Source organism: Epinephelus moara, chromosome 2, assembly GCF_006386435.1.
Source record: "Epinephelus moara isolate mb chromosome 2, YSFRI_EMoa_1.0, whole genome shotgun sequence".
Lineage (NCBI taxonomy): Eukaryota > Metazoa > Chordata > Actinopteri > Perciformes > Serranidae > Epinephelus > Epinephelus moara.
This window is the reverse complement of record NC_065507.1, coordinates 32,716,363-32,788,451: the sequence shown is the minus strand read 5'-3', so window position 1 is coordinate 32,788,451 and position 72,089 is coordinate 32,716,363. Positions and strand designations below refer to the sequence as shown.

Sequence of the window (72,089 nt, the reverse complement as noted above, 5' to 3'; positions counted from 1 at the left end):
TGTCTGTTTTTGTTTTCCCTGTCCTTCCCCCTTATACTCATTTCCTGTTTTGAGCTGCACCAGGCTTTTAGCTCCCTCCCTACTGCCCCCTTCCCATAAGTATGAGAGCATATCTGTTATTTACAGCCCCCGGGGGCTACCTGTCATTCTCACCGCTCCATTGTGATTGCCATGGTGACACCCAAATTCCACGGCGTGCAGGTCCTGACCCCCACCTTCACCTACCATAAAGCTCTGACCCATCACCTCCACACCTGGGGATGCAGGTCACAAAACCTATTGCTGTTGATTAGAGAATGAAGGAGGAGATAGATAGATTAACTTGTTCAGTGTTTTGTTTTCTGACTGATTGACTTTGTGTTCATCTGTACTGTAATGACAGATTCATTATGCATTATCTCATCATGCATAATGACAGATTCTGAGATAATTATAATTCACTATAAAATAATGGCCTTGGGAAATTCCAGAGTTTCTATTAATCATTCATTTCATTGCCAGATTTAGATTCCACAACTCTGAAAAGACAAACACACAAACAAAAATTAGGGGCTTAGCCACATTTACCATCTGTAGCCATACAACCTGCAACATTATGTGAAATAAAAGGAATAGTTCAACATTTTGGTAAGTATTTGCTTGCCTGCTGAGAGTAAAATGAGATTTCTCTCTCTCATGGCTAAGAAATCGTACACAACCCCCGTCAAACTGCATCTTGGGATTTTTTTTACTCTTTGGTATTTGTATGGATTTGACGGTCACAATATTAATTGATTAATATTTTAATTGGTGGGCTTTAGAGGAGCTGGAAGTCAGATTTTGTTACCTTTCGATAGAGCGAGGCTAACTGCTTTCCTGTTTCCGGTCTTTATGCTAAGCTAAGTTAACTGGCTGTTGGTTTTAGCTTTATATACATATGAGAGTGGTACTGATCTTCTCAGTGAACTCTCAGAAAGAAGATGGATGAGTGTATTTTACCAAATGTTGAACTAAAGGTATCAGTTTTGTCGATAACTTGTGTTGAATTATTTAGTTGATTATTAGTTTCAAAAAGTTGGATGCCTTCTTCAACATGATGCAGTACTCCAGTTAAATGCTTACAGTGCATTTCTTAATTATGAGTATCTGTTTGATCCATGTTTCTGTTTGTTTCTGTGGTCTTGACTTGATATCAGTGCACCAGGCTGAATGTGTTTGTACGTGTTCCTCTGAAGTGTAGAGCGAACACTTCTCAAGCCAGTTATATCCTTTTTTCTCAACCTGTGTGTGTGGGTGCGTGTGTGTGAATATGTGTGTGTCTCCATTTCACCATTGTATACCTGTTGCCATGGATACAGAGGCAGCTTAAAGAAGAAAAGACATCAGAAGGTGATAAGAGGCCGCTGTGAACTCGTGACCTCCTGTGGGAGGCGAAGTTACAGAGTTACAGACTGACGCTGAGTTTAATCAGCTAGCAAAATCACAAACTGTAAGGATATCATCTAATATCTTCCATTTAACACTGGAAAATCACACAGCGGGGGTTTCATTTTCTTCTGAAGGTCTGACTCATGCTGCTACTGTTACTAGAAACGATGATATGTCTGACTGTTAATGAAGAAAAAAAGCTATCCCATTCACAGGCGCCGTGGAAGTCTGTAGTGTGAATGGAGAAGAGATCTGCACTCGTGCGACTGTTAACACTTAAAGTTGGGTGAATTAACCCCCCAGCCCCTCAGGCTGTATTACTCCATAATTACATGGTTTCATGCTTTCCCTTACTCATATTTAGCCATGTAATGGTTTACTCCTGCAAATATTTTGGTCCAGCTGGCGCTGTAGTGAAACTGTATAAGGGGAGAGCCGTAGCGCAGGGGTGCTCTCTTGTCTACTCATGAATGGACTGTGTAACATTTGAGAGAAATCCAGGCAGACATAATAAAGTCATAGAGAGAAGATATGCGGGGACAGAGAGAAAAACATGTCACATTAGGAGGAGAAATGTTCAACTCATTTTTGGGTGTTGACTTTTAAAACAACCTTGCTATAAAATCCACCCTCTGATACTTTTTCTTTGATGTTCAGTACAATGAAAGTCCATGATCAAATCATGTATTTCCTGTTTTAGTTTATCCACTTTTTTGTTTTATTTTCCCAGTTTCCTATTTCTACACAATACCTTTTGATATCTTCCAGAGAATTAAGTCTAAAGTGCCCTTGTGGGTTTTATGCACGTGTGAGGAAATTGATAGCGATAGCATACCAAAAGCAAGATAGCAAGCTTTCCATGAACAGTCACACTCCTAAACGCTGCATATTTTCTGGCTGCATTGCATTCTGGTTTATTGTGGCTTCTGTCAGTGGAAATATGTCTACATTTGTCTCTTCTACGAGATATTCCTTGCTTTATGACTGTTGAACGTCTGTGCACAGTGGTTAGTCTTTGCTCATATAATATATAATCAATATATATATATTGATATAATCAATATACAATCAATTTGAATTTCAATATGTATGAAATGCAGCTTTTACACTTTTTTAATATCTTTCTCTTGATAAGAGAGACTCATTGCAATGCTCCATTAGAGTTCACATATTTAGGTTTCTTCTAAGTGTGAAATTAACAATTTAATGTATATAACAAAACAATAAGTAGTCATCAAATTACATCCGTCATAGTTACATTTGTTCATTTCACGCGCATCATATTGGCATTTAAAATGATGCACTATATGAGCTGACTTTGTAATCTGGAGCTGAATGAGATGGTGGATGGAGTGCCAGCTAGGTGAGACACCTACTAAGCTGCAAACCACTGTTCAAGACCAACAAATAACAAAACCAGATGGGATTTAGTCAGTCATTATTGTGTGTCCGGTGACTTTTTATCCACAAATTGTGGGTGTTTCTTAGCAAACTGTCAATGTTTTGTCCAGTGGCTTTTTAGGCACAAAAGAAATTGTTTTTTACTAAGACATTGCTGCTTTTCTTGATGGGACTTTTTCTTGAATGAGCCAAAGCATGATCTTTTCCTGACCATAACCAAGTGGTTTTTGTGCCTAAACCCTAACCAACCACAGTATTGTTGAAACTTGAGGTTTAAGCGTATTTGCTACATAATAACATGCAAATGCAATGTATCCCTGGTTTGCAGAAATGTACAATGCCAGCATTTATTCTTGTGATTGAGTTGTAAATTAGGAGGAGAGTAGTAACAACACTTACAGTGGTTTAATGAATACCGCACTAAGTTCCTCATTATCATAAAAAGTAACCAAACTCTCTCTCTTGTTATTTAACAGTGTGTTAACCCATCTGTTGCGTTTATAAACTTTACAGTGCTGACCAGGAGCGCTTCAAAAGCTCTTCCCCTCTGGAACAAGTGGTCAGTCTCGTGGTCTACATCTAATGAGGCAGAGATTATTGTTGGCTGGAAGACTCGTCCGTCGGTCTAACCCTTCGTGCCAAGATGCCAATCTGAATCCTCTGCTGCTGCTTTCCATCTGACTGCCATTCTGGCCGCTCCACACCCGTGTGACACCCACCTGTCCATCACTGTTTGTTTGCCTGTCTTGGGAGCTGTCCACTGTTGGGCCAAAGCACACAACCATCTGCCCTCTGCCTGGCTCCTGTCCTCTGAGACATGGATCATCAAAATGTTATTCCAGTGTAAACCTCAGCAGAACTACTGGAACCCTGGTGCTCTGGCACACTCCTGTATTGTGTCAGAGATGTGAGGAGGAAAAGTTTGAAGGAAACTCTACTGTAAGAGAATTTCCCACCCTGGGAGTCTTGAAGGCTTCAGAGAAAGCAAAACGTCAGGTCAGAGGGCTCGGATTCATCTGTTGTAGAAACACGGAGAACATGTGGTCAGACACCACAACCTCTTCTGTACCAGCTGGCTAACATTCATTACTGAACAACAGTTTAATATGTTTTATTTAATGGTACTGCTTTTATTTCTTGTGATTTTCCAATGGGGATGTATTTTGATTTTCCCAGTTTTGTTTGTCATTTGTTTTATGCTTGTTTTGTATTGGTCCTGTGTGGATTTGTAATTTTAACAATTTCTTTTAATGTCTTTTCAGTTATTAGAACAGCAGCTTTTAGATCAGACATTTCCCTACTTAACATTTATTGTTTTCATCTTGCATTTGGTCACCTTTATGGTCACCTTATTGAATATTTCCAATATTACATTATCGGTATTGCTGTTGTACAGTTATATTTAAGGATTCATGATAATATCAGCACGTCATCGGTATCAGCCAATATCGGCTTTAAAATGAACTATTAGAATTGGCTAAAATGCTTTTTTTTATTTTGAACAATAAATGAATATTGCATTCATTGAAAAGTATTGTATTTCATGTCTCCATCTGCTGGTGGACCATCACGATAAGAGTATGCATGCATAATGTGATGTTAATTCCACTACAGAAGAGACTTGATGATCACTAAAATTAAGGAAAAAAGTGGATATATCAATATTGGTATCGGTTATCAGCCAAATAACGTTTTATATCTATATCAGCATATCAGATATTGGCAAAAAAAATGTAATATTATGCATCCCTGTTTATATTATTTTTGTACTTTCCAAACTTAACTATGTATAGCCAAACTTGGTATATAGTATGTAAATACATATAAAACAGTATCTAGTATGGTATGCTTACGGTTTGTTTAAAGGGGCATGTGAAAGTGGGGGATAGGGATCCTCTGCAAGAAAATTTTGTGCATTAAACTGCTTTCTGGTAAATTTTCATGCACAAATCATGATGTCATTTTTTTATGGAGGGGGGGCATGTTCCCAATATTAAGGGGGGCATGTCCTCCCCCCCGTCCCAAATCTAAACTTATCTGTAGTTTGTCCATCTTTATGCTCTTCCTCACTGTCACATTAATGTATAGTTTGAAGAGTCTTCAATTTATCTGACACCTGACAGAAAATATGTATTATTTTGTACTGATTTACATAAAACAATCCTTAAAGTTTTTGGCTTCACCTGCTCGAAGTTACGGTTGACTTTGCTGACTTAAAATAAAGTAACAAAATCCAACAACTTTAAAGCAAAAATTGTTTCAGCAAATGTACATTGTGGACAGAGGGGACCATGCCATCACAGATGACGTTGTCTGGTCAGTATTGCTCTGATTACCAAAACAATTCATCAGTGTAACAACAGTGCAGACAGTAAAGATAGATTCACTTCACTAAAGAACATCTCTAACCCTTTTTAACCTAAAACCTCTCCATCACCCTCTTTTCACACATACTCCTTTTTAGCAGTGTCTGTGCTCTTCTCTTCTCTCCTCTCTTGTCTTTCTTTGAAAACAGCTTTCAATTTCCTGGGTAGCTGTCTTCAAAGGGAGCGGGCGGGGGGCGAGAGGCCGAGTAGGATGCCAGAGGCACAGTGACAGCTGGGAGGCAGGAGACTCCGAGACGAGATCAGAGGGTTTGAGTTTCTGCCCGCCACAGACACGCTGTCATTCTCTGAGCTCCTGCCCCTGCTGCTTTCACACACACACACACACACACACACACACACACACATACAGACGTGCAAGAAAAACACAACTATGTACATAAATATACAGTAATACACACACAAACCCGTGCTCTTATAAATGCATACACACAGAGCACAGACAAAAGCATAAACACACACTTACTGTACATACCTATACACACACTAACTGCTATACCGTACAACCAACAGGCAGACACACACACACACACATAAACACACACACACAGACAAAGTACTGAAAACCATACAGTGCATTGTTCACAAATTAAAAGCTGCCACAAAGCAAACTTCACCGTAAACTTTCCCAGGAGCACCTGCCCTGACTCTGCGCCCTTCTTCCCAGCAGCAGAGGTCTTCTGAGGCTGCTATGTGGGTTGCAACATCAAGCTTTTATTCCCAGGTGATGATGTAAGTGTTGAAGGAAGAGCGAAAATGATCTTATTCAATTTACATAATGTGTTGACTTTGGAACCGATACCATTCTGCTGGAAGGAACGCAGGACCTTTTCATTGGCAGCTCTCTCGCTCGACACATTTTAATGATTAATGCACAAACTGACTTGAAACATCTGTCCTACTTTCTCATCTAACTGTCTTTTGGCGCTGCAGTTGGTTTGCCCACTTGATATGGCTTTCGGCATGTCTGCTGTGCAGCGCCTTGGTTGGCCTTCAAAGCCAGGCCAGGTAATAACACTTTGGCTTTTGTGATGCTGCCACAACCTTACAAATGTGAAGAGCTTTTGAAGATTCTGGCACCACATTACAACAGTATCTCTCTACTGTTTAATCATACCTTTCTAGTGGCCTGGAGAGCTCAGTATAAAAGGAAACAAATTACATCCTGATAGCATTGGGTAAAGTGATGCCAGGCTGTTTTGTTGCTGCCTGACGTGTGGCCTGGCAACCCCTGGAGTGAAGTGACATCACTGACCACAAAGCTCCCGTTTGCACATGAGCAGGGGCAGGGATAAACAGAGGATCTGTTTGGAAAGGCTCAGTGACGCTTTCCTAAGTCTCACCTCAAAAACCAGAGTGTTGACTACTCTCGTATTCCCAGTGCATCTCGCACTCTCAAGGAAAAATATGCAGGAGTGGCGGAGGAAAGCCTGAGATTGAGTATGAAAGAGAGAGTGGAAGAAAATGAGACAGTGGGGACTCTAGTTAGAGGGGGGAGGGAGAAAAACGGGGAGGGTGGGAGAAGGAGAGAGTCAGAGTGAGGGAGAAAGAGAAGGGGGGAATGGTCTTTGTTAATCCCTCCACATCTGGCTTCTATTAGGATGTGGGGGCCGCTAAAATAATGTTTTTCACCCTACAAGCCTTTCTGTGCTATAAATTACCCACCAGCCACTGTGCCTTCCTGACTGAAACTCTTTCAGTGAGCCAGTTTTAGTTTCTCAGGCAGTTTACTCAACTCCTTCCCCCTCCTCCTGTCCTTTCTGCTTTCTCGATTTTGAAACTCCCTCTTAGCGCCAGCGCAGTAAAATCAGGCCTTTCTTCCTGTCAGCCTTCCACACTTCCTGTCTGTATGCTGGTCTGTACAGCTTTGTCGATCTCACTTACTTTTGGATTTGTCCTCGTGAGTCAGTGCATTGTGACTCATACATAAGCAAGATGTAGAGTACGGCTATTTTGAACTGATAATGATGCTTTCTCAAAAAATGGGTCAGGTACCCACCCCCTAGTACCTGGCAGGTGACCTGCAAAATAGGTGATTCGTGGGTGATATTTTGTTTTGGTTTGGTTCTGAGTGGGGAAAAAAGGTCATGCGGGTCAGATTGCGGGTGTTGGATGATAAATACATTAAAATATAATAATAATAGTTTAATTTTTTGCTTTGATGTTTGACCGACTGCTGACTTTGTGTGTTGGCTCTGTCTTTTGCGCCAGCTGGAATACTTGAGCTGCTTTAGTCGGGTGCGTTATTAAGGCACATTAACTGTGGAGATATGCTGCTCAATATTATGAGAATAAGGAAATATATAATATAAATATTCATTTAAATTGCATTTCCCAAATTGCCTTCATTTTGAAATATCTAATTTTGGTTTCACATGTATGAAATGGCCTTAAATGGTCACTTTAAAAGTACTGCCTAACAGAATTATTTGAGCAGCTCATTTTCATCACAGGATTTGTGGTTCCAGGTAGGTATAGGATCTTGTGTTGGCGGGTTGTGTCGGGTTGCGTAACTAATTGGTCTTATGTGTGGATGGTGGGGTGGTGCTGCATGTCCCGATTCAAGAGCGGGTTTTGAAAATTAGATCTGTGCAGGATTTTGGTTTGAGGTCACAGTGCAACATCTTGCTGCATAAGAGGTAAAAATGAATGTTTTCATTTAAGATGGTGTCAGGAACATAATGTAAGTAATTTATGGAGTTCACTGATGGGGCTAATCCTAGCTCAGCTTTTGAGCAATGGCCTGGCAAATCAAATCCACCAGGCAGAATACCTCATAGCTTTACTTTGTAGCGTTGTGTCAATGTTGCTGTTTTCTTTACATGCTGAGACACAGGAGCATGTTTTTCGCTGTCATGATGACTAGTCACAATTGTAATGCAGCAATGTCTTGGCATCTAATATGCCTTCAAACTGGACTTCCAGGTTTCTGTTGAATTATACTTTCGTAATGAACATGGCCTAAAGGCCAGATTTGTGGCCCCCTTCAGTCTCAGCAGTGAGATGGCCAGCCAGGTCTGATCTGTCAAAGGCTCATCACCACCAGGGGTTAAACAGAGTTCAATGTGCAGAGGTGCATAAAAGTAGTGGGCTTGCATGTATGGACCTGGAGACATGAGGTCTGATGGCCGGTGAGAGTGCCGGGGCAGGGCCTCGTGGAGTAGGAGGGAGGGAGGCTGGTGGAAAGGGTGAAAGGCAGCAGGTCAGTGCCTCTTCACCAGTAACACCAATTAGATAAATAAGAGCTGACAGCCTAGAGGATGAAAGGGAGAGGATTGACTAATGCGCGAATTCAAGTGGTAATGATGAACTGGCCGAACCTGATTTTATAGCCATTAAACACCTGTTTTAGGAGGGCAGCTGGTCCTGCCAGGAGGCCGAGGCATCCCCAGGTGAGCCACAATACATGGGCACATCTGCTCTGAAACCAGAGCCATGTATGTTCTGGTGCCCTTCTTGACAGTGTGATCACTGGAGAGATGCTTTTAGAAATCAAACCAAGTATGGTAATCCAGAAGTCCTGAACACTCTATTTACTTATGATGATTTGATCAGTAGACCTTCATCAAGCACGATTCAGGTTATCTTACCTGATGACTAGACGAAGTCTGGCTTCCTCTCAGTTTACAGACATCAAATAAGACCCGAAAAAGCTCTCACCCCTCCCCTCTGCTCCACAAGAGCAACAATCACCACCTCACCCTCTGAAACTGGCACTTCACAGGTACTCTGTGGGCATCACCAAGACAAAAACTTATTGTTATTCAGGAGGAGAGAAATGGAGGTATCATATGTCTATTCAGCATGATTTAAGTGCTATAATGTGGCAGCATTTGGCGGAGTCAACTCAACTTTTGATTGTTTGAAGTTGTCCTGAGAAACAATAGGATCATATGAGCCCGGAGAAGCGAATGCAAGGACATATTTCAGCACAGCGTAATCCTAGCTGGTCACGGCCTATCATCTGGATGGAGTGGATGTCATCCCTGTGCGGGTACCCATTGTGTCAACGGGCCCTTTGCCACATACCTCGATGTGCTCCCTGTGTCTTCTGTCTGTCCCTCCATTACTCCATCCCATAATTACCTTCTGCGCTTCACTCAGTGAACCCAATCCTTCCTTTGCCTGTCTGCCAATTCCTCAGATGTTCAGAGAGAGCCATGTCATTAGCCTGCTGAGATGGGCTGGCCAGAGGATTGACTGTCTGGATTGTTCTTCCCGAGCCGCCTGGTTTGGTCCGACAGCCTGAGTGTCTGTTTTCACAAATTAAATGTATCGCTGGCCTCCAAAACAACTCATTATCTTAAAGACTCTGATTTATTATGCATGAGTTACATTTCTGTGGTCTGATTATCTCATATTGGAAAACTGCTGTTGCTATGTCTATCTGTTTGCATGACGCCTGTGTATCCTCAGGCTGTCAGAGTTTATCTCAGCTTAGAGCGAGAATGTCTAGATAAGAGATGAGTAACGAGATAGACAGTTTGAGCGCTGAGGTTGCAGATGAGAGCTGTCTCACTGGGTGAGGCCCTCGTTTTCCAGCATGGGAATATCCCAATTTATCCTGTGAAAGGTAATGAAAGAAAGGACACAAACAAGATTTCAAAGGGCAATGTAGATGTATGTCAACCAAGCTCAATATACTAAAACCCACATCATTTTTCTGTCATGATCCATGGGATTATTTGTATGGAGGTGGGGTGTGAGTGGGGGTATGAACAGGGGAGGCTATTTCTCCATGCAGGGGTCTAAGATATCAAAGCCAGAAGGCTGTGGGGAGGATGGAGAGGGTGGATGCAGCGGGAGGGTTTTGGGGCAGTGGGGGTTGGCTTTTGTTCCAACCCCTCCACCAGGATCCCCTGAAAAGATCACCGCGCAGGCAGATTCGTTACGGCCCTGAGCTCTTCCCTCTGATTGGTTACGGCGGGCGAGCAGATGTTGGAGGTGCAGCAGGGGGTTCGGAAGATTCCAGCTCCTCGCTCTCACACCGCAGGATGGTCTCACAGCACCAGCAGCTCTCATACACAACCTGCTGAACCAGGGGCCCACAGGCTCCCACCACACACCACTCGCTCGGGTGACTCTCAAAGACAGACGCATACTTAGCACCGTTCACTTTGGCTTCCTTACATCAAAGATGAACATAAATGTTTCCCCCTATAAACTACATTTGACTCTAAAGTTTATTATCGGTACTCACTGACCGTGTATGAATCTACTTCAAGTTGCAATTGACAAACTAAACATTGTGTCATGGGGTCAAAGCTTTACTCCTCCCTGACAATAGACTACAAAACGCACATGGAGCTACTACTCTCGAAAGTGATCGGCATCCATAATATAAATAATAACTTTATATGGACCTTTTTATATGTATCCTTGTCATAGTATTGGCAGCTGGAAGAACACAGTTAGCCTTTACATTTTATAAGGCTTCTCTATGCTGCTACTCATTTTTTTTAATGAAAAGCTGAAGTTATTAAATTAGTGCTTGTTTTTAGTTTTGGTCTGCTCAAAAAAAGAGAAAAAAAAAGAAAAAGAGAAAAAAAAAGTCATTTGCTCTCACTAAAGTGAAGGGTTCTGTTTGTGTGCAGCATATGTCACTGTTGAAGAGGTCAAGTCTCAGTGTACATCTACATCATCCAAAGTAGGGGCAGGCAACCTGTGGCTCCAGTGCTGCATGTGGCTCTTTCGCCATCCTCCCGTAGCTTCCTGTGTAGGAGGGCAAAAAACTATACAGAAATTAATAACAGTTATTTAACACTTTAATATTTATTTATCTTTGCTCTAAACCTAAAGTGATTCTTACAATTATAAAAAAAAAAGTGTAGCCTGTATGCTGAATTAAAATGTATTTTTTAACATTTCAAATAAAATGTGCAACGACTCATATGTCTACGCCAGGTGCCTTTTTCTTTAAAAAAAGGAAAAGTATTGGAGGAAGATAGAGAATTTAATAGTAGGCTATACGCGCACTGATTCACTTGCTTTCTCCACTATCACTACAAAATGAAAGTACCAAATAATCATGAATAGTCCACCACTAAATAGCACTGGCTATGAATAGGCTTTGTTACCTTCATGACAACCCTCAAATATGTTTTGCGGCTCCACAGATTTTTTTTTGCTCTTTTGATAGCAAAATTTGTTTATTGCTCATATCCCAAAAAATTAAACTTGACTCGTGTAAATCAAATGTAAAATAAGGAATAATTTCTTCCCCAAGATTTTGTCCAGTACTTTCAAAGCCTTTTCATTCTTGCTCAGGTACTGCTTTTGTTCACTAACAGAGCTATCTGCGCAAGATAAAAGAAAAAAGATGCCTCAAGGCTAACATTTAGACCTAACCCCCCCCCCCCCCCCTTCCCACCACCACCACCTCTGAGTGAACTAATTAGTGTGATTACTGTAAGGATTACTTGTCTGCATGTCATTTGAGCATTCCTGTTTCCCGTCCTGGTAGCTCTTTAGCTCTTTATCCCTATCTTTCACTTCTACGCTAAAGCAGATAAGAGTACGGCTTGTACATATAGTCTTGTGATGCAGAGTCAAACCCACTGAAGCCTCAGCTTGGAGAGGCAATGAGTTCTGCAATTTGGGCCGGAACTGTAATTGCTCTGCTTTGCATCAACAGACTGATGCTTACTGAAGGGCCTGGGTCCCATACAAACTCTTTCTGGCAGAGTAATAGAAGCAGATATGCTATCTGCAAAAATCTGCAGGCTCTGGAGCTTAAAACAGTTCCCATACTGTCCCTCCTCTGCTTGGCTAAAGCTGCAGAGTAAATGGCCATTTGGACTGCCTCCTGGTTTTTTCCTCTCTCTTCCTGACATGTGTTTTTATCCACCGACAACAAACACAACTAGATCAAATAAAGAAAAACAAACACTAGCCAATAAGCAATGAAAAGGAGGACTAACAATTCATTTTGTGATATAGTAAACTGGAGCAAGTCTAGAAGGATTGGGCCACGTCTAATAAATCTCCACAAGAGGCTTTTCATTTCTAATTACTAATTTCTAATAAAATAATATACAGATTTAGTTTCTGGATTCATCTCGCTGGGATCTGCATTTACAGTTCTGGCTGGGGGTCATAAGTAAAAGTGTGCATGTGATTGTATGTGTAGTTCACACACTTCACAAATCACAACATTTGGAAAGCCAACAAGGACTGTTAAAATGAACATCTCAAGAGATTTATGGGTCAATTTACAGCGTTGCATTTTCTTATGCAGAAACAAAACAGATGTAAGGTTATCTTGACTGCAAAGGTTTTATTAACAACAAGGCCCTGCAAGCTGAAAACCTTTCAGCCTGAGCCTGGACAACTGCCACCAAAAATGAAGAGCAGCAGCACAGTTTGGCAGGATATTTCTCATGACTACAGTAGGTGGGTTCATCAGAACCATACAGCAACATCTCAGAGGCCCTTGGAGCTGTGTTAAACATTGATTTAAGATTATTCCATTTGTTTTGTTACTTCTCTGCATGGCATATTTGCTGCTCCGCTTACTTAGATCAAAATGTCTGTGTGCTTCTTCAACATTATGTTGCATGTTTTTGATTTTCCTGCAGTTCCGAACCATGCAGAGACAAGAAGCTATAATGCTGAGTGATTTAAGCAGGAGGCGCACACAGGAAGAAATTTCTGATTGATTGAAATAATGAACAGTTCAGTTTGTCAAAGTTAAAGCCAAAGGGTCAAAGGGCAATGCTTCTCAAAGAACAGACAGGAGTTGTCTTATCCGCTAAAAATCAGCCTGCTGTGGCTCTGTTGCGTGTGCGAGTTTGCTCTCTTTGAAGCTCGGCATTCCCGTAGGTATAGCATGGCGTGACTCGAGCCGAACAGGGTGAGCAGACCGATGAGGGGAGATGTTCTGGTTGTGGTTATCGGTGCGCTATGCTGGCATCCAGGCAGCACAGCATGTTGGAGAGATAACAGGCCTTTAGGAGGGAGAGCAGGGGGGAAAGAGAGAGTCAGTCCATCCACCTTTTAATACAATGTGACCAGGCCTCCACCCAAGTTGCGGACAATTGAAGTCTGAGCCAGTAATGCACATCTGTGCCTTATTTTATTGCTGTTCAATTTTGCCTTGGTATGCGCAGAGGGCAACAAACAAAGCACAGTTCCACCTTGTTCCCATATTCCCAACTGAAAACTCCCTGCCTCCCCCTCTGCCTTCCTCTCTCCCCCCACGTGGAGACCCATTTGGACACACATAGGCATGCATTACAGAGAATGCAAAGGTACAGATCTTATATTGAAGCAGCATTCCAGTGTAGCCCCCATGGGGTAGATGACAGGGTTTTACTTAAAAGAAAAAAGGCACGCAGGGGGAGACTTCAAGTCTGAAGAGGATATTAGAAAAATACATTGAAAAAAGTCGCCTCTGGCAATTTTTTTTTCACTTTCAGGAACAATTTTGTACCTTTCCTTCAGAGGGAAAAGTGTTCAGTTGAGAGGGGGCAGGAGGAAGGGAGGGATGCTGTTTTTCTGGGTAGGTCTGAAGTGCAAAGGATGTAATGAAAACCAACTGGCAGGCAGTCACTATCTATCTATCGTGGCGCAGGAGTGCATTGACATGGAGAGGAAAAACAGGCCCTCTTCTAATCCAGTCAGGCCTGCACTTCTCTTTTTGTTTCCGTCTTTCCTCCCCTCTCTCTCCTTGTGTTTCATTTTCAAGAAACTCAGTTGATGTTTTCACAAAACAAGAGAACAACTTACAAGCTGGATGATGATGTGAGCTGATGTATAGCTGAGCTAAGGTTATACATTTCTTTGTCAGAGACTAAACTCCACCTAAATGTCACTTGTTTTCCTCCAGACATCAAGAGCAAGCCGTTAACTTTAATATTATTTCTCCTTTTATCAATATGAACACAAATTTCCCATAAAGATGTGTTGAGTCTTTGTTCTGATCTTAAAATATGCTTTGCAATATTATATTTTGGTTATCTAAAAGAGATAAACACATCAGTTTTCAGAGGATAAAATGCAAATGAACCAGGTGGGATTTGTAGTCCTGAATATCTGTGTGTATGTGAATGTCAGGATTCAGGACTACACAGACTGGTTCCCCAGATATGTTGCGTCCCACCTGGCTTCCCGGTGAAAGCAGTCTTTGGGTCAACTCTGAAGGCCTGCAGCAGGGTTTCAGTCTGCAAGGCGATAAGACTCTAAAGAGAGCTCTTTCACACCCGTGCTGCTTCCTAATCCACACCGCGCCACCCAAACCACCAAGCCCAATATTAGCTTTCCTGCAGCTGGCCAGTCCAGGTAATGACTATGAGCATGTTTGTTTGATTGCGTGTGTAGTGTTCCTGAGCTCTGAGAGGCATGTGGTTCTGTCTATGGGCATTTTTACTCTGATGCAAATTTGATATTTGAAAAAGCCACCAGGAAAGTCTTCCATTGACAATAATCCTTTTTCATTGTTTTCCAAAGATTTACCATCTATTTTGGCTTAAGGCACCAATTAATGGTTATTTAAAGTATTTACTAATTATTTGTTTGATTAACTGATTAATTGTGTGATATCTAAATAACACGTCTAAAAGACAAATATGTTCAATTTACAAAGACGGACAAGCTTTAAACCTTTTGAGAAACTGGAGCAAGCAGATATTTGGCATTCTTGCTTTAAAGCAACACAATGGAGGATTGGGCTTTTTACCTCACGGGGTCCCCCTCTGGACGAAAAATGGCATTGTCTGTTACAACTGTCGCAAAAATCTCTCTGCACATGCATTTGTTGACAAGCCAACGATATCGGTGAACTTCCTGAAGCTGGCCGTGTAATGCGTGATCATCATGTCTTCAGAAGAGGTAAAGTAGCCTTATAGCATTTTGTACATACAAGATTAGGCCGATTGCTTTATTTATTTATTCATTTTCGAAACTCAGAAATTAGTTGCTCTGTGCATGTCAGGGCTGACCTCCCCCTCACACACACACACACACACACACACACACACGCACACACACACACACACACACACACACACAAACTCAACAGAGTGAAGTCAGACAACAGCAGAGAGGCTGCGGTGCAGATGAAGGGAATATAACTTTAAGATTACTCTAGTTAAATTGCGCTCGCGGTGCTAAGAGCAAGTTGTTAAAGACAAACTAAAATGAAAGCTGTCTGTATGTAGGCTAACACTTTATCTTAAAATGTACCTGAGGCAGCCGACCTGCAGACAGTGAGTCTCCTAAGTAGAGGGTAACAGCAGTAACAGCGCCAGGTCACCATTGGTCGGGCATCCCTGCTCCTCTTTCAGCTCTCGCCAGCGTGTGAAAGCTGGGCCAATATTAATCCTTGTTCGAGCTCTTGTTTTATTGCTCTCCCATTTTCTTTTCTTTGTCTCCTCAGACAACACCTTCACCTTCTTCCTTTTCTTTTTCGCCTCAGCCATGACAACCATGTCTAACTTCATTCACCTTGGTTCGGCTACACTACTCTGAACAGAGGAGGGGGATATGACGTATGCTGTAAAGCAGCCAAATTTTGTAGTCTTTTTTGTGTTCCGGTTCCTACCCGAACCCCGAAACTGCATAGGGCCAGTGCAAGTGAAACAGATGCTCTCAAGCAATGACGGAGGTATCATCCAACCTATTGTGAGTTGATGTACCATCACAAGGATCTTGGGTATATATTTTGAGGGCTCAAAAACTGTGCTGCTTTAAGGGACAGTTCATCCCAAAATCAAGAATACATACATTTCCTCCAAACTGTAGTGCTATTTATCAGTCTAGATTGTTTTAGTGTGAGTTGCCAAGTGTTGGGGAGCTGCAGAGATGTCTGCCTTCTCTCAAATGACCTAGATGGCACTCGGCTTGTGGTGCACAAAGTGAGAAAAAAAGGAAAAAAAACAAAAATAAAACAAAATTGAAAAACTCAACAGCAATGTCTTTTTCCATGATCCAGTTACACAAGATAATCCACAGACCTTGTTTTGAGCAGTTTCATGTGGGAAAGATTTTTTTCTTTCGATTGAACTACTGTATACCTGCCAACTGTATTACTGTGCAGAATGAAGCGTGCATCTACTGCAAGCTCACTTAGCACCGCTGAGCTAGCTAACGTCACAGCTCAGATTCGCCATTCATGTTTACATCACGAGCACAAGCCTCTCATCCATGAGTAGATGATGTTGATTGATCTGTTATAAAAAACTTTTTTTTTTTTTTTTTTTTTTAAATTTCTCTCAATCAGCTTGTCAATTAGTCAACTAAACATTTCACAACAACAGTCAAAAATACAAGCTTTGTGTGGATATCAGATCCCCCAAAAGAAAGACCAACAAGTAACTTGCATTTGTAGAGCTATGACTTCAGTTTTCACTGAGGCTGCATCAGAGCTTTTCACTGTATAACTCAGCCTACAAAGACATTTTACAGCGAACACCATCTTTGGTATGAATATGGACGTAAGAAGATTTATTTGTCAGGTTGATGAATACAGTGCACTGGCTTGTGCATTAAGGAATGTCTATCAGACTCCATTCAACAAAGCCAAAATCCTTCTAAAACTACTGAGCTGCTGTGGTTCACTGTGACATTTAAAAGCATAAAAACTGAACAAACTAATGAATCACACATAATGTTACAAGCTTGAGCTGAATTGAGATTATGAATACATCACATAAGGTATTTTTTCTGCAGTGAAGGGAAGCACAGTGGTGCCTATTGTCGCTGGGAAACATTTATGGCCACTGTTCTGCAGTTAAACGTTTGTTAACACTCCATCCACCCTTTTCCTAATCATCAGCCATTAGTAAAGTCCAACAGGCTCCTCTCATTAACCAGCCCAGGCTGACAGGTAGAGAGAGCCTTTCATTCTCTCCACATTTATTATTGCCTACTTTAATGAGCACTTAGGACCATCACCTTCACTCTGTGATTTATAGCATTTTCAGCAGAGATCAGAGGCCCGGGTCCGCCTTGCACCTATGAAGCCGGCAGCCTTTCCTGACACCCCAGGCTGGCCTGGGCACTGGGGGGACACAGCTGGGCCCAACATGGCAAGAGGTGTGAAGTCCCTGGGCTTAATGAGCTGATGGAAGAGGTGGATTACAGACGGGGTCAGAGGTGATGGGACCGGGGCCACAAAGGCTGGTCTTAATATCCATGAGCCAGATTAAAACAGGAGAGATTAACACCATCAATGTGTAGTCCTGGAGAATTCCTCACAGTCAAAATGCACATTCTTGGATGAACTTACGGATCATCTGTGTGTGTGTCTGTGGGATTCATACGAAGACATACAGCAACATATTAACAATGATAATTACCCATGCAGAATATTGATGTATATCAGATGGGATTGTTGTTGCTGGGACCGCTAATAGATTAGCTTGAAATAAAATGAATGAAAACTCAATTGTTATCCTCTCACCTTCATGTCCAAAAAGCACCAACATTTTCCAAAAAGCAAAATCATTCCTCTAAACAAACATGCAGCATAATCAGTGTCTTCTGCAGCCAAATGATTGCACTGTGGATCCAAAAGACTGGTGTTTATATCATTATCTCTTAAATTTTCCTGACTTGACAGCTCTCTGCTTACAAACAGACCATACAGTAGCAAGCAAGTCTTTCATTAGCGTAAATATATCTGTGAACCACAGCATAATCAGTATGTAGAGTCAGTGCAGTTGTGTGGCTATTAAATATTTTCATTATGCAGTGCAAGTTGTTTGGAGAAATTAAATGCACAAGTTTTTATTTTTTAACCAGTTAAGATCTGATCAAGACTTTAAATCTCATTTACAAGTGACACCTGCCAAGATAGGAGCGTCAACATATAGATATATACAAGAAAGAAACCAACAATATTACACAAAAATGATGATGACAGAAAATTAAAAAAGGATGCATAAAAATGGTGCCATGTCAATTCTCTTATAAACCAACACATTCTCTCTCCCATCTTATCAAATACCGACACTGGGTCAATGGCCTGTCATGTCAAAATATGAAATGCAAGGTACCCCTCCTGGGTCAGTATTACTAGCGTAATATAACATAATACATCACTGGCAAAGTATGCTAAACATACTAGTACACCATGTCATTATTAAAACAACTCGGCTGACTTTTGGTTTCACACTGGACACAAACAGCAGGCTCCCAGGTAAAAGTCCACAATTTGTTTGACCCATCCACCTTGCTCTTATACTATGATAGTTGCTTGGGGCATCAACAACGCTGTTTCCTTGGTTGTCTCATACCACCGCCAAAGGGTGCCTAGTCACTCTGCAGTGACACTGACAGGCCATTGATCAAGCACTGGTATTTAACGAATAAGGAGTGAGACCAGGTTTTAAAAACAGTCCATTGTCTAGGAGCACACTGCTTAAAAGAAATGATATGTTTTGGTGTAGATCTAGTTTATTTATTCTTTGAAAATATATTTTTCTTTTGACCTTAGACTGTAGTGAGGTCCACAGATATAAAAATCGTTGTGATAAGTGAGTGGAGGCACATGAGGCAGGTGGTCAGACCTCTGAAGTCACATGTTTTGACAGCCCGATGGGGGAAGTTATTCTTTGAGAGGTCAGGGTCGGGTTAGCCATGCTCCTCAGCTGCCCTGACCCTGTGAGTAGATCTACCCATGAGCACCTGGGGGAGATCAGTCACTATCAAAGCAGCCAAGGCTGGTATGACACTGTACCTGCATCAGCCTCAGTTGGCCACTGTTTCCTTCTGCCCCTGACCCCAAACAGTCAAGTATCACACAGGTGAACATGAGCTGCCTCAGTGTTCCCTGTGGTGCTATCAATCCACCCTGAGAACCAGAGATTCCACCCACCCTGTCCCTTTTCAACCAATTTGCCCCGGCTGCTCAGTTCTCCTTCACAGCTAACACTCAACACAAAACAAAATATATCACCTTGTCTTCAATCTCATGGTCTCTGATTCCGTGACCTGTGAGCCTGCACCCCCCCTTACTTGATTATGTTATTGTTTCTTGTTTGCTGTGCACAAGTTTACAGCCTGCTGAGTTTAAGTGTGTGATGCTTGAAGGCCCAATCTGTATATATTTGACCATTTACATAAAGTATGTTAACACAAAATTTAAGAAAAAAAGCATGATCATGATACAATGTATGGGCCAGTTTCACAGGTGTATTGAGAAATATTAATGATGTCAACAAACCTAGAACATCCTTAGAAAAATTGGATAACTCAGTTTGAATTGTTGTCTACTGAATTTCAAAGACTTTGTTATTATTTGGATCACTGTTTGGGCTTTTAAGTGACATGACCCCTAAGCACCTTAGAACAAGAAATTAACCACAGACTTCCAAAGGACAATCACAATATATAACATTGTACTGCAGCAGCCCAGTCAACAGAAGAAAATATTGGCACTGTACCTTTCTGCAAAGCATGAATATGTGTTTTCAGTGGATTTTTAGCTACAAATGTGGGTGTTTTTTAGCAACCTGATGCTGTTTTACCACCAGGGATAGTGCAACAAAAAATGATTGTTTTCAACCAAGACATTGATAGCTTGTCCAACCAGTGATTGTGCTACCAAAACTGGGTTTTTCATGCTCAAACCTAAACCTCTGTGGTTAAACTTAACCACACATTAACTACAGCATTGTTGAAACATAAAGTTTCATCATAGCCCCTACATAATAATGTACAAACATAATCCGTGGTTTACAGAAATGTACCATGCAGAGAAAGAAAGAAAAAAATCAAAGCTGTTGACTTACTAGTCTGCACAGTCATTTAGGTTATAAACCTGCAATTTTTCATGTGCTGATGCACCATATTTAATTTTTCCATTTCACTGCACTCCATTTTATTTTAAGTGTACAACTCTGCATTGACCTCAGTCCATCAGGGCACAGAAGTACAACGAGGGAGGAAGTCCAGCGAACCCATGCTGTGCTGGGACATTAACTGTGGAGGCACACAGGCCATGAAATGTATGCCTCTTTAGAGAGAGCTTTTTATTCGCCTTTAAAAGGGCTGTAAACTACCTTTCAGAGCCCTGATCAGGAGACCACAGGCACAGTGACACCAGCTTCATCGGTGCTAAGGCACTGACTCTCACCGTCCAGTGTCCGTCAACACTGCTGGAGGAAATGGGATACAGGAAGTAGATATGAATTCAACTTTGGGGTCGAGGGGACTTTTGTCCAACAAGCCTAATTTGAAACAGGAGTCTTTTCAGACAGCTCTATCTGGCTCCCACTTGTACTGTCTGTCCAGCTGTCCCCAGAGAGCTGCGATTTATGGCGCAGAGAGGGGAGTGCAGCCTGCGGGATGGAGCAGATTGTTCACGGATCTAGCTTGTCTCTGGCATGAGGGGGAGAAAAAATAGGAGACGGGCAGAGCTGGGTGAGATAGCATGAGTTACAGGAGGACTAAAAAAAAAACCCGGAGATCATTATGAAGACATCAGTGTCTTCACTTCACATCTGCCCAAGATTTCCCCACAGCCCATCCTGTTCCGGGGGAAAGTCAGTCCTCTGGGGTTTGATTGAACCTGTCTTGTGTCTGATCAGATAGTGGTCATCATGGTGATGTGGTTGAAGAGACAAAACATGCATCCATATGGTTACATACAAAGACACACAGACATGTACAGTATATCAGCACACAGGCACACACAACATACACACACACTTTGTTTACTCTCGGTACATTTTCCTGCGGCTCCAAAGTGATTATCAGATGATATTCTGCAGCGATTGTGTGCCTGGGCCCTGCTGGGGGCTGGTGAGGCTCCACATCTGACAAAAGCGGAAGTAAGATAGATGGTATCATTTTGGATGGTGTGTTTGACCAGTGCAACGCACAAACAAAAGTGATACTTCTCCTGAGATGAGGACGCTGTCTGTGTTGGAAAAGACAGGATAAAAAGAAGAAAAGAAATGAGGGCAGTGGATGCTCTATCATGCTCTGACATCCTGTCTACGGCCTCAATTCTCCAATTTCTGCACCTTGACTCAAATCCCTGGTACAATATGCAAAGTCTACAATGGTAAAAATATGGGTCCCTCAAGAAAAAGGTTGGGAACCACTGCTCTACAGGATTGCACTGTACCACTTGAGGGCTTTACTGATACCAAAGTGCTCTGTTTGTAGATTATTTTAGTACCTTTGAGAATGCCAATAACTTCCAAAGGCCATGATAAGATAAGTTTAAACATGCAAACATTTTGAGCATGCGCTCTCCTCGAGGTTGACAAATGTCCTCTGCAAAAGCTGCATTCAGGAATGCATGCTGACAGCTTCATGGCCTTGTCTAAAACAGAGTCGGCATGATGGATGATGCCCTTCTTGACAATGCCAGCTGTTTGTGTATTTGCGTATTGACATCTACATGTATATGTCTGTGTGTGTAGATGAGGGACATTAGATTTGTTTTTTTTACCTCTCTGTATGCTTTTAACAACAAGTATGGTCATCCGAATATATGCTTTTGATAAAAGTACTTTTTCTCCAGTATTTCAATTCTCAAAAGTACCATGAAGGATAGGTTCACATTTTTTGTCTCTAAACGCAATATTCAAATGTCCATGTGTTCATTGAAAGGGTTATTGGTTGCTGTAATTGTTCCCCTATTCCATACAAAAACAAAAAACTAAACAAAACAAAAAAAAACCTCCATCCCTTAAGTAATTTTATTGAATATCTTATTGTACTTCAACAGGCAGTGTTTGCTTGCTCAGGGGAACAATAACACAAAGGTCACATTTTGCTTTACAAAGACTGCAACTTTTAAAGATACCCACTTGATTTGTCTAGCTCAGACTGCTTTTTCTTTGGTGAAGTTTGGAATTAATTCCTACACAGAATATGGACTGTGGGTTTAGTCACTTACATTGAAAGTTCTTTATCAGGAGGTCTTTTTGTGGCCTGTATGAACAGAAGAAACAATTGCAGGCAACAAAAACTCTTTTAGTGCCCATATTGGCAGGTAAGCATCATTGTAAGAGACTTCTTTTAATGTTCTGAGGATTTATTGCAAGTGACAGTGATTGGGCTCTGGCTTCTATTACTTTTAAATGGCTTCAAAGTGGAAGCAAATACCCTCTAATTAAAGCTGAAAGTCAAACATTTAACCTCATAGTAATTGTCTTATTTGTATCTAATGTGCTGGGGTACAAAACCCAAAAAACAAAATTGAAAAATCAATGTCCTAATAGCCTACTTAATTTCTTAGTCTCCATTTATATATTTCTCTAACTCTAACACTCTGAATTAAGTCCCGCTCAGATCATATAGTGCCCTGAATCATTGCACTTTAACAGCAAAAAGAGGAGCACCACATACACATCTCCCCAAAGCAAACACTGAAGAGAGCTCATTGAAAAGTCAGAAGAGAAGTTACTTGGCAGAGAAAAAAACATGCTGAATGTGGAATTCAGGCTCAGTTTGTGTGTGTGGAGGTTATATGACCAGACGGGGTGCGAGTGAAAGAGAGTGTGGTGACCTGTAACAGCTCCATGACTCCAGTCTGGGGCTTTAAAATCCACACGCCGGGGTCCTGGATTGAACCCGCAGCAGACCTCACTTCAGTATAGACAAGGCAGCCCCAATGGGAAACTGATTGTTTATTTAACTACTGTTTTATGGAATACCTAGTGACAGGAAGTCCTTAAAACAGCAGCAGTTACTATTTATATAGTCCTTTTTGGAGTAAACACCCTCCCTTGCCCCTCCTCCCTCCAGCAGACACCCTGCCGTTGAGGAATGCACCCATTCACAAGCTGGTGGCCATCTTGGAAGTTTGCCTCTCACTTCCTGTTTCCATGGCTACACTCCAGTGCTATGGGAGATGATAAGCACTAGCAGTCTCGAGTCCTAATCCTCTTCATCTAGTTCATTTTCTACATCACTTCATGCCATTCAGAATGAGAAGGAAAAGCCACTTAGCCGCAACAAGCGTCACATTTTTACGCACATAATCCCTGGATTCACAGCAAATTTACACAAAAGAAAAATAAAGGTGGATGCATTTGTTTTTTGTATTTTTTTAAAATCAGAAATCAGTCCAGAGTTGCATTGATCTGAATACAGACCAGTTATGCTTGCGTCTGGTATACACATGTTTGTGTGCGGCTATGGGGCAGCTGTATTCTGATCTGCTCCTCCAGCGCTGCACCATAAATCACAAGGTCACCATGAGCCTGTGGGACCAGAGAAAACATCAGTGTTAAACAGGAATGAAATTTCACTTCAGCCTCTTCCTGCTCCACTGCTCCCCTGATACCCACTACAACCAACTCTCGAATGCTTTATCATGACAGCTTCATGTCAGTGCCGATTCGGATGTTGGGGATGAGACCGGAACAACACGTCCGTACAATTTGGGAATCCTTTGTAAATCTGAGCTTTGTGGAAGTGATATAGTGCAGGGGAGCAGAACAGTTTTCATGGCTTCACATCATGACTACTTTTCAAAAATGGACTGGTAATAGATTTTGTTACATTACTCGAAAAATGTCTTTGGATACTTCTACTCTTTTGGAAATAATTTTTACAACATAAATGCCAGAGGGTGTTCTGCATCTTTTCACATTGTGACAGTTTTCATGCACAGGTAGCAGACACAGAAAGAAATTGTTTCAAAAGGTCTAATTTTCCAATGATCAGCCACAGATTACTAAACATCATACTTTTTATAGAAATGTAAAAGTATTGCCATTTACCTTTGTATAAAAAGTAACAGAGCACTTTTATTTTTACAAAATTAATGACATTAATGCCATTAATTGATGCAGAAAATATAGCCTACAAATGTGTGCATAAAAAATGACCAGAAAATTAATTGTTTGATGCTCAAAGCACTCAACCCCCCAAAAACCCAAGTGTCATATGTGTGTTCCTCCCAAGTTGTTAAATGAAACCTACGCCCTTGTGTGTGTGTGTGTGTGTGTGTGTGTGTGTGTGTGTGTGTGTGTGTGTGAAAATATAATTTTTTTACCTGCCAAATCCCTCTGTGGATCAAAACAGTGCAGCTTGTCTGTCTGAAAATCTTATGATCATCAGGTCAGAGCTAAATATTTCTTTTTAAAAATGTACTTTGTTGCCTTTAATCAATAAATATGACAGATGATCTTAAGGTGGAAAGAACATATGAGTTTGTGTTTTGTCACTTGTTAAAATTTGGTAAGATCAGTGCAAAAACTTCCTTTCTCCTTGGTTTGTATAGTTCTATCCCTTTAAGGAAAGCAGTGGCTGTGTTCATGTGACTGCATATTTTATAATGTTGAGTTGTGGACAACTCAGGCAAAACAGTGACAGTGTGAAAACTGGAGTTTAGACAATTTTATGCCCAGCAGAGTTCTCGCAGACACAATATTGGACAGGAGAAAGCTTTAAAGATGGTCAGAGGATGTACAGGGTCACTGTGGTGTCAGTTGGGATGCTCAGGATTGTTCTACAAGGTAAAGCCCGGGGAGACGTGTGAATAAGTGAGATGTTACAGACTGATGAAATTCCCAGAGAGCCTACGATGGATAATGTGAACCCACCACAGTGATGCAGAAACCAGATGGAGAGAGGTGCTTTCAAATTTCTCTGTCTTTTACACATCCATGAACACACACACACAACCGCAGGCGCATACCCGAACCTTCATACAGAAAGAAGCAACACACACACACACACACACACACACACACACACACACACACACACAGTCATTGCACACACCTGTCTAAGTCATAAGATATACAGCTCTCCAAGGGGAAATCCATTTAGTCTATGTTGTAAAATATTGTGATTTTCTCACCCTTGTATATATTTCTTTGCGCGCACAAAGTTATACTTGTCTTATAAAAACCTATAAAAAAGTAAATATTTCATATTTTTGCAATTGTCCTACTCCATGCATAAGCACTCCAGAAAGAAGGCAAACATGCTTATTTGTGGCATTTTACCCTCTAAATTGTACCCACAACATCTGCTTTCCAGTAATTACATAATGTTGGGCATCAGATCTGACAATTACAACAAACAACGATTAAGCTTTGGTATTTTCTCCTGCTGATGATTCCACAAACCCTGACTGGCTCAAACAGAGGGATGGTACTCCTGTTATCTGAAAGTGCCTTTTAATAGCACTGGGAGTCAGGCGTCCCTCAGGCCCCTGCTGACAGAGTCAACACAACCCAGGGCTGCTTTGCAGGTCATAAACACTCTGTTGACAGTGGTCAGAGGCTTATTATCCTCAGACCAAAGGACAACAAGCTGGAGGTACTAACTCCAAACAATCCCAGCCTGCAGATTTAGACAAAGCCCTTGTTAGCTGGTCTCCTGCCATTTCCCCTCCTCTAAGCTAAATCATGACATCACACAAGGAAAGTCAGTATTTTAATGTGTAAAGTGTAAACTGCTTTTGTTTTGCAGCCTCTGCATGATCATCAAGTAATCTTGTATTGGTTAAATATGTTGTAATCTATTGATATTTGAACAGGGCTAATATGACTGAGGAAACAACCTTCATATCAGTTCAATGTGGGCCAGAGGTCACTGTTGCTTTGTGTGTGCTTAGTGTTTCTGGTGCTTCTGCTCACGGTGAGCAGCTCGCTGAAGCTGCTGCGGCTCAACAGTGAGGAGCTGGCAGCTCCGCACAGATAAGTGGGCATGTACCCCAGGGGGCCAGAGACAGCCGAACCCTCAGTGGATGAGAAGTGTCTGTGCTGTCAGCTTTGGTCCCCAGCGTGGCCTCTCCTCCTTGGTCGCCCCTCCCGCCCCCAGCGAGCCCCTCCCTTACCCTTTGTGTGTGGACCCTGCTCCCTGTGGACTCGCCGCTCTCTGGCCTTTCACATGCGACTGTGTCCAATCACCCTGCTCACCCCCCTCTGAACCCAGAGCCTCCGTCTCCATCTCCAACCAGCTCCTGACGCTGAGAGAGAGAGACAGAGAGAAAGAGAGAAATGGCTTTCACAAGGTTGAAGAAAATGAATCGCTCGTATTAGAGATGATGATGAAAAAAGTGGACTGTACTGTCTAATGAGACATACTTGTACATCTAATGAGACTAAGTGATTATTGTTATCAATCTTACTAAGCCATATATTAACATTTAATAAATCAGTGATAAAACAATAAAGGCATGCTATGCAGGAATTGTCAGTTACTGTTTGTAAACAATGTCAGCAGTAAAAGGGAAAGTGAAACCAAACCCCACATTCACTCTTGTTTTGAAACCAGCTTTGTCCTCCTGGCGTTTCTCCTCACTATACTTGCAGTTTTTTTTGTAGCTTCCTCTTGGATGCGTGCTGTTTATGGTCTGGCACCTGTTCGCTACCTTTGTACGAGTCCCAGCCCCACCTGCTTACTGCGCCAATGAACATCCCAACCACAGCAAAGTTAGAAGAAATTAAGAAAATACAGGCAGAGTCTCTGCCAGGTTGTGAAAAATCCATTTGCCTGGTCAATATCCTCAGTCTACCTGCAGTTATACATGTTAATGAATCACCTTGGCCAAGGGCATGGGTTTTGTTTCAACACTGGGTGTGATGAAACGAGGGATTTGTGGCTCCACTACTGGGAAATATTGAGCATCATTCTGCATTACTGCATTCTGGTAAATTTTTATGCACCAATTTGTGCATTTTCTGCATCAATCTGCATCAATTTATGGTGCTAATGTCTTTATTATAGTCATAATATAAGTCCTCTGCTATTTTCACATTTTTATGGGGGAAGAAAAATGCACATTAAAAATAGTGAAGTGGACATGTCCCCCTGAGTTGTCAGGAAGTTGAAGGGCGGTGGATGGCGTGACACCCAGGTGAGACGGCTGCCAAGCTGTAGACACTGTTTGAGAGACCAACAAATAATGAAACCGGTTGTATTTTAGCTGTATTTCCAGGAGCTTTGCAGGCTCCAAACATGAGTGTTTTTAGCGACCCATCTATGCTTTTGTCACACAGAGACATTGCTGTTTTTCTGACCAGGATTGTGCCCCTAAAACCAGGTATTTTAAGCCAACATATAATCTTTTCCTGACCATAGCCCATTGTTTTTTTGCCTAAACCTATCCTTGGTTTGCAGAAACGTACAATGCCAACATTTTTTCTGGCGACTGGGTTGGTTTATTACATTTATAAAACCCCTGTTAAAACTCATAAAGCTTTTGTAATGTATGACATTAGAAAGTGGTGCTGATAAGTGACTTCACAGTATGTAGAGAAAAAATACACTCTTCGTAGTGACAGAAAATTGGCAAAAAGATAGTTCTGTCCAACTGTGAAAACAGAGTTGAGGCATCCGTCCTTCAACAGTCCCGTCTCCACCACCTCCTCCATCTTGTTTTCCCTCTCCTCCTGTGTCAGAGGTTTGCTGGTTTGTTGGCTTTGGCCCTGACCGCCTGAAGGCTCGCACTGGGTCGACCCAGCCTCAGGAGGATTGGATCACACCTTCCATAGGAGTCAGCTGTCAGATGGTGAGCTGCACCTGCTGTCTAAAGCAGGGTGGGCCCGCCGCCGCCACCACCCGGCCAATGCTGGAGCACATAATTACTGCCTCAAAGATGATTATGCTGTTTACTCATGCCCATACGCACAACAGATGACTGTTTCACACTCCCAGCTCCCTCTCCCCCGCCTCTCTATGAAGGCGTTTCACCTAGTGATGAGGAAATAGCTGCAGCCAACCAACATTCAGCCCATCCGAGCAACAGGTCTGATGCCAGAAATGACCCGTAGCTATTAGCTGTTCAAACATCCCCCTCCCACATAACTTTATTCAGTTCAATGGGACCAGTGAGAGCTGGTTAAATCTACAAGGCACAGTGTATGCCACTGAAAAATGAGAACTGCCTTTATGGCTTTGAGGCTGTAGATGGAACTGTCGGTCCTCAACAGAGATGTAGATTTACTGAGTTAATCAAGCTTTAGGTATAAACAATATACACTTGTGCAGACACCTGACTGTTTTTATTCTGGTCTTGTTAATAACAAAAAGTCTTCCAGTAATCAGAGTGTGCAGTAAGAGACAAAGAAAATTAACCTTGAAAGAAATTCTTGAAGTGAAACTTACATGCATGCATGTCAGGGATAGTCAGTTAAACTTAGTTTAAGTCAAATGTTCATCTTTGCTGTAAAGATTGTTCACCTTTGCAGTCTGACAGAAATGTCAGTGACATGAATCCTTTGTACTCATCTCAAGGTGATGCCAGTAATGAAGATTAAGGAAGTGTTTCTAGAAATATAATTAGTATTGTTTACATGTGTGGTAGGTTTTCTCATGATGATCACCTGCCTGCATGAGATAACAGTTTACTGGACATCACAGATAAAACCTTGTTATTTTATCCCATCCCTGCTTATTATAATTGCTAAAACAAACAACCTTAATATGTGTATGTAGCAATTGTTAGAAAGATGACATATTTCTTTATAGTGTTCAACTACTTCACAACTAATGAACTAATACATCTATTTATTATATCATGACATTTAATTTTGGATTAGTGTTCACTGGTGTAATTTGGGTTGTAAGATTTTTATTATGAAATTATATAGATGTGTCTGTCTTGGTCAAGAAATAAGTGTCCACTATGTAAGTCCATTGTTTCAGTACATCAATGAATAAGATCATTGATCCATCCCAATTAAGCCCGTATTGTGATGTGAATGAGCATCAAACAAAGGGAAGAATGATATCAGGTGGATTCACCTTTATATGTTAACAATGAGTCTAACAGGTAGGTGTGCACAGAGGAGGAAGGAGGAAGTTTTTTTTCTTTCTCGTTAGACTGTAAAACTTGTTAATGCACAATCTATATGGGTAACACCCCCTCCTCTCTCTCTCCCTCCCCTCTCCAGGAGCCGTATTGAGCTGTGGGGCTGGGACATTCCTGGTTTGAAGACCAGCTTCGCCGCTGCCATGATTTGCTGAGCAATTCGACACTGGCTTCAAAGATGCGTGTGTGGAAGAGGCAGCGGTAGAGAGAGACGGAGACCGAGAGCTGGCGGAGAAGTTACAATAACGGGTTAGACAGAGTGTATGTGCCCACCGAACCGGGACGTAACGCTTTTATCCAAACACGCGGACTCCAAACTTCCCAAGAGAAAACTCTCCACCACTTCAACTCAAGTTTAGAACAGGGGGAGTTGTCGCACCTTGGCCCCGAAGCCTTCGCTGCTCCGCGGGTCTGAAAACTCTCTTTCCCCCTGCACCTCCGGCTGTTTTCATGTTCCTCCCGTCGTCTTGCACTTTGAGCCCGTGTCTAATGGAGGGCCCCGTACGGATATGCCTCCAGAAGAATGCGTTTTGCTGCTAATTCACCCGACGGCTCGCAGCTTTTGCCCTCCTGCAAGAGAGGTAAGGACGGACTGAGGGGAGGCAGACAAGGGAGTCCCGGGCCGGCTGGCTGGGAGCGGGTTTGGGGAGGCTTCGGTGTGCGCACCAGGCCAGCTGGTCTTCTCTGGGAACAACAAAGAAAAAGTGACGCTCAAAGAAACAGAGAGCTCCGAAGTAGCAGTTTAATCTGTACCCTAAATATTACTATGTGTTTTTTAAACTTTGTATAGTAGTGAAAGTGGAGACCAGAAGCACGGAGAGGCAGAACATGCTCCGTCTGTGTGGCAGTCTGGTAAACGGGGGCGCCCGTGTACGAATATTAATATTATGTTCATGAATTAACTGTCCACATAGAGACAACATCTACATTTATTACATTTTGACTCTAGATAATTACTTTTATTGATTACATTTGCTCATTTAACCTCATTGCAATGATAACACTTTGATTATTGAAAATTAGATTTTTCTACATTAGTTTCCATGAAGTGTCAGAATAGAATTGTGCACTTAAGTTATGATTTTGTTTACTTCAGGCGACATCTTTGTTTGATTATAATCTACAGACAGAAAAAAAAGTTAATACAAGACTCAAAAACACTTAGTGAAAAACCATGCTTTGTGTTTTCACCCCAAAGCATTTAGATTAGCATTATTATTCAGCAGTTATCTGTTATCTATTCTGACACAGCTCAGTGCACTGTGTTGTCTCAGAGGTGAATGAAACACATAAATATTTGCTTGGTAAATAGCTATAGAAGGCAGAGGCACTGCACTTAACATCCCAGTTGAAAACAGATGGCCTGTGGCTGCGTTTCTGCTTTGAAAGATGAAAGAACATTTTTTGAAATGGCAAATATGTCCCTCCAGTGACACACTGGTGTCATAGTCATAAAAGGTGAAAATGGACTGGGGATAAGTAAAGCACTGCTTTGTTCTAAAGTTGTACTTATCTTATGGATCCGCTTTGGGAGCCAACTGTCTGCCACACTTACCACTGTGCAGAAACATAGTGGCTTAGACTAATATTTGAAGTTGTGTTTTTTTCCCCCCTCTCTCCAAAGACAGAGAGCCTTTATTGTTTTAGATAAATCCCCTGAGGGTGTCATAAATGTCGGTTTGGTAAATCAGTGTTGGTATTGCTGTAAAATTTGGCAAGTGCACAAATAGTTGTGCAAAGCACATAATAGCAACTACCTGCCTATGAAGGTGTCATTGTTTACTGATTAGGAACGGATTTTTGATTTGGGATTAGTTTAGATACATAAATGATAAAAAAACACTAGTGGTGAAGGGAAATCTTAAAAACATTGTAAAATACAGATGTGTAAGCAGGCTGATCAAGACCATCAAACTGCTTTTGCTTTGTTCCTGTTGGCTCTATTTCACATCTTCAAAGTCTCACCCTTTCCTTCATTGTGGGAAGTATTTCATAAACAAGAAATGTTTTTGATGTGTCAAAAAATGCCCTCACTAACAGCGTATGACTGAGTGTGCAAGTGTGTGCATGAGCTTTTTCTGCTCAGGTCTTGGTTTGTTGTGATCTGCACCGCTGCACTTCAGGAACTTTGAGGAAGACAACTTCAAACTTAATAGTTTTTGAGTCATAGGCAGACTTTTTAAACATTTAACATTAATCCACATTATTAAATTTGAAATACCTTTTTTTTCAATACCAAAGAAGTGAATGCAGTTTTGTTTTGCATTGCTAAAACATTTTTTTGTAAAGTACATCATATACTCATCATGCAGATATAAATGTAAGAGGCACCAAATATGTTGAGGATTGTAAATATACTATCAATAACAATCCAAGGTGAGACTTCTGCTATGCTCTTAAAGAGCACAAATAAAGAGGATGACAGAGTAAAAGTCATTGTAATGATGTGGCTGCACAGACAAGTTCCTCACTTCTATCCCTCAAGTAATTTCCTCTGTCTGCTGTTCGCCCCGATCATCAGAGCTTCACAGGGACTTTTGTTACATAGGGGTAACTCTCAGAAAACTGAACACTTAAAAGTTATCGAGAACAAAGTCTTGAATCCCTCTCGAATGCATGACATCCAGTCAGTGGGACACACATGGCTGCTCTCAGATAAAACACTTTCAAGTTCAAACAGTTGCTCTTGCATTGTTGCGTCGGTGGGGGACAAGAAGACACTTCCGATGCCTTTCAAATCCTTTTAGTGCTCCCCAATATTGGGTGAGCTTTTGACAGGGGCAGAGAGAGATTTGCTCTTTGTGTTAAGGGACGGATGCTGACGGCATTCATTTTAAAGGAGAAATCCTCCCTCAGGTTTTGATACTGAGTCTGTTCAAGGAGTTTTTTTAGTAAGGTGTTGTAATTTATTTTTCCTGCCTCCAAACTGCCTCGCTCTAACTCAATTCAGTCCACGATTTCCCACTTTTCCTTGAATATCTTTCTTCCTCACTCTAACTACTGCTGCATTGGCTGCATTGCATTCTGGTCAGTCTGTGGAGAAATTGGTTGTCCTTTGGCAACTTAAGCATCCTGTTGTTAGGCATTTTTTTCATAGAATATATAAAAATACTCTTTTGAACAACAAACTAGACCCATAAATCCATGCTTCAGTACCAAGAACTGGTGGATTTAAAGCTGAACATAAAGACTGCGGAGTATTTTTAGTATAACTGAACATGTTGGGATTGTGTGGGATTTTCCCCACAGCAACTACATATTGGTAATGTGATGGAAGTAGACAATGACTGAGCTTCAGAGCCATGTTTTTGTTTTCACAGCATTTTTTTTGTGACTCGTAGGGGAATTAATGAACCAATAGTGGCCCGGCTCTTATCAGACAGACCCGAACAAAGCACAACTATGCCATTAAGCGAGCTCGAATAATGTTTGAGCCATTAGGGTGCTCGCTAATGATAAACACATGTTGCTGTAGGAGAACTATGTTAAGTGGGCAATTTGAATGTAAGCATGTGTAATGATACCAGCCGCTGCTCTCATAATGGCTCTTTTGATTTTTCTGATGCAGTATTATAATCACACAACCACATGCACACCAACAATGACAAATAATTGTTGAATAGTAGCAGTAAACGTCTTGTGTTTCCATAGTAACAATCAGGTTTCATTGAAGGTAAAACCAGAAAGTGAGGTTAAAAAAAAAAAAATCTCGAGTTTTGGTTTTGAAATAAAACTTTTTGTTCGTAATGATGCAACTAGTTGATCAGTTAACTGACAGACAATCAATCGGCGACGTCTTTTGATAACTTCGGGGTATAGTTATCAAAAGTTTATAGAATGAACAAAACCCCCAAAAATAGTTGACAGTTGCACCCCTATTTTCAGCTTAAAAAATTTCAGTGATGGTTAAGTGGATGAATGTCTATCAGAGGTCAGTGTGGCGGGAGAGGGTGTGTCTGAATTCATGACTTAAGTGTATTTTGGGCACGTCCCACATTCTGCCGTTTTCCAGGCCATACAGATGTAAGGGCCAGGCAGCAAACCTCAGCCCTGGCCCTGAAGCAAATGGAAAAGAATTTAAAACCTAAATCATAATGTGGTTTGGTTGTTTATTTGGTTTTTATTTGGTTGTGATTGATTGCTCCAAAGGATCAACCTTTGGCTGAGAAAAATGTTCAGAGAGTCATAAAACAGGAGACAAACCTAATTTTTTAGCAGCCACCTTATTTTTCATTATCATCACAATATTGTGACAGCTGTAATTAGGTCTTAGTCGTTTTGTAAATCTCTGATGGCTAATCCATTTCAGCGTCTTAGTATAATAAAGTAGAATTTAGTGGACTGTTGTATAGTTGGTTTTTGACCCTCCAAGCAACTTAAAAACTAAAACCTGGCTTGTTTTGAACTCTTGACACATAGCCCTCCTTTTACTCTCATTGCTCAGGGATTGAGTCATACTGCAGCCTTTTTCCCATTTTCTAATGCTGGCCTTTACTCTGCGAGTTTCAGCTCCCATTCGTCAAGGACAGAGCCAGAGCTCAGGCCCCATTAGATGGACAGAGGGGAGTTTTGGGCAGCATGCCAAAGAGCCCCCATGTTCAAGGAGCCAGGGGGTGCTGATTGACAATACCCAGCAGCCATAAGCAGGGGGTCGATGGGAAAGATGGGCAGGTCGGAGAAAGAGTTTGAGTTCTCGTGACTGCTGGGTTGGTGAGTGCACCCTGCAGCTGCAGTGCTAACAAAAAAAGACTTCACTTTCCACCCGCCGTTTCCCTCCCTAAATTTATTCTAGGGACAAGCTGTGAGTGGAATTGGATAAATTGAAGCAGTGTTGAAGAAGCCGTGAAGGCAAATGCAGTAGCTGAAGGTGTCACTTGTGTTTATATGAAGCTGTCATTGGTAGCACTTCTTATCTGCTCTGAGCTCACACTGTCATTATTTTAACTACACAATGCATATGTCTCTCAGTGGGACCCCCTTCCCGTTTTCTTCCATGTCCCCCTACTCTGACAGATGATCCAAACAGCCCGGCACTGACTCGCTTTACTATGCAAGCATGTTACTCCAGCAGGTTACAGATAGGCTGCATGCTTCCTCCCGTACAACTCCTCTGAAATGTCAAAGGTGAGCCGACTGTAGTCCGATGTGTACACCAGCTTTCAACAGATGGTCGTATTGAGTTTCTAAAAATTCAGAACCTTGAAGGACCTGAAACTGGATAATGACTTTCGAGAGATTTGAGAAATGAAATGAGAAACATCAGGGCGTAATTGTTAAGACAAACAAACAGTTTTTGGAGCAGCAGAAACAGATGTTCCAGCCAGCCACCGAAATGCAGTGGGATGAAGCCGTACAGGCTGGAGATAGGCAGGCTGAGGAGGTCTGCTTCTTCTCTGAAGATGGCTTGTTTTCTGTTAATGTAATGGAAATACAGTCCTCGACTAAATATATATGTCTGTGTTCTTAATATGATAAGGGAATGTAAACTAATACCCCACACAGTGCTATTGAGGAAAAACACACTGTCCAGGCGGTTACAGATAATGAAAATACCTCAACAGCAGATGAACAAGAGCAGTTTGTGTGACTCAGAAGGACACAGTTTGATAAACACCGTAACTTTTACTGTAGGATGAAATATTATACATAGATGGAAAGACCAAAAGGTTACAACAGACTGTGAAATACTTTGTTCCGAGCCGTTTGAAGCACGCTGCGAGTCTTTTTTAGCCATACAGTCTGAAGTTTGTTACTTCTATATATGCCTTTTTATTATGTGCTTATAATCATTTGATGGTATGCTTTTAGGCTTATGCAGCTATATGTGCCTTCAACATGATGCAGAACACCACATGCATGAGAGAGAACAAAAAGTTCCCCGAGAGGGTTTGACGTGGCATTTTACACAACGCTCATCTCTCGCCAAAACCAACAATTTTTCTCATAATTGTCGTGCAAATATATGATGAGACCCATTGTTTTGTAGCCTTGTCTTGTGTAGTATTCTTAATGATTCCTCAGCCCTAGGGAAGATTTCAGGGAGTGAACTTCTGAACCGGACCCTCGCTGACAGCTCTCACAGCAAAGTATTTCAGAACATTGGAGGGGATTTTTTTTTTTTTTGCATCCTCAGCGTCTTCCTGTTTGCAAGATTCATTTCTTTTTCCCTTCCTGAAACTGACCCTACAAAATATGCCTGACTTAGTCCGTCACCTCAGTGTGGGCCCCCAAGAGTTAGAGTCTTTTCTTCCTGAAACTGTGAGCAACCACAGCTTTCTATTTCAAATGCTGAACCAATAAGTCACATCTGACATGGGTTTTCTGCGAACCAGAATGTGTGTGCTGTTGAAAAGCCAGCGCAAGGATCAGCAAGACTATATTAAGGCAAAACTAGTGGCTGGCACTCCCCTCTGGCTGACAAACAGGCTACTTGTTTGAAGGGCTGTTTTTCTCCCAGATCAGAGTGTGAGGCAGTGTGGGTACTGCTGCTGCCTGCCTCTGGGTCTGTGGTTATGGGTGCCATTTTGGGCCTTCCCTACTACAAGATGTAGCCCCTTAGGGAGCAATGGAACCCCTTATTTATGGAAGATATTCAAAGTGAGTGCAGGAATCTGAGCCAGAAGGATAAAACATGGTTGGTTCAGCCTTCTGCATTGTTCTGGGAAGATTGTAGCAGATACTCAGCATACTGTGGGATGTATTTCTGCCTTGTGATGACTGAAAACACATCTCTGGTTTGACTAACTCTCATCAAGTGAAATAAATCACTGTCATCTCTCTGTGGTGCTCTTACAGTAGCAAACACACACAAACCTATGCACTGAGTTACCATACGCCATGGTTTCTGTATTATTGCTATGTTTTGCTGTTGTCATGAGGTTGTGTTTCTCTTGGCGCCTTCAGGGCACTACGTCATCTGCCAAAAGCTCTTCTCACCTCCAATGCTGCAGCAAGGAGCAGCCCGGACCCTAAATATGTTGCAGAGTTTTTTTTTAAGATTTGACCAAGAGCCAGAAGCGGAAACTTAGATGGTGCGTGTGTTGACGTATCACCACCAAGTTTGTTTTGTGATCACTTGATTGCCGCATAACAAGCGTGGAGTGTTACAAGGCGAGATGGATAAACATTTAGACAAACTAAATAAAGCATTTACACACTCTGTTTGGGACTGCATATTTATTTTTGGGGTCTTCAAACTTGTACGTACAAGGGAGCTGGTTTGTTTGTTTGGGTTTTTGCAAGAGATTTGTGGAGTTGGTGAAGAAGACTAATTATATTTTAACCTTTTTTACACGTGTTTGTTTTTGTTCTGCCGGCTGGGTGTGGAGTTAAGCAACACTCTCTGTCCCCATATATTCTCCCTCTGTGAATATATGGCCATCACTCTAATATATTTGCAGATGAAATTTATCATTCTGAGAAATGAAAATACTGTGTGTACTTTTCTTTCTCACGCCTCTCAAGTGACAAACAAAGAAGAGGCGAACACCCTGAAAGCAGCCTAGTTTTATTTGTGGTTGGTTTTAAATAGTGACTTTGCAAAACTGAGTTTCTTGTTAGGATCTATTTGGACACCCTGTCATTTTGTTTTTGTTGCACATGTTTGAAATTACATTATTTAATATATGTTTTAGTTTGAAAGTACTTTTGGTCGACAGCCAGGGACCTATCAGGAGGAGACTGAACAGAAACTGTTGTCTGCGTCTTCGCCGCTTGTTGCCGTAGAGACACAGGCAGTGATGGAATCCAGGAGAGTTGGGGAGGGACGACAGAGTGAGGGGAGAAAGGGTGGGGGCAGCTGGATCAGATCACTGTATGCCCGTCGTGCACAGCCCACACAACAGCATTTAAAAACACAGATAGTGTCTTGACTCCCCCAGAGAAGGTGGACATTTTCAAGGCATTTGGCAAACTTGATAATTTTTCCCTCCCCTGCATCAACGTGTTTTCCCATCATCTCACTAATCAAGGCTGATATTGAGGAATGTGAATCTGTGGCCCTCCTCTGCTTCGGTGCCATGGCTGCACAATCCCAGCTCCTCTCTCGCTTGGCATGATGAATCAGACTCTTGGCACATGTTGGAGATCAGTGTTATAACACACCCTGCGGGCAAGACGGATTTCTTGTGCATTCCTCCTTTCCATCAGAATTACCTTTTCGTCCGAGCAGACGTTCCCCTGTGGGCTGAAAGGCCTGTGAAATCAGCCGGAAGGGCCCAGAGAGCTCTGACAATGGGGAAGGGTTGTTAGTTACATGCGCTTTGCAAAAGGTCTCGAGGTGGCCTTGTATGGTGGCGATACCCGGGGATCTGTTTCCAGTGTCCGAGGCTGCTATTGAGTTTCGGTCCTGTGGTTAATCCCGCTGTTCAGGACCTTGGGAAACAACCGTACCTCCCCACCCTCTTGTCCCTCCCCCTCACAGATTCCCAGGAAAAACAAGACATTGCAGAACAATCTCCAATTAAGATGGGTCTTACATACTGTACCATTCAGTCCCCACTCTCTCTCCCGTCTGTCTCAATCTTTCTACCTCCCCCCTTTCTCTCCCCTCCTCAGCTCTCTGTTTGTGTCCTCGGCCAACAAGCCTCGGGGTAGAATTAGCGCTGTCTCCCAGGTCCCGGCCCTGGCACTTCGGGAGGGTCGGGCTTTGGTGAACGGAGATGTTGGCGGGGGGAGGTGAAGGGAGGGGTCGGTGTGTGTCCTTGGTAAACAGGGCTTTGTGGGATGTGACTGTCTGATCCCCGGGGGCCTCTCCTTTCATTCCTCCTCTCTACTGATCCCACACCATGGCCGTGTTGTCAGGGCTGCGGCGTCTCTGAGTTCTGGGACCCGCTTGGCCCTGTCGTTACCCTGCGCCTCCCGGACTGTTTATGCTCTGTCCTCCTGCAGACACATGCACAGAGAGACAGCAGTGTCTGAAAAACAGACTGTCCTTGAAGATGTATCTCATTTGTTGTCTGCAGTCACAGTCACTTTAAATGATTTATTGAGGAGACTTGTATTAACTTTCTGCAGGATGTCAGGTTCAGGCGAGGGCAGTCATTTTGTATTATGGATCGACTTAACCCTTCGAATGTGATTTTCTCATTGTAAAACAAAGAGGACCCCTCTTCTCTCCTCTCCTAATTCCCTTATTTGATTCCAAATCATGTCTCTCTTTCTTTTTCTGTCTTTCTCTCCCCTTCTTCAGCTCACTCCCTTTCTCTAAGTCTGTCCCACTTTTAATAACGTCTCAGTCTTTAATCAGACAGAGTTAGGCCATACCAGAGGCCCAGTGTTTCCACTCATTAGTTTCCTCTGTGGCCCCGGGCTGCCTCAGTGGGCTCACCCAGACCAACAGAAGAAGCCCATAATGGTCCCCTAGAGTCTGTTCTCTCAGGAGGCTCTTCCCAAGTTTTTGGGCTGAGCTGAATGCAGTTAGGCTGAATCATCAGTCAGTTTTGGCAGACGTGGATGCGAGTTCAGCCATTATCTGTACGTCTATCTCTGAGCCAAATAAAGAGGGAGGAGAAATGAGTCGGGGCTTGGCAACTTTTCACCTCCCAGTGAATGTTTCACCTCTTTTTACCCTCATCTCCTTTTACTCCTCTCCCAGAGTTTTTCTTTCTATGTTCTCACATACGCTTCCCCCCATTGCCTCTCATCTTCTTGTTGTGAATTTATCTCCCATCTCTTGTGTGTGTGTCTTTCTCTGTCTCTTTCTGTGTGTCCGTGTCTCTCTCTCTCTTGCTCTCTCTCTCTCTGTCTGTGGAGCTGAGGAATGTGTGTGCTGCAGATCCTCTGTCCGTGAGATGTGGGGCGAGTGCAGACAGGTTTGGGGTATAGCATGTGAGTCAGCTTCAGCGCACAGGTCAGATTAGACCATCATACCAGAAAAGACTTGCTCATTCTCTTACACCCCATTGCTCCCTCACCCTGAACATCTTTAACTCTAACTCTGGGCTTTGTTCAATTCCACGCATTCTTTACAAGTTTCTCTTTTTTGAAGATGAACCTTTCTGATCTATTGGATTTATACCACTCTGGTATTGATTGGAGCTGCTTTATGATGTCTGCCATTTACTTTTATTCAGCTGTGCAGTCTTCTGAAGCAGAGAGGCCAGGCCCCTGCCTCAGTCAGCAGCACCAGTTGTGACCTGTTCCTCCTCTGCCCTCCAGGTCTTTGATGCTCCGCCGCGTTGCTTTGTCCCTGTTTACCCAATATGACAGCGATATGGGCCAGCCCCACATGCGGGCAGATGGGGCTTTAAGTAGTTCCTGCAGAGAGGAGACCAAAAAGAAGCGCAGGTGCTACCCCCCCCCCCCCCCCCCCCCCCAGAACTTGAACCCCTTTCCCTTCCCCGAGGGCAGCCTGTCAGTGTGTTTATTTTCTCTTGTATCATCACCAGGGATCCCTCTTGTCCTACCAGGGGATATATGGTGCTATTCCTGTGTCGAAGTTTTGTATAACTCCCGAGATGGATTAATAAAAGCGCTGCCTCTCAACAGTATATCTCTACTACAGATTCCTCTGGAAATAAGCATGACAGATAAACTACAAAAAATACAAAAAAAAAACTTCGCAAGATTGAGTGAGGGATACCAGCTGTCTAAGAAGACTGTTGTTATTTCTCGCTTTCACACACTTAAGCCAGGTGTCAGTCATATATTTCCCAAACATACATGGGTCAACCCCCACACCCCCGAAAAAATAGGAACTTTTCCACTTGAACTCACTGACACTAACCTCATTTATTTTCATAAACTGTCCCTGTGTCTGCATATCAGCTTTCAACGGTGCAGAGTCTGTTTTGTATGCTGGATGTCTCTTCAATTTATAGCTGGTCGATTCTGCCTTGAGAATGGCCATGCATCCATAACACAAGTGCAAAAACAGAGGGTAACACAAGATCAGATTTGGGATAGGAGGAGGAAATCTGGAACACAGGTTTTTTTTCCTTTAAGTAGTACAGTCTGGAGTTTTAGAAGGGGAGCAGGAGTGGAGTGAGGGAGTGGGCTGGCTGCAGATCAACATTGGACCAGAGGAGACGGCTCTCAGGCCGATCAGACTTCATTTGACAGGGACTTCCCCTTCGTCAAATGGCCACTCCAGCTTTTGTCTGGGCGTCTGCTCAGGAAGAAGCGGGACTTGCCTTTCCATGCAGCTGGTGCTGCCAGCATCAGGACGACTCTCTGTGATGAGGGATACAAGATATCCTCACAGTGTCTGTCTCCAGTGAGGCGGCTTCATGGTGGCGGATGTCAAGGGAAAGCCAAACAGATAAGAAGCAGGAATGATGCCCCTGTGTTTCCTTGTTGAGCCAGATTGATGGGCCAGATAGGTAGCTGTGTGTGTGTTTACACAAGGGCACCCAGTCAGAGCTGTAGTACCCAACTGCTACACCCATTGGGAGGAAGTAACTGGTTAAAATAAGAGAGAGAGAAAGGTGGATACAGAGAGCCCTCTCTCTAGTTACAGAATCAGCTCCGGTTTCACATCATACCATGTGCCAAGGTGCATTGCGCTTGGCTCTGCATTTTTATAGCGCTGTTGTTATTATTGTAATTATATATCATTATTCCGGCAGAGAGAGAAAGATAGTTTCCACTGATGATATGGGGGCAGTGTGCAGGGCCTGTTGCAACTCGTGGGATGGAGAAAAGCTAGCCTGCAAGATGTGGGTTTCATCTGCTTGAATGAGCATGCACATACTTAAACTGGGGCCTGAAATGCAGAGCATACAGCACATACATAACGTAGTATGTTCAATCCTGAAGTCAAAATTACAGATTGTTGCTCATTGTCGTCATTTTTGCAATTCAGTCAAAACAAGATGAACTTTGAACTGTGGAGGAATGAGAAAGATTTTTTTACCCTTTTAAGCACGTTTACACCTGTCTTGTAGGGAATGTTTGTTAATGTGTGTAAAAACAGTGAAAATGTGTGTGAGTGAAGCAGAGAGAGCTGGAGGTGACCTCTAGGGGCTGGTCCAGGGCCACCAGACACCCGCTGGTCCACCCTCTCTCTCTGCTCTTTCCTGACCTTTGAACTCAGGGTGAGAAGGGGGCGTGAGCCAGGAGCTGGGAGAGTTTATTATTTCCTGCCTCTTCTCTCCTCCTCCTCTTCCTCTCAGGATGAGAGGAGAGAGAGGGAGAGCAAGAAGAAGAGAGTGAGAATGAGTACATGGATTAAGCATCTGTATCTCATTGATGAGATCATAGAGGAACAAGCATCCCACTAGCATCTCTCACCTCTCAACTAGTGCTGACAGAATTAGTCTATCAGCAGAAAATGAATCAACAATAGTTCTGATAGCTGATTAATTGTCCAGGCATTGTATTGAGCAAAACATGGAGAACTTTTCCTTGTTCCACATTGTCAAATGTGAAGATTAGCTGCTTCTCTCCCTTTTTCATGATTGTAAATTGTATGTCTATGGGTTTTGAAGAAGTCATCTTGGAATCCAAGAAACTGGAAGGCAGTTTTCACGGCACATTTGTCGGCACATTTATCAATAATGAAATGAATTGTTTCTTGCAGCCCTACTGTAACCCATTGGGACCACGTTGTCAGGTGCTAAACAAATTGATCATCTTATGTGACAAACAAATGAAACAATGTTTTCGTAAAGAATGAGGGTTAGAAACCTGTTCAGCTTCAGCGAACCCACCTAGACATCATCCTTTTAATTTGACCCACCCTTCAGCCCAGGTCAGCCCTTCCGCTAATGTCTGCAAGCCACCGAAGCACCAGTGTGAATATCACAGCTGGACAGCCATTGTCCCTCCGGCCTCAGGCTCAAACCCTGGTAACCGACCAGGAACCTGGGATCAAAGCTTGCCCGGATTACTCTTAGAAAAAGGAGGAGGAGGTGCCGCAGTCAGAGGGGGTCGGGTTGAAAAGGATAGAGGAATGCTCCTAATTACGTGCCCTCCAGTGTGTCTGGGCCTGCACTTCAGGCTACAGTGAACCTATGAGGAAGCAACACAGTGTGACAAGAGAGTGATATTAAGAGTGAGGCGACAGTCTCTCCACGGCCACTCCATTAGCGGGAGATCTCTGCGGCCCAGTGGGAGAGAGAGGCAGGGGGGCAAAGAGGCTGGACATTCCAGCCTCCGTGGAGACACTGAAGTGGGTGAGAACAGGGGTCAGAGGAGAAGGTGGGAGGTGGAGATCAAGGAGTGTGTAAAGAGGATGTGTCGTGAAGATTAGAAGGATTGTCGTACAGGATTCATTTGGAACCTAATAGATTTTTTTTTCTCCGCACAGATCCACCTCTGAAATCCTCCTTTGGCTTGTTTTGTCATTTGTTTCTTTCTCATCCTCTTCATTTGCTTATGTGTATGCTGTCATGTTTCCACACAGAGCTCTGGTTTGACGTGTTTTTCCTCTCTGCTGTGTGTTGCAGGTTTGCTGAACAGACCAGGGCGTGTGCGCTGGGCAACACGGCTGCTGGCAGGGGTCAAAGTGCACCATGGACAGTGGCCTAAGGGTCCTCCTGTCCACTGTGCTGTGTCTCAGCCAGTCCCTGCTTATCAGCTGTTCATGTAAGTTGATGTCCTGCTCTCATCTTAACACGTGGAAGTGATGTGATCCCTTAATACTACTATTTGATTAAACCACAGACCATTATTAATATATTAACAATGGAGCAAATGATTATATCATATGAAAAGTGCCCTTCAAAGTAGCATGAAGCACGAAGATACTCACCAACTCTGCGGCTCAAAGCAGCTTTCGTGCATGCTTTCATCAGCAGCAGCATGGCAGCTGTGAAAGCAGAATAGCTCAGATAAACTCAATGTTCGCTACCTGCCTAACACCAAATGGAAGACAGATTAGCAGGTGAAGAAAGTGGTAATTATAGGAGCTAAAGAGCCAGATATTTTTCTCAAGAGTTGTTCGAGACCAAAGAGTAAAAAAGAGGGTAAAGCTTGGACTCACATTCATCCTGTGGCCATAAACATGACTCCAAATTAAGGCTAATGTTACTCTGTGTCTGCTGATTGTGTTAGGGTTGTGTTCTACAGCTGACTATGAAGTCCTCTGTTCCCAAGTGGCTAAAAAAGCAAATTATTGCAACTTTAAAGTAATTTTGATAGTATTTCTTTGGTTTGAAACATCTGGCACTAGGGTAGGTCTATCCTGTTGTACACAAAAATGCTAAAAAGCAGATAGGATGATAACCATCAGGTTAAACAAGGGCAAACAAGGGTGTCTCCTGAAAGTTAAACTTAAACTGGCAGTTCATCCCAAAATCAAAAATACAATGCTATTTATCAGTCTAGATTGTTTTGGTATGAGTTTCTGAGTGTTGGACATGTAATCCCTAGAGATGTCTGCCCTCTGTCCAATATAATGGAACTGGATGGCATTTGGCTTGTGGTGCTAAAAGTGTCAAAAAAGTATATTGAAAAACTCAACAGCAGTGTCTCTTTCCAGAAATCATGACTCGGTTACTCAAAATAATCCACAGACCTTGTTGTGAGCAGTTTCTTGTCCTTTCTACTGAACTAACCCCGCTAGTGCAGGAGGAAATGTGCACCTTTTACTAGCTCACCTAGCACTACTGAGCTAGCTAATATTACAGCTCAGCCAAAGAGGATGCCATTAATGTTCATATCTCACGCTGTCTCAAGCACAAGCCTCTCGTCCATAGGTAGATGCATGCTTCCTTCTGCGCAGTGATGCGGTTTGCCTCCAACACTCACAACAAAACAATCTAGCTTGTTAAATACACTACAGGTAAGAGGAAAAATATGTATTCTTGATTGTTGGGTGAAATGATCCTTTTAATCAGAAAAATGGATGAACGTGTCCACATTGTACTGATAATAGTCCAATTTCATTTGTATGGCTAAAACTAGTCTCGCCACCAGACAATCAGAGATCTCCGCCTTCTGATAGTCTGGGGACACTCCTTTCTAAAGTGTGTTAAGCACACTAAAGCAACGCCTCTTGCATTTTTGAAAAGGACACGCCCTCCCGGAAATGTGCGCTCCCCCTTTTCTCGTCTGCAAGGAAACAAACAAACAGAGAGCTTGAAAATGGATGCCGAGAGATTTAACTCCGTTTTATCAAACGTGTGCTCAGTCCACAAGATTGTGGAAATGAAGGACTTACAGCGACTTGAGCCATTTTGTACCGCTACTCGTGTTTCTAGTCGGACTATGTTTACAAGCACAAGAGCTCAGCGAGCCACCGAAGGGCCACCCTGCAGATTTACTATTGGTTCTGCAACGTAGGGAGTTTTTTTAAACTCTGAAATTGTATCCGCCCATCCAAACACAAAATCAGGGAGAAAGTCATCAGTCTTTAGTTAAGCAAAGCGTCTAAAGACTGACTTGTGAGTCTAGGCTAAAACAGCTCAGACAATACTCTTCCGAGCCTGAGACATTGCATAGTAAAAGGATCACTTCACCCAAAGTACCAAAAAACATTTTTGTATTAGATATCTGCAAAACTATCTCCATGACATTAGGGTATTTCCATTTTTTGAGCAGCTCTATTATATTGCTCCGGGCAGAGGCAAACCAATATCTGCATGAGAATGTGTTTTATAATTTCGCCTAACCAAGCATCTATAACAAAATGACTGATTCAACATTCTGAACCTATTTTTCTCTTCTGTGTCCTCACCAGCTCAATATCCCTCTTTCCGCTCTGAGCCTGCCTCCTTGGTTCAGAGTCAAGGCTCTGTTGCTCGTCTACTCTGCTTAGTAAGTCCTCCATCAGCAGTGGTTTTCTGGCGCTTCAGAGGCCGTCCCCTGGACCAGGGCACCCTGCCTGGTGTGGAGCTCAATGAGGGATCCCTAACCATCTCCTCCCTTAATCCCAGCCATGTTGGCATCTTTCAGTGTGTGGCACGCTTAGACAATGGGCCGGCCATCGTCAGCCGCTACGCGCGTGTGGCCATAGCAGGTACGGATACAGATAATTACCCTTCTGTGCATACTTCTACTCACTTCAAAGCAGAGGGGTAAAAAAAGAGAGGAAGTTGCCTTGAGAAAAGGAAGGCCATTTTGTGAGTGTTGAACACTTAGAAAGAATGCCTGTCCTCGGCTGCCTGCTGCTGAGTGGCGGAGGGGAAGGAAGCAGTAGGAGGTTTTACTCAGGCACCCTTCCAAATGCCTCTTGACCGGTATCCTTAATGAGCCTTGGGCTTTCCTGTGTAGTGTGTTATGTTCCTGCTGGGATGCTGCTTGCTGTTGGACACTACGCTAAGGGGTTGACCCTGATCTGGAACTGTATCAAGCATGAATAGAATCACTCCTTGCAACAATAAACAAACCCAGTGATCCAACACAAACAGCTCAACTCAAGTAGCGCTGTTCGCTGTCATTCCTGACTGCTGATGCTCAGCTCACATTAAATTTCCAATATTATGCACAGAAAGTGAGTTGAGCTAAAGGAGTCTTCTTTTTCTTTGTCACTGCAGAAATATCAGAATATGAAGATGGCCGACGGCGGTCATTATCAGTGCAGGAAGGGAGCACTGTTCTTCTAGAGTGTCCTCTACCGCACAGCATCCCTCCAGCTGTTCCTAGACTGAGAGTGCGAGGGGAGTGGATAGAAGCGTCAACAGGTTTGTTTGAGACCTAACTGTAAATAATGAGTACTTGTGCATAGATGTGATAAAGCTTCTTGACATATCAGTTTTTTCTTTGCCACAAAAATCAGCAAAAACAGACATTTTCATTTGGTTATTTTATATCACCATATAAAATCACATGTACCAAGAATTATCATCTTGTTTGTTGTTCACCTTCCCTGGTGTAATACACACTATCTTAATACTGGTGGAGGTTCTCTGTGCTATTACTGAAACTGCTGTTTCCCTCTTTTTTCAGATGACTATTTAGTTCTTCCATCTGGAAACCTCCAGATAATCTCTGTTTCAGACCAGCACCAGGGCATGTATAAATGTGGTGCATTCAACCCTGTTACTGGGGAAACTGTCATGCAGCCTCATGGTACTAAGCTGTCAGTGAAACGTAAGTCTGAAGACGTTAAATTTTAAGATTGAGAAGTTTTGATATCTCAGTTGCATGTTCTGTTATCATCTGCTGATGTCGTTCTTTTGTTTCTTTAGATTCAGACTCCTCCCACTCAGTGCGAATAGTTTACCCCATTACCCCAAGGACTGTGTTGGTGCAGCAGTCACAGCCGCTGACACTGGAGTGTATCGTGTCTGGTAGTCCTGCACCAGTGGCAAAATGGTTTAAGAATGGTAAGGAGGTCACACCAGGGCCTTCTCACCAACGACAGCACAACAACCTGGCCTTCAATGCGGTGACGAGGAGCGATGAAGGGAGTTACACCTGTGCTGCTGAGACCAAGCAAGGGACTCTGATCAGCGCTAACTATACTGTGAATGTTCTTGGTAAGAAAAGCAAAAGAAAGGATGTTGGGGTGTGGGGATTGTTTGTAGCAGACCTTAGGGTGATGCTAATCTTTCTCCCTCTCCTCTACAGAGCCTGCATCTATCACAGAGGGCCTGAACAACCAGTTTGTCTCCCCTGGCTCCTCTGCTCATTTTAGCTGTGTAGCAAAAGGAAACCCTTACCCAAACATCACCTGGCTGTTCAACGCTGACCCCATCACTCCATCGCCCCACTTTCAGGTCTCTGGATCCTCACTTGTTATTACAGACGTGACACTACAGGATGAGGGCGTGTTTCAGTGTTTGCTGGACAATGGGATTGGCTCGGCACAGTCATATGGAATGCTTACGACGCTATCAGGTATGTATCCGTCATAGTAAACCCATTTGTTTCTTGGCTTTAATACAGAGCTTTCTCAACTTGTTTTTTATTAGTAATAAAAACCTTGATCTTTCAACCCACAAAATGCCTTAAATTGCTTACAGAAATGCAGGCAACAAATAATGAAATGCCCAAGAAAGAGGTCCAAAGACACAGTGTTTGGGGGCAAGGGGTTTCACTGATTAATCTGTCAAAAATGATTGTTTAATTAAGCAGTTAAGAGTGAGTTAATGTATGCCCCTCATGTGTAGTATCGTAGTCCAAAACCCATGGATATTCAATTGACAATGATATAAAACAGAAAATCAGCAAATCCTCCACATTTAGGCTGGTGGAACCAGATAATGTGTAACTTTTCTGTTTCATAAATAAGTTAAACAACAACCAAAATTGTTGTTGATCGTTTTCAAGTAACTCAATGCTACTGTTCCCACTGTTCCCCTTTTATTTCCCCTTTCATTCCACACAAAGGATGATAAAACTGGATCCAGTGCCACATTGTCACTTTACTGTAAGATCATGACCAACCTCACAACATGTGCGCCAACACTGTAGGGCTCGCAGATCTCAAGAGTTTACAGATACAAAAGTGAGCATTTTGAGAAATGCCACTTACTTGTAAATTGTTATCGAAACTGTTGCTAGTGTTGGAAAGGGTTAAGGCATCTCACCAGGCGGGATATCTGTGTGCCTGCACATACAGTATCTGCAGGGAGTCCTTGCTCTTTGAGTGTGAATGTGTGTGTGTTTCTTAGGGCTGGTAGGAGAGGCTTAGCCAAGGCCGCCCTCCTCCTGAGCCTTGAACTGAGCTTGAGCGTGAGAGTGAGCTTTGTGCACGCCGTCGGGGATAAGCCCCCGGACACTGGAATGTAAGGAGTAGCCATGGAGGGTTATGACGAGGACCAGACCACCCAGCTGTCAACATCATACACAACTGCCTTTTATTTATTAACACATCACAACGCTCCCCCCTCCTGCCCCAAGCCTCCCCTCTTCTCCCTCCCCAGCCGCTCTACGCCAGGGCCCCATTCCTCAGCTCACCCCTCTATCTGTAGAATGATTAATACAGCTACATGTGGTACATAGGGAGTACAAATCAGACAGGATCAGGCAGGTTCACTCCAAAACATTTGCTCCCAGACTCCAGGAAGAAGAATGAGATTTAATATCTTTTGCTGCAGATATACACAAAACAGAGTATAAGGGCCGATAAGCAGGATATGCCCAGCAGAGGTAAACACACTGAGGTCAGTTTGTGCTCAGTTGTTTTTTAGGTACTGTGCACCAGAGCTTATCAAATGCCCTTTGCATTCGCAGTAAACAATATTGCTGATGTGAGTAGTCTGTTATTATTAGTAATTAATCACAGAGAGCAATCTGAAATGTATTTGGTTTTCTGTTTGGTATCGTTGTTTCCATCGCCATAGCAACTCTGCGCTTTCATCTGTTAAGTGGGATGAACCACAGCAGAGATGTGGTGTCCTTATTCTGTCATGCCACTGGCTGTTTGCTCCCCTCTCCCACTTGACTAAGCTAGCAGCCCCCCTATAGATACAAGTGCTGAAATTATTATACGTGATTGACCAAAAATGTATAAAGAACAGTTGTGATAATCCATAAATATGTTAATTAATGAGCCTTTGTCTGTTTTTATTATTGTTCATTGAATATATTTAGATTTTGACTGCCGGTCTGACAAAATAAGCATTTTGAAGACATCACCTTGGACTTTTTTTTAACATGTTCTAAACCAAATGAATAACTGATTAATTGTGGGTGAGAATAATCATTAGTTGCCACCTTCTCACCACACCAGGAAAGAGCATTTCTTGATGTCCAGCCAGGACTATAAAAAGTACCTTCACTTGTCCTCCAATAAGCCGAACTCTGTCCAAACTGAGTCTCTCGTCTCTGCCGGTAATCCTTTATGATTTACTTTAACATTTACTCCCAGGTGTTCATCTCTAATGGACTGACCTTTTTCTGGGAAGGTCCTGGCAGCGAATCCCTGTCCAGGTGTAGTTGCACTTACTCAAGATATATCACTCCTCTCCATCAAGACTGTGAGGACGCTGTGGCCTTAATTGCCTCCTCCTGTATCAGTGTGTCGGAGGAGGAGCCCCGGCTGTGGTTACGCTATGAGTCAGAGCTGTGGAGAGGGCAGAGGGAGGGAACGAGCAGGAGAGTGTGTTGGACTGGATGTAGTGCTGGGGTCTGATTCTCTCCGGTATTTTAATGGTTGGCGTGTGGAATGTGTGGCAGCTGGCCGCAGTCCCAGGATCAGGTCTAGTGTTACCAGCTCCGGGCCTGTTTGTTTTACAAAGTGAACCGGTGCCGCACACAAAACAGCCCGAAACTGGACCCAGGACCCTGCAGTGTGCCCCTGTGGCAAGCCTCACCGCTTTAACCTCCTTACTCACTTGTTTAGGTTTTAATATTCAATTATGGTGCTCTTTGACCTCAGTGGTGTGGCTCAGAGTCGAGCAGTCCCTGCTCCTGTGGGCTGTCCTCCAAACGTCTGTGAAAAATTCCACCCAGGCTCTGCCAAACCGGTGTCAGCCATAATAAGGCTCCCAGCTTGCATGATTCGCCCAGGTGGACCGCTCTGGCTCTGGCGAAGATTTAATGAAAAAAACAAACAAAGCATGATTATGTAGTGCTGCAGCGATCCAGGTTTTTCTTGTTATTTTATGTAGATTAAAAGGCTTGTTCCAAATGTAAAACTTTCCAGGACTGGTTGTCCTCTGTGGACATGTAGGGCCACCTTGGTTAGTCACTGACTGAGTAACTTTGTTGCCATTGCTTCACCCTTTTTAACACTGTGCATTGCCCAGTAACAGTTTTTTTTAAAATCATGCAGTGTCCATATATGATTGATTAGTTACACTTAGGGATTTAATAATATATTTAATATAGATTTACTATAATATATTATATATAATATGTTTGCATAATCCAAAAAATTAAATGGCTCTCTGAAGTCTCATCTTATTTCAAAAATCTACAACAAGACTTTGTTAAGTTGTCTACATTTGGAGTACGTTAACTACCACAAGGTTCAGACTTTTCCTCTAAACGTCCAGACCTTTTTATTCATTAGTTTAGTTGTAGTGTAGTGTAGTGTTGTAAAAAATAGGGCTGCAACTAATGATCACTTTCATTGTCGATTAATCTGTCGCTTATTTTCTCAATTTAACTAGTAGTTCTTTGGTCCATAAAATGTCGGAAAATGGTGAAAAATGTAGATCGGTGTTTCCCAGACATCTTCAGCTCTCTTGTTTTGTCCACAAAAAAAAGAGGAAAAAAAAGACATTCAGTTTACTGTCGTAGATGAGTAAAGAAAACAGTAAAATATTTACATTTAAGAATCTGGAATCAGTGAACTTTGACTTAAAAAAAACACACCAAAAAAATACCGTACTCAATCTGATTAATTGATTATCAGATTTGCTAGCAATTTATTTAATAGTTGACATCTAATTAATTATTCATTGCAGCTTTAGTATAAAACCGACTTCATTGTTTCCATCTAAATGAGCCAACTAATTGCATTTTGAACTAAAACCGCTATGAAAGACTATCTAAAAGGAAAAATGGTGAAACCTGAAAACATTGTTTACATGTTTTCCATTTAAGGAGGAATAATCAAGGAACTTTTTTTATTCCAGCTTTGTTAAAAGTTTTATCTATCTGACCGAGCTGTGATCTGACTCAAGTTATATTTTAATAATCTTTGATGTCTCTCCCTGACAGATCCACAGCTGGGCTCCACAGCTGGTGTGCTGCTGGAGGCTTCACCATCGCTCCACCCCATGCAGAGCGATGAGGGCCACGAGCGCTTCCTGACCGAGGATGAAGGCGACGCGATCAACCTGCCGGCTGATAGGAGTGGTGACCGTCCTACTCCGGAGGCCCCAATCATCATCAGCCCACCTCAGACTCACAAACCTGATATTTATGACCTGGAGTGGAGGGCAGGGCGTGATGGAGGGAGTCAAATCAACGCCTATTTTGTCAAATACCGTAAGGTGAGGTGAAAAATACATTCTGACATTGTTTCATTTTTTTACCATTGTCTTGAAGGCAGATTTTGGTTTTACCAACACATGACCGTTTCCTGAAGTGCTGTGCCTAAATCAACTGAGAATGGGCGAATGTAATTTGCTCATTAAAGTTTAAAGGTAGAGCCAGGACTTGCACTGACTGAATTATTTCCTGTTTAAAATCCCTTTTTTCAGTAATAAGCTCACTCTGACTATAAAACTGCAGCAAAACTAGTAAAGACTCTGTTGGCAGCAGGACTCAGTTCCGCTGGAGTTGGAAATTGTGACAGAAATCTCAGGGATTGTTTCTGAGGCTGTTCCCTGTCGTTATTCAGGCTCAGACAGAGGCTGAGCTGTGGAGGATTGTAGACCGACACATGATTTTGTTTTTCCCTGTCATTTTTAGTCATGTGTTTGTGTTTGTCTGTGTGTGTGTGGCCGTCTCTGCGTGTCAGGTCGATGAAATGGGAACAGTGGTGGGGAGTTGGCACACAGTTCGTGTCCCTGGCAGTGAGAAGACCCTGCGGCTGTCAGAGCTGGAGTCCTCCAGCCTCTATGAGGTGCTGATGGTGGCTCGAAGTTCAGCAGGCGAGGGCCAGCCAGCCATGCTCACCTTCCGCACCGGCAAGGGTCAGTCCTACCACGGGCTCTCAACAAAAAATAACACTCAAATACTGTTAACAACTCTTAATAGCAATGTACCTTCATTTCCTGTGTGTATTAGGCTGTTGAGTCTTTCTTGTGGTACTCTTGGGAATAACTAACCACTGGAAGACCCCACGTCACCACTTTTCAAACACAGCTACAATAGAAAGAGCAAAATTTTCAGCTGCTTTAAACATCAACAGTAAATGTCAAGATTTGGTGTCATCTCCTCTGAGTTAAAGAGCATCTGGTTGTTTCTGGACTCCAGATTTTGCACTGACATTAAACAGGCATTCAGGAAGAAATTTATTAGAAGCAGAAACACGCATATCTTCCTCTATCAATAGCAGTCACATGAGAACAGAAAAATCTGCAAAGCACTTTGCGTTTTTCGAATTAGGGGTGTAAGAAAATATACTGAAAATATACTGTTTGTATACCGTACTTTTTGAGGTGATATTCATGATTCTACATTCAGAGCAAACCCATATAATCATGTTATGTTTGTGATTTATGGGAAAGGAAGCACATTAAAATACTTTCAACCAAGCTAACTTGGCTCAAGCGCCTAGGAAAATGAAATTAGTTCATGGTTGTTGTGGACTGAGAAATATTAATAACTGAAGTAGAAGCAGATGATTTGAATGACGAAGTGAAAACACCTAAACATAAAATGACATTTCATTACTAAATAACTACTTGATGGTTAAAAATGTATTGTGCACTGCCATATACTGTATGTGAGGGTAGAATATTCCTTCAAGTGACCACTTCCACCACATTGTCCGATTACAATCCTAAGTACAATCATAATGATCAGTATCATAATCATAGTGAAAGACCAAGCAAGTTTTTGTGTTTTTGAGACAAATAGAAACAAGAACAACCGCAAATGTTCCAAAAACTAACAATAATGCTATACCGCAGCAGGGTTGACAAAATGTTCCCTGGTCAGAAATATGCAAAATACTGCCAGAAACTACAAATATGACTGTATCCCAAGGGTGGTTCTTTTACAAAATTGTCCTGGACCAAACAAATGCCAACCAGTCCAAAACCAGGCTCTTATGTCCAACTGCAGCTCCAAACTTGTCGGAATAACGCTATCTCCCCAAGAAATATTTGACCTATCCTCGATAAGCTACATTTTTTTTTGTCTTAATTGGATTTATTAATTTCAACCATGAAACTGCATTATCTGTAAAGTCTATCTTTTACATGGTGTGTGTTTGAGAACTATCTCCATACTGCCAGAAATATATTTCTGGTAGAGAAATATTAAATCTAAATGCAAAAACAAGCTGCCAAATTTTTTTTTATGTAATTAGCAATGCTTTTCCTGAAAAGTGTTAAATTTGGACACTAGTCACACCATAGACTCATACGAGCATCAACACAGCTAAGTGTAACTGCAGAGTTGTTGAGTTGGAACCTGACACCCACCCTGATAAAACCCGAACAGCTCCGGAAACCAGGAGGAAATTTTAGATTTCAGAGCCAACATCCGGAGCTGTTCCATGTGCTTGCAGTGGAACTGATAGCCCTCAAGACCTGCTGGGCCTTGTTTTTCTAACTTGCTTTTCTTCTTCCTCTCTCAGAGAAGAGCACCACCTCCAACAAAAATCCGTCCAAGCCTCCTGTCATCTCGATGCCCCCTAAAGCTCCAGAGGACAAAACACCCAACACACACTTTGGTGTTGTCATACATGACAGAGGTAGGCGGAGAATCACTGACTGTCTGCAAAGTGTTTTGTTGGTGCAGATACTGGACTGTGTGCAGACAGTGATTGTGGGATGTTTCTGAGGAAGTGATGGGGCTTTCTGTCGAGCAGATAGAGTTCATGACCGGTCTGTGTTCAATAGATCTAGAGCTTAATGTTTAGATGTGGTCTGCTTTGTTTCTTTGTGCCTCGGAGTACAAACAGTGACACAACAGTTGACACCATGTAATGAATCTTTGGATGAAACATGCTGTTAGCAGAAAGCTGTGAGATTGCACACGGCTTCAGGATCAGATCTAAGTGTGTGCTTTTTTGCGTGTGCGCATGTTTACTCACATTACAAGCTGGCGTACTTTGCTGAAACTCACATTGGTCTTTTCACTAACCCTCATTTCTCTCTCTCTTACTCTTTCCTGCCCTCTCTAACTTTGTGGCTAAGAGCCCAGACAGTAAGTACACATTCCTCCACGTCATGCCCTCTTTTTTTTTCTTTCTCTGTGAACTTGTTCCATCCTTACATGAGTTGGGATGCAGTGATGATGCTTGCCAGTTCTCTGTGTGTGTTTTTAATTGTATTTGAAGACATTTGCACGACTCATAGGTTATTTGTTTCTGCCCCAGTACCTGAGGCCCCTGATCGCCCCACCATCTCCATGGCGACTGAAAGTTCAGTGTATGTCACCTGGATTCCCAGAGCCAACGGCGGGTCTCCAATCACAGCTTTCCGTGTTGAGTACAGAAGAGGTCGCAGTGCAGAATGGGTCGTGGCTGCGGATAACATCTCACCTCTCAAGCTGTCTGTGGAAGTTCGCAATCTGGAGCCTGGTGAGCTTTCACAAACTTTTCTCTGCAGTCCAGTGAAGCATGACATGATTCCTCTGCACAGATAAGAGTTTCTTGATCTAAAATGATCATGTGATGCTGTGTGACTAGATTGCTTATCCGTCTTTATCTTTATTTTTCTCTATAGATTTTGATCAGTTGAACTTAATCCGGACTAATGTAACCCGTTTCAACCTGCATACAGTAACTCAGGAAGCTGATATTTTACAAGTTTAGTTTATTTATTAGTGACATACAACCACTTGCTCAAAGTGTTCAAAGCCTGCAATCACTGTTTTATGATGCATCAATATATTGGTCTAAACGATGGTTATTATCATATCACAATATTTGTAAGAAGCAGATAATGTATAAGACAGCGCGTTTAATATAGAGGACTCAAAAGCAATTAATTTCAGCCCTGAGCAAAGACTTCAGTGCCTCTCAACTTTAGTTAAGTGTTAAAACTAAAATGAATCATTAGAAACACAAATAGCAGAATTAGGTATCACCATGACAATATAATAAGTTAGTGACTATGTTTACATGCACAGAATATTCCATTTTTTTCCCCTTATTCTGAAAAAGACAATATTCCTACTAAGCTGTTTACTTGGCAAATGAAAATTAATATTCCACTAATATTCTTGTTTACATGCAGCTGTGCATACTGTAAGTTTTCCACCAGTGGCGGACTTGTTCAACCATGCGAACACAGCCTCCCTCTTTCATTCCTTCAACCACCTTATTAAAAAGGTGTGATATTTGTGCATGTCCAAAACCATGTTAATGTATTTAAAAATGGGTGTGTTCCTCCTTCTGACCAGAAATGTGGGCTTTTCTTTTGCATCTCTACCCCAGCCCAGCAAACAGTTGTCTAGTTGGTTTGTGTACAATGATTCATTAAAGCACACAGCAGGTGTGTTGCATACTGGGGTAAAAACCCAAATTGAGATGCATATTCTGAATGTACTGTAGACATGTCCAAAGAATGCTCTTAAAACCCGAATAATACCGGCATCCCACATGTCATATTCGGGAAATGCTACATTTGGAATTAGGCCTAATTCAGAATATCCAAACAGAATATGTTGTTTACACGACCTGTATTAAATTAGCAATATTGTCATGTTCGGAATAATAGTGGAATTTAAGTGTGCATGTAAATGTAGTCATTGATAGACTCCACAGGATAATATTCAGTTATTGCTCATCACTGTACTGTAAGACTGCCTCATTCATTGTATTACTTTCGCAGGATCCTCCTACAAGTTCCGTGTTGTAGCCATGAACATGTACGGTGAGAGTCCTCACAGTATTCCATCAAAGCCGTACCAGGTGCCACAAGCCAGCCCGCGAATCGCAGATCGTCCTGTGGTCGGACCTCACATCTCATCCACAGATGCCATCAGTGACACACAGATCATGCTGCGCTGGACTGTGAGTACACCGTTGACACAGAACACCCATAGCACCAGTAGAGAATACGTTTTGAGACTAAATTCTTACTTTTAACCTTTAACAATTTAAGCCTTATTTTTGTTGTTTTTGGTATATGATTGTATTGTATGAGACAGGAAAACCGAGCAGTCAGATTTGTTACCAACTTATTTGTAAGACGGAAAAAAAAAACCCCTATAATGCTTGTCGTAGTTGCTCACACACAGCTTTCTTGTGCAATGAGGGATTACTACAGATGTTTCGAGTGCAATCACTTCCAGTTTTACCTCCAAATAAAGTGGTTGGTGGGGAAGAGAGGATCTGGATAAACTGCTGGCTTGTTTAAAATCTGCCGGATGGCTTGTGCTTCTTGTCTTTTTGTTGATGTCCTATAATGCATAGGTATAATCATAAAATATCAGGGCCTACCTACCTTTGTGTTATTATTTTTTTATTCTGGGATTTTACAAGGTCAAAACTTGAGACTTAAATGCAAATTTCGAGTCTGAGGTCCACATTTTTGAAGTCTAACTTGAGTCCAAGTCAAAAATGAAGTGTACAGCTCTGTAAGTACAAGTAAATGGAAATACTAAAAATAAGTACCTCAGAGTATAGTATTTACAACAGTACTCTTAAGTAAATGACATTGTAACTTTCTGCCACAGTAGACCAGCCAGTTTGGTTGATGTAGTATTTTTTTCCAGCTGGTTTACCTGTTTTTGAGCTGCTGGTACTTCTCTGGCAGCCGAGGTTCAATCAGACCTTTAATTGAGCTGCTGTGCTGATTAGAGCTCTGCTTTAACAGAGATTAAGAGGCCCTATCCATATACGTTTTGATTCCGCTCTCTTCAAAGCTGTTTCTCCTCCGCACCACAGTTAGGGCTGCAGATGGACGCAGATAGTTCCCCAGATTTACTTAACCTCAGACGGTCTCATTATTTCCTGAACTTTAGATAGAAAGTGCAATCACAGTCTTGCTTGCAGCCTTGGACATCTGCTGATAACAAGCTCCACCATTAGTTGCCGGAAAATTTCCTCTCTTTGTATAATAATTGCCCACTAGATTGCAGCAGTCTAACGTAATCTTTTTTCCGTCCCTATCCAGTATAGTCCCTCGAGTAACAACAACACTCCAATCCAAGGTTTCTACATTTACTACCGGCCCACGGACAGTGACAATGACAGCGACTACAAAAGAGATGTGGTTGAAGGTGAGTGGAAATGCAGATTTGGATGTTTGTGTGTCTGTGTTACCACTGAAGATTGAGTGTATGGCTGTCGTAGATTGTTTGTCGACAGCCCCGTCCTGTCCCGGATGTTAAGCTCGCGCTCTGCAGATAAACTTGGACTTGGGAGAGTAATGGATACTCCATGTCAAGAGAGTGGTGTAGTGAAGAGGGGCATTTCTGCTGTTTGATTTATAGAGAGTGCTGTCCCTGGGCAGCGGGGCTTTCTGAAATCTGTTTTTAATAAATGGTTGCCAGAGCTGAAATATGAGCCCGGCCAGAGGAGAGGGGCTCAGGTTGCTGGGTGGAATGCTAACAGTGGAGCCTGGTACAGGAAGGGAAGGAGGGACGTCCTTTTAGTCCGCCCAGCTCTTTAATATTTGAACGTCTATAGTTTTCCACAATGTCCGCAGTGTCAGTGTGTGTAGGGCTGGAGTGAGCACTGTTTTGGTCAAAAGATAAATTCAGTAAAAGGTCTAGGTTGCATATAACTGTGTTTCCAAAGGATTTCAATGGCTATATTTCCATGTTTAGTTATGCCGTGCTTCCACTTGATATCTATTTATTTAAATTTTTAACCCAGACATCCAAAAACTTTTCAACCAGTCCAGCACCAACCACTAAAATTTAACTTTGGCACCCCTAGTATCAAAAACGACACTGTGGCAGACACAACACATAGACTTCACCAGTTTTTGCCTGGATTGTCTTATGACTTGGCAATCATTTTGAAAATGTGCTTTATTTTATTTATTTTTTTTATCTGTAAATGTAAAAAACATCAGTACCAATATGATAAAACAATGAGGGATTTGATTGATTCCATTGATTTGAGGAACATCAACATGTTTCTCTACATAATTCTCTTTTTTGTTCATGTATTAATCAAAGTTCCTAAATGAATCAACATCTTATGTCTTAGCAAAAGTAGCCATTATAAGAAACTCGCCTTAGCAAAACTAATTATCGGACACAATACTCAGTGCCAACTTTTGGTACCCAGCAGTTTGATTCTCGGTGCTAATATCACAGTTCACAGTTCATCAATAAGTGCTTAGGTAACCAGCCCCACATGCATCCTGCAGTCACTTCCCCCTTAGATATTTGTGCGTGTCTTGTTTAAACATATTTGAAATCTGTGATTGAGCACAAACTAGTGTTTATTTGTGTATTAAACTTCTGCTTCTGAATTGACTCTGACTTACAGCCCAGAGTAGATTTAGCTTCAGCAGCAGCTTTCTTTTATTGTTCCCACTTTCAACCGTTAAAATCTACCTTGGGGCAGAGGTAGCACTTGTGCGGTGATTTATTGTACTTAATATGAAAAAAACACAGCAAGAACGGCAGCTTCTTTCAGCCTCATTTGTTGGAAATGTAGCATTTCCATGTTGGAGATTGTCGTCTCATCTGTGATTTTCAAAGCACGTAGTAGTGTGATTGTGTGCGGTAGTGCAGCAGTTGTGTGTGTGTGTGTGTGTGTGTGGAGTGGGAATACTGGAGGCAGGCCAGCACAAACATGAAGCTGCCATATATGGAGCTCATCTAGAGTAAAGCAACTGTCTGGGCCCTCGTGGGACTGACGGAGTTAGAGAGAAGGGTGGGGGCACTGGAGCAAAGAGAGAGGGGGGTGAATGAGAGAGAGAGAGCGTAAAAGTGCATGACCTGAAGTGTGAGACATGAAGAGAAGGTAGAGAAGGAGGGAAATACTGATAGTGTGTTTACACAGGATTTGGAGCAATGTGAGTCAACACCAGCTCATAGAGGAAGTGATTTCTCACCTTTGTCCCCCTTCTTTTCCACCTCCTTCCCTCCTGCCTCCTCAGGTGTAAAACACTGGCACATGATTGGACATCTCCAACCTGAGACCTCCTATGATATCAAGATGCAGTGCTTCAATGATGGGGGAGAGAGTGAATACAGCAACGTCATGATCTGCGAGACCAAAGGTAAGAAAACATAAAACTTTACTGCACAAGAAATCACTCGTGCGTCAACCAAACCTCCACTTCATCAGAAGTCCAGGCATGTTTCTGCGAAGGTTGTAACTTTAATGAAGGGTACGATCGCCATAATTACATAACGTGAATGTACTGAGTTTTATGAGACCAACAACAATGGTTTGCATTCTATAGTTTGGTACTGTGTGATTTTCCTTTGTTGCTAGCGGGTAAAAAGGTGTTCCTCATGTCCCCTCCTGCCTCCTCTCTCTGCTGCAGCACGTCAGTCACCGGGGTCGCCCAGCCAGCACCCCATCACCCCACCTTACCCCCACCCCCAGGACCCACCCAGCCCACCTGGAGGTCTGCTGTACCTGATTGTGGGATGTGTTTTGGGAGTGATGGTGCTCATCCTGCTTGCTTTTATCGCCATGTGTCTGTGGAGGAATCGCCAGCAGAACAACATGCACAGTGAGTTTATAGACAAACTAAACCTGAAGCTAACGTAGAGGAAGTATAACTGCCGCCTACAGCATGAGATTTTGTATAATGTGTTCAAAAAACATCGATTATAAAGTTAAGCTGTGTTCCCTTTTTTTACTGTAGTTCATTTTAAAAAGTAGTTTGCAGCACCAGCACACAAAGAGTTAACTCCTTTTTAAGTGTCTCATATTTAAAGGTAGTTGGCCCCAAGACAGCATGTGCAACGTATTCCAAGTGTTCATAGTACATATATGGATCCCACAGCGCTTGCAAAAGTGTTTGCCATTGTTGGATGGACTCTTTACCAGACCTTTTGGGTCTGTAAATAGTTGGGGTTTTGCAGCTTTAAGATTTTGAGAAAAGAGCTAAGGTTGAGTCACAGGTGTTGACTTTCTTTGTAATAATTCATATCAGAATGAACTGAACAATAGAGCTGATTTTTTTTTCAATACTTGTGGCAATATGTTACCTGACTTTCAGTACTGATACCAAAACAGTCTCTTTTTTTCCATAATCTTGTTATAATAAATGTAAACACAGTGTTGTATAAATCCTTTCTCTCATCATACAAAATAAGCCAAACTCCTCAATGTCCAGGGTTTAAAGTAATTTAAGTAAGTTAACACAAATAGCATTGTAAAACCATTACCAACATCTAAAGTGTGCAAAATTATGATTTTTAAATAGTTATCTGATAAAGACAAATTAAAAGAGACTAAGAAGAATCTGACAAAGAGTCAGGGCCAAATTTTAGTACTTTATAAACTGTTCTATGACAGAAAAAAGACAGCATGCTGACAAATGACTAAAAGTGGCTCCTCAGATGCAGAAAAAAGAGATACATTTAATTTCTATTCAAAAGGTTAAAAAGTGTGGGGGATTAAAAAAAACAATGAAAGTAAACAATTCTTTCAGAGGATCATTGTTAGGTAAATATACCACTTAATGCTGTGTTTCTGTGAGTAATAATTAGGCCATCAGAGGACTAGCAAAAGCCAAAATAGTGTCGTATTGTTAAAGTTAATGCTGGTCTATGGACAGATTCTGGTCTGTACAGAAGACATATTAAAGTTGAATAGCTAGCTCAGTCGATAATTAGATGATTTTTCCTTTATCTAGACTAGATAAACTTTCTAAATTGTCTCTACCCCTATCCTAACCATTCTGCCTCTTAATCACCTCCTCTCTCTCTCTCTGTCTCTCCGCTGTAGAGTACGACCCACCTGGCTACCTGTACCAGCCAGCAGAGATGAATGGTCATGTCCTTGAGTACACCACACTGCCCGGCACCAGCCGCATCAATGGGGGCGTCCACGGGGGGTATGGGCACAGTGGCCCCATGTTACCACAAGGGTGCCATCACCTCCACCACAAACTCCCAAACGGCTTGGCTCTGCTCAACGGCTCCGGCAGCATGTTCTCACCTGGCCACCCACATGGCCATGATGGCACCCTGCCCCACAGCAACCGGGACTGCGAGCACTCGCACCCCCACCACCACCATAACGTGAGTGCTGCAGTCCAGACACCACAAAGTACTCCAAACCTAGAGACTGGATGCATTATTCCTGTCCAAGTATTAAATAACCACATACGGTATTTTACATCAGCAGCTGCAAATCCAGTTTGCTTTGGCTAAATGTAATGTTTGTGTTCTCTTGTCAGGGTGGAGGCATGTACACAGCTCTTCCCCAAACAGAGTCATCTGATTGTATGAGCTGTCAGAATCTGTGCAACAATAACAGGTAAGAGAAGAAATCTTAAGAATCTAATTTAGCATCGCATTAATGGAGATCTTTATTTTTTAAGAAATTTGGGGATTTATTGAGTGTTAATTTGTCAGAAAAAAAATCAGCAGTACAAAAATCAAGGCAAGAATTGGATCTGTGAAACACACACACACACACACACACATGCGCACACACATTTCCCCTCCTGCTAGTCTTGTTTATGTACTTAAGGGTCCCCAGCATCACAGTTTACCCTGTGTGCACCCAGCCAGCAGACCTAATGAGCCCTGTGTTTATTTACCTCTGGCTGCTGGGAAAAGAGGGGGTGTGGTCACAATCCAATCATGTGCTGATAGTGGGAAGCCAAGTTCAGGGAAACATGGTGAAGCTCGCTGCGTGCAACTGTCTGCGTTTGGGAACTTCATCGGAGAGCAAAACCACAATGTGTCTCAGTTATTTAAAGGCAGTTAGACTGGACGTTTAATCTCCGGTTGAACTGTTGAAAATGCTTTTTGCAGCTGTGTAAGAGTGCTCCAGTTGTGTTAGAGCTGTCATTGTTTTGTACACTGTTAGGGGTATTAACACAAGGGTTTTCTGTGTCTGGTGGAAAACCCACAGATATCTGCAGAGAGGAAGAACCAGAGTTCTCACAGTGGGTGAGCACTCAGCAGTACACTGGCACCTTTATAAACGAATGTCCTGCATTTCTTTCCATCTCCCTCTGTCTCTAAACAGATGTTACAACAAGACCAACGGCACTTTCTCCAGCGGCACTCTGCCTGTAATGCATCGTGTGGCGCCTTGCCAGCAGGATGGGCTGGAGATGGTGCCTCTGGGACAGGTTTCGTCGCAGTGCCACGGCCCTGACAGCCATATGCACTCTGCTGACCAGGGGGCCGACGCAGGGTACCAGCCAGACGAGCACAGGGAGTCCTCGCCCTCACAGCATTCCTGCTGTCTGGTTGGGAACAATGAAAACTGTCCAGCAGACAACACTGGTGAGACACATTTTTATACCAAATGCCCACAAAATCCTTCCAAGTATTTGGACTTTTTCCTCCTCCACCATTTTTTCTTCCTCTTGTATTTTCAGATACAGTGAACTGCAACTGGCTATGATGATGCATTTGAATTTACTTATTATTTCAGAAATTCTATAATTAAAAGTAACTTTTGGATAGTCTTTGATTAAAAAAATATTCTAATCATGAGGCTATAGAATCAGACTTAAAAAGATAAGATCATCTTCAGGCTGGAACGCTTTTATCCTCTTCAGCATTGCATATGATGTTGTGAAATCCTTTTTCCTTATTGTCAACAGGTACTATTTAGTATAATAATGGAATATGATCATAGAAAAAAAGGTGACAGTAATGCTTTAATAATGTTTTTCTTGTTTTTTCATTGCAGTATTTTTTATGTGAGAACACTTAAGTTTTAGTAGTAGTAGTAGGTAGGTAGGTAGGTAGTAGTAGTAGTAGTATCTCTTAATGGCGGCTTGTGGCCAGTGAATATTTCATGATAAATGTAGGAATAATGCAGAATAACAAAAAATACAGTCAGACTGACTTCTGCAGTAACATATGAGTACAAGATTCATTCAACACATAGCTCATTGCAATCTTAAGCTTAGATAGTTTAAGAAATTGTTGAATTTTTCAAGAAGTCAGTTTACTTGCTGTCTTGCTGAGTCAGGTGATAAGATTGAAACTATTCCTATATCTGTCAGGTAAACATAATGCTATGGCCAGCAAGTGATTGGCTTAGCTTAGCATAAATACTGGAAAATTCTTATGTAACTTCCTGAAGTCTTGTCATCAGCCTGAGGTTGTAGCTAGTGAGACTCCAGGCAGTCACGTCTCCCCCCAAGAAAAAAATCTGGCAAATTGTCTTGAAAACTTCAACGTGTCCTTTTTTATCTTGTGTGGATTCAACGGATGTGGGCTAGCTGTTTCTCTGTGCTTCCAGTCTCTGTGCTAAGCTAAGCTAACCTGCTTGTAGCGATAGCTTTATATTTACTGTATAGAGTGGAGTCTTTAAGCATATTTCCCAAAATGTCAAAAAATAGCCTTAAGACATTAGAGTTATAAACTGATTCCAGGGGAAGTGAAAACATTTACATGGTTCAAAACTATTGTGAAATCAAACTCTGACAGTTCTTCTTATTTTTATGCCTTACTAGTAAGTTTTTATGTTGCCAATCCTCATGTTTTATGCAGACAAACTGTAGCGTCACCACAAATTACATTGTGGGCCACTCCTGAATCTGTTCCTGTCTTTTTTAATATGAAGTATAAACCAAAGACTCCCCTCTCTCTCTCTCTCTCTGTGCAGCTGAGGAGGAGCTGGAGTGCATGGACACGGAGGGGCCTGTGGTGTGCTGGGAGAGTCTTGGCCTGCCAGACTTGGACTGTGACGAAAAGCCTGGGTGGATCTCCAGCAGCAGCCTGGCAGGCGAGCTGATCCAGCCGAGCCCACAGGAGGTCTGAACGCAGCCCACACACAACTACACTCTCCTGCAGTGTGGAGGGTTTAGAGAAACCAGGCAGAGAGACTGGACGAGAGACAGTGGTGGAAATATCACAGTGGAAGAGGACCAGTGATGGGATAGTCAGAGACACTGCATGTTACGGTGACAAGGCCACAAAACTTTGGATGGACTAAGCTGAGATGAGCAAAGTGTGAAAAGAGAGCGACTTCAAGAGACTGAGAGCAAAGCCAGATGGAGAGAAACACAAAGAGCAAAGGAAACGCTTCTCAAAGACAGAAACAATATCCCACTGGAGGGAAGACTCTCATAAAAGATCAAAAACTCTTGAGATGACTTATTTATTTTTTGTAGTAGTGAAATATTATTTCATATGAATGTATCTGTTTTAAAGTAAAAAAAAGTTTGTCTTTTATATTATTTATGCCTTTTGGATGAGAAATACTTTTTATTTTTTGTTGTTTTGTCCCTCTGTGTTCCACTCAAGTGTGGAGATTAGCAATTGTCTGTGTAAAGTTTTGTAATAATATAAAGAGAAGATATGGAAGAGTAAACAACAACCTATTTTCAATGTCTTTCCTCCCCTCCTTTATGTGCATGTGCAGCGCCCAATGAATGATTGCCATAGTGAATTTCCCGGCCTCGGTCCAAACCCATCGATATTTCTGGCAGGCCTTTGATGTGGCTGTGTGATGGGCTGTTCCACTGCAGTGACCCCTGAATGGGGTGAACACTCCCTTCACTGTTCAGATTAAGGCTGCTGCTCTTTGCTTCAGTGAATACTTGATAGCTCATCACTTAAAGCAAAATGCACTGTTGCTTTCAGAGCACTGCTGACCTACTGGCCCCAATCTGTTAGAGAAGTGGAGTAGTTGCATTAAAACAGAATTGTTAAGCGTTAACGGCCCCCTCACATAAATCTTTGTATGTTAAAACCGCTCTGGTGCTTGTGACAGACTACTCTCCCATCCTTTGTAATTTTGAGATCACACAGGTAAAGTGTGTTTGACCAGGTGAAGTTCTCCTGTCAGGTACAAATCTCCAGCCACAGGGAGAGCTTCATCAAAAGTTAAACACAATCTGTGTCATGAATAGCAGCAAATGCTCCAACCAGAGAAAACTTAATTGTTGCTCATCAATGTGGCATTCTTGGTATTAAAGGGTCAGTTTGCCCAAATCGTAAAATGTTTTTTCACTTAACACTGACAAAGCCGATTGTATCATTTCATTGTACCGACAAAGAAGTTGGCCCAATTAGTGAACGTCGACATCTGTGAATTATCAAGACTAAAAGGGACAGTGTTTATGGAAAGACACAAGGCTACACAAACAAAATTTCCATCACCTCATTTGTGCTTTGTTGGAGGCGGAAAATCTCAGAAACACAAAACTTTAACATATGAAACCCAAACTATCTGCATTGTTGTGATTTGGTCGAACTGACCCTAAAGGGTAATCACAAATTGGGAATGCTGGTAAAATGGTCCATCTGTCCCAGTTTAATGACATTACATTTCATGATTTCTAGGAAATGAAGGTTGCATTGCCAATTGGAGCTGCTAACATGCAAAGTTGTCTACAGTGGCAATCCTAGACAGGGCAGGTAAAGAAGCCTATCTAGGCCCTGTCCTAACTAATGGTATCCAGCTGTCATACGGTAGCAAGAAGGGGCCCCACTTTTGGTGGCAGTAGCAGTGCCCTGTATAGTGCATTTATAGGAGGTTTCAGGGGGTTTATAGTTGTCATTTCAAAATATGCTAATATGAGTGGCCATTGAGAGGCTTTTGTGCCTATTTTACAATTTACCTGGTTTGCCTCACTTCACAGTGCGCCCCTGACTGCCTGGCATAGCTTTAACATCTCGCTGGACAATGGTATATTAGAAACAGGCAGAAGGTGAGTTGAGATGAGTAATTCTGTCGTCAAAAGTCACTGTGTGCTGCTAGTGATGTATGAAAATACTGCTGAGAACTCATTCATAAAAACAGTTGTAATATGGTCTTCTTAGGTTTCAGCCTGCCTTAGCCAAACCCATATTCTGAAGGCTTAAACCCTTCATTGGTTTTAAAATAATCTCCCTGGTGTGTTGGCTGATTGGAGTTGATAGGATTGCAGCAGGCAGATGACAGGGCTGGCCCTGCTTCACTGAGGATGACTGCGGTGCACGCTTTCCATGCCTGGTGCCTGTCTGCCTGTGTTTGTGCCAGATTCAGCTGCCAGTCCTCAGGCCCTGGCTCGCCTGGCATCTCTCCTCCCTCTGATGGTATATGGGATATTCCTGGCACCCGGATTTACTCGCCTGCTGCTGAGGCGTGGCATAGCCTCTTCCGGCTGTTATTTTTAGTCACGATGGAGGCTGGTGGCATGCGTTCAGTTGACTTGACTTAAACTCAATTCTTTCCCAGGAATAGCCTTTAAGTGTTTCAGATGAACACTGATTTGATTTTGTTTTTGAGGTGCGAATCCAAAACTAAAAGTGGCTTACAGACCAGAATGATGGGAAGAACTGGCCACACTCATTAAGTTTCTTTTCATTTTTTGTCTCATTTCCATACTGTTGCTCATTCGAGTGTCCATCATGAATCCCTTGCTGCCGTTAGGAAGAAAAAGGAGAAAACAATGGGTAGGAAATGAAGCTGGAAAGGAAGGAGAAATAGTCCGAGGAGGGAGAGGGGATGCTGACAGATGCAGGCTGGGCTGATGAGGAGAAGATAAGGGCAGGGTTGTCTCTAAATGAGCTTCTTCTCCATCTCCCACGTCTATCAGTCGGCACTCTCCCTCAGCCCTGCCCTGCACCCTCTACCCACGCAGCTACACCCCTTCATTAAGGAGCCCATGGGAACAAGAAAGCTCATTGTCTGCCCTGGAATTTCTGCCCCTTGCTGCAGAGCCGACCTGTTAACGCCAGTCCCTCTCCCCTCCGCCCACCATTCTTCCTCTCTCTCCCCTCTCCAGCACACCCTGAATGAATGCAATTCTTATGAATCGGGCAGTGTGTTGTTAAGTTGCTTGATTCAGCCCCGGGTGGTTTTATCCTTGAGATGTCACAAACCACAAGTGAAGCATGTTGTGGTTGGATGAACTCCAACGGCATTCCAGTGGGTTCCTGCAAATGATGAGCTCATAGGGAGCACAAGACTAATAATCTGTATGTTCTCTCAAGGATATGTGCTATTTATTTGTTAGTGGGGTAAAATATTGATGCAGGAAGATGCCTCACTCATGCTGATGTAACCACAACATTTGTAGACTGCACCTGTTAGATACAGTCGGGGAAACACTGTCTCATCTTTGTTCCAGCTGCATCCATTTAACTGCCTCCATTTTTTCCCTGTCAACCCACTTCACAGTTTCAGTATGATCATACTTATCTGGATCAATAATGAGCCTATTGATGACAAGCAGGTTGGATCTGTTAACATGAGCTAACCTCCAGAAGGAAATGAATGGTATTCTCAGGCATCATGGGAAATTCTGAGAGCCACACTTGCTGAAAAATAAATCAGCCAAGTAGTCATTTTTATTCACCAACCACTCTAGAGTATCTGTGCACAGATATGAGTAATGATATGTTTATTTTATACGGATGAATTATTTAAGAGAACACTTGTCTTATGTGTAAGGATTTCTGTCAAGGTATGTGACAGCTCAAAGAAGCTAAAATGTTTCCCAGAAATTATTCAGGAATGAGAGTTTGCAGCCTCGAGCGATGTGCTTTAAAATGTTGAGATGTGTTGGTCTGCTCTGGATGTGCCACAGTCTCTCACTCCATCGAAAGTGACAACACACAGCAGTAAAATAACGAGCACAGTCTAATGCAATTAAAGAAAGAAAAACAACACGGCAGGGTGGTTATTTGAATTAAGCAGAAACAGTAATGAACAATATATTTCAAGAAAAAACAAACACCAGATAGTCTTTTCTAATGAACTTGCTGTCCAGATGGTTTTAATAATCAACACAATACAAGACTGGTTAGGTATTTGAAATAGGAACCACAACCTCAGGTCTACATGGTGTCACGCTTTGTAAGTTTATATGGCTACCAAGACTGCAGGAGACAATAGCACAGTCTTCTACTGATCAAAGCGCTTCGGTGTGTATTACAGCCCAGTCCAGTGCTAAAAAGTCTGTTCGTCCAAATGATAAAAAACACATTTTCTCACTTAACCCTTGTGGTATTTAGCGTGGTAGTTTTGGGTTTATTTGCCCAGATTTTGAGTTACCTGTTTCTGAAATTTCTGCCTCCACCCCAATACAATGGAGGTGAGTGGAATTTTATTTGTGATGCTTACGGAACTAAAAAATGTCCTTTAGAAAATGTACAGGGACTATTTCTTCAGTAGACAGTACTTCTGATTAAATTGTACACAGCAAGGTCTGTGGATTAGGCAGAACAATCAGGAAGTTGTTTTTAAGCTGAATTTATACTCCAACATTTTTTTAGTGGACTGAAGACTCACAAGAAACAGATTCAAAAGGGAATGGTCAAAATCAAATCAGCAGAGGCTGAGATATCCTGGTTTTAAATCCCTGGTATGGGTCAAGCTATGAAAATGCTGAATTCTACACTTCCCATAGTGCAATTCAATGGCTTATTTTGTTGTACTTGGTAGACACCTCCATCTTTCAAACTCTATACCAACACAAGCTTGACAAAGCTCCACTTAGAATCATTTAAGTGAGGTTGGGTACCTAAACCTGGTACCTGGTTATTTGTCAGCAAATAAATGCTTCAACAGGGGCATCGGTGTCTTAGTGGTAGAGCAGGCGCCACATGTACAAGGCTGTTGCCGCAGCAGCCCGGGTTCAACTCCAGCCTGTGGCCCTTTGCTGCATGTCACTCCCTCTCTCTCTCCCCCTTTCACACTTGTCTGTCCTATCCATTAAAGGCTAAAAATGTCCCCCCTAAAAATATCTTTAAAAATAAATAAATGCTTCAACTCCTAAATATCCAAGTAAAGCTCCCATGTCTTACTTGCCACCTGCTGATAAAAATGAAGGTGGTTAGCCTCGAGGTTAACGAAGTTAGTGCTTTTGTGTTGTTGTTGTTTTTAAAGTATCGGTTCAGGCATTGTGTAGGCAAGAATACCATTTTAAAAGTATCATATTAGCACTGGTATTGGCAAAAACCCAAATGATAACCAACCCTACATATAAGAAAGCTATTTTGACAGGCAGAGGAAACAGATTTTTATGTGTCACTTTCATTGTATTGTGGTCAGGGCAAAACATCTTAGAGACAAATCCTCTTCATAGATACCATTAGAGATAAGTCTGAGAATATGTTTTGGGTATTTTACTCTTTAAAGCAAGATAATTTGAAGAAACACACAGTGGTCATGAATCTTAGAAGTAGACATTAATGCAGCACACTTTTGAGGTGAAGAGACTGATGTAAACAAAATACACCAGACAGTTATCATCAGTCATCCTCCACATCCAGCCGGGTGAAGTAGAAAGTTATCCTGGCCCCTTCGTCTGTATCGTACAAAGCCTGGCATGTGTACATCCCCTCTGCATCCCTTTGAAGCTTCTCTATGACTAAAGCAGAGGTGTTGATGAGCACCTGCATGTGGCCCAGGCTGCTGGACTGAGACTGGAGCTTGGGGCCCTGCCCGAAGTTGTAATCCACTGCTACAATATTATCAGTTCCTGGTTTGGTGAAGCCCCAGATGAAGATGGTGGGCATGGTGGACCCACAGTCCAAGGTGACTGAGCCTCCCACTGTTGCTGTAGCACTGTAGCGAATATATTCAACTTCCTCGGGGTCAAGTATCTCCAGACCTGTAACATAAGATGGCCGGAGTCAGTTACTATTGCTGTGGGAAAGGAAAAGCTCTCAAGTTGTTTTCTGCACATCGACCAAAACAGCCCCAACAAGTTCAGTATTGACAGATGTTTATTAGTAAGTGTCTTCAGAAAACGTTTACAAGACCTCACAGTTCGTTGGGAATGGACTGCGTCAGCTTTTGAGGATGAGCAACACATAATTAAACACACTCGTAGTTTATCTGCCTCTGGCCTATTTGATGGATCAAATTTTATGACCCTCCCTTTGGCTGCGCTCAGCAATTTGATATAATAATGGCAGCAGTTTGTGATTAAGAGCGACTCGCCTCAACTTGTCTCAAACTCAACATCTTTGTTGTTAAAGTAAGCTAAAGTACAATGATCTTTTACCTTGTAGAGGAAGAGCCAGCCAGCAGAGGAACAAGCAGAAATAAGGAATCATCCTCAGACTCCCTGTGGTGTCACAAAGCTTCAACTGGAAATCTCACGTCAGGAGGCTATTTAAAGCCTATCACAGTGGTGGAAGCGTGTCTCCTCTCCAGTCCACACCGCTGTACACACTAAGAGTGACTGAGCAAGGCTGAAGGACTGACAGGGAGAATTCTTTCAAACTACACTGGATTCACTTTAAATTATTCATCAGTGCGTCCACCTCCCCAGTGTCGCTCCATTTTGCCTGTCTCTCCAGCTTTCCACTCATGGCTGGGCTAATGGCTAGACCTGAGAGTGAAAGGTGTAGGATGTCAGGGTGATGCCATCGCTTCATATATTATTGAATAAATCGGTGGAGATAGCCTTTTTAGAAATTCCATCACTTCTAACGTGAAATGAAAAACCAGCCCGGCAAGGGCGGAAAACTGGCGCCGAGGCTCCCTCGCTAACACATGCGAGTTATTATTTACCCTATGAGAGGCATGCAGCCAGAATAAAATCACAGCTGATTCACATCATCTATTGATAACTATATTTCTCATGACTCAGTGTGTCGTGTCCAAGCTTAGACGGGTGAATCATGGAAGCAGTGCACATAGACACTCAAAAATGCATGGGTTTTTGCATAATTCATGCATAGATATTAAAATCCTTAAATGCTTGTGGAAGTAGGACATTCATGCAAGTATCTCTTGTAACAAAAAAAGGCTCTGTTTAGATTAGATGTAGGAGGAGAGAAACAGTGAGTATCATTAGTGGTGCCACACAGCTGCCACCAGTAAAAAGTCTTGTTTCCCAGAGCCTCTGGCTGATGTTTGGGCCTGCTAGCTGCAACAGAAGAGGCTGAAACTGAGTAGTGCTGCCCTGCAAGCAGCCCATAAACCTGCTCTTACTGGAGGCAGCCCCAGACTGAGGAGAAGGCTCTAATTAGTAAGGACTTAGTGTTCAGCTCTTTTGGGGGGGAAGAGGAGAACTATATTTAGAAGGCTGCTGGAAGACAGACAGATGTAATAAAAATGCAATATAAAACAACATGGTTTCTGAGTGGACTGGCAGATGAAATTCAAAGATGTTACAGGGAAAGACTGACAAGCTAGTAAACACATTACACAATGATGTTTCTGCTAAAATTGCCAAGAGGTGTTGTGCAATGGAAAATACTAACCTGTACCAAAGACCAAAATGTTGCAAAATGAGCAGCAATGAGAGTGAAAGACATTAAAGAGTCAGGAGAGTGTTAGGAAGTTAAGAGTGGTTTATACCAGTGTGGTACTCCAAAGAGTGTGCAGCTTGTTTTCCTGTAGAAAACACAGAAAAGAAAGACGATAAGTTTATGAGGAGTTAACAAATTTAAGAGACTTTGAACTTTGTGTTTTCTTTTAGAAAGAACTGTCAACTTGTTGGAAGGCAGTTTGAAGTTATTTGCATCCCACTGGCTGGTACTCCAGGGTATATAACAGGCATGGCTTGCAATACATGTTATTAATTAACTGTGAAAGGCAGCTTTAGGCATCTCAGCCTGCAGCCTGCCAAAAATCTATTAGAAATGCTGTAGCTTTATTGTATCTGATCGGAATTAGGCTTTAAATAAGCAATACAATTATCCTCGATATAATACATTAATTCTGTGGACAGTTAAAGTTTAAATGCATGTGTAGTGCAGCTAGGCCACTGACAAAACCGTGACAACACCGTCTTACAGCTGCTGCACCAGGCTATAGCGATGTCCAAGCTATGACAAAGGAGAGCAGGAGTGTGATTTGTCATTAATGGGACGAAGTAAGTCCTGTTCTGCTGGAGTAAGAGCTGACCAAATTCCTTACTGGTGAAGCACATCCTTTCTATGTGCTGCAGTCCTGCATACAAGGCCTGCCACATCTGCTGGCAGCCTGCCTGATTTGCTGCCTGGCTGCTTGCAAATCTAAAAAATAAATAAATAAATAAATAAATAAATAAATAAAAAAAATGGGGAGGAAGAAGACCAGGTGACTGGAAAATGTGAGTTGTTGAAAAACAAAATGTTTTGGATGGTGGTCGGTGTGGGGGAAGTTGGCCTTGGTGTGGGGGAGTTAGCGACCATGGAAAGTTGCATCTTATCTGGACCCTCTTAGCCCTGTAAAAGCTCTCAGGTGCAGTGCCCCATTGAGTGGATCCGGCCAGGCCGAGCTTGAGCAACGTTTTTGTTTTTGGCAGCAGATGAGAGAACAGAATCAGACCCAGATAGCTGGGACTATATGGGGATCTGGGTAACACATTACTGCCACCCCAACATGTGCCACCCGCCCCGACTGTGAACACTTGGCAACACTGCGCTTTATGTGAGAGCAAAGCTGGCAAAACAGGTGGGTTCCATGAGCGTGCCCTATGATTAGATCAGTCATTACCAACGGCATTGTTGAAAGCAAAGCTAACCTCTTATTTCAGAGGACCACCTGTACTGGAATGTGTTACTAAAGCTTAACAGCAGATGATTCAATCTCTGGATGGGAAAAATAGTCTTGGCTTACAGTGAGGATGTGTGTTTCCACTTATCATCTAATGAGATTGAGATTCACAGTGCTGCACAGCCACTGTGTTTATTTTTGTAACTCAGGTTTTATCAGAGTTGTTCAGCTTCCAACAATGTTGACTTCCTCCTAAGCGTAGCTGTCCGCTGTGCCC

General features: G+C 42.4%; 1 protein-coding gene across 2 annotated transcripts; it reads left to right on the top strand.

Moving 5' to 3' along the window:
- The first annotated feature begins 29,037 nt into the window (after nucleotides 1-29,037).
- On the top strand, nucleotides 29,038-63,767 carry cdon (cell adhesion associated, oncogene regulated). 2 transcript variants are annotated; one of them, XM_050064810.1, is made up of 20 exons: nucleotides 29,038-29,504; nucleotides 33,433-33,633; nucleotides 42,312-42,450; nucleotides 44,546-44,824; nucleotides 45,342-45,488; nucleotides 45,754-45,897; nucleotides 45,996-46,286; nucleotides 46,378-46,647; nucleotides 50,422-50,696; nucleotides 51,167-51,341; nucleotides 52,955-53,071; nucleotides 53,699-53,902; nucleotides 55,158-55,339; nucleotides 56,445-56,550; nucleotides 58,389-58,511; nucleotides 58,782-58,973; nucleotides 60,197-60,492; nucleotides 60,651-60,730; nucleotides 61,451-61,713; nucleotides 63,050-63,767. In XM_050064810.1, the coding sequence occupies exons 3-20, from the start codon at nucleotides 42,378-42,380 to the stop codon at nucleotides 63,202-63,204; spliced, it is 3,372 nt and encodes a 1,123-aa protein (XP_049920767.1). In that variant the 5' UTR covers nucleotides 29,038-29,504; nucleotides 33,433-33,633; nucleotides 42,312-42,377; the 3' UTR covers nucleotides 63,205-63,767. The 2 variants fall into 2 exon arrangements, with proteins under 2 accessions (XP_049920767.1, XP_049920759.1); XM_050064802.1 differs by lacking the exon at nucleotides 33,433-33,633.
- Nucleotides 63,768-72,089: the final 8,322 nt, after the last annotated feature.

Excerpts from the sequence above, each read along its gene's own strand:
- cdon (XM_050064802.1), top strand. The coding sequence starts at position 42,378 with ATGGACAGTGGCCTAAGGGTCCTCCTGTCCACTGTGCTGTGTCTCAGC. Across the intron at positions 42,451-44,545 it reads CCTGCTTATCAGCTGTTCAT|CTCAATATCCCTCTTTCCGC; the intron begins GTAAGTTGATGT and ends TGTCCTCACCAG. Across the intron at positions 46,287-46,377 it reads CTATACTGTGAATGTTCTTG|AGCCTGCATCTATCACAGAG; the intron begins GTAAGAAAAGCA and ends TCTCCTCTACAG.